Source organism: Papio anubis, chromosome 15 (genome assembly GCF_008728515.1).
Source record: "Papio anubis isolate 15944 chromosome 15, Panubis1.0, whole genome shotgun sequence".
Taxonomy (NCBI): Eukaryota; Metazoa; Chordata; class Mammalia; order Primates; family Cercopithecidae; genus Papio; species Papio anubis.
Window position 1 is genome coordinate 61,143,000 of NC_044990.1, and position 72,089 is coordinate 61,215,088.

Sequence of the window (72,089 nt, forward strand, 5' to 3'; positions counted from 1 at the left end):
CAATTTAAACTTAAAAGTGTAATCACTGTTTTTCAAACCTACTTTCCATTTTATTATCTAAACAAAAGACATCCAGAAACTGAAGATAATGTACTTTAAGAATTTCATAGAAGAAATTAAAATTTAATGTCACATGTAATAAGATCTGGTGTCATAAATACTAAATATAGATAATTATGTTTAAGGAATACAGCTATGAAATAAACAAATTAAATATGTAATCAGAAGAATGATTATTTGTATCAAATTTTATTTTATTTTTATTTATTTATTTATTTTTTTGAGACAGGCTGTCACTCTGCTGCCCAGGCTGGAGTGCAGAGGCACAATCTCAGCTCACCACAGCCTTGGCCTTCTGGGCTCAAGCAATTCTCCTGCCTCAGCCCCTACAACTCCAAGTAGCTGGGATTACAGGCACAAGTCACCATGCCCAGAAAATGTTTTTTGTATTTTTTGTAGAGACAGAGTGTCACTATGTTGCCCTGGCTGGGCTCAAAACACCTGAGATCTAGCAATACACCTGCCTCAGCCTCCCAAAATGCAAGAATTACAGGCGTGAGCCACCTCACTCGAACTTTATCAAATTTTAGAAACAATTATGACATTTGTCCAATCTCGACACTTATTACAAATATGCTAATATGGTATGGTGACGTTGCCTATGACTGTTTCTTCTTATTTAACATTAACTTAAGTATCTTAACAAGCTGAACAAATTCCAATTTTATGTTCAAGTTTATTAATGTGAGAACTACTCAAACAATGAAGTTTTGAAAATTCCTTGTCTAAATATTTTAAAGTTCAAAACTTCTCTCACAATAAATAAGATTTTCCTGTTCAGGATCTCTACTCAGGGCTGGCTTCTCGGCCATGCAGCCTGTGCAGTCTCACAGGGTCCTAGGTTTAGAAGGTCCTCATACTTGGCTTTTCCATGGCTGTTGTGAAATTATTTTTGAACAAGGAACCCCACATTTCCATCTTGTCCTAGAACACACAAATTGTGAAAACTGTCCTGCTATTATCTATTTTTTCATATAGAAATAATTATTTGGCAATATGCCTTCTATTTTCTGTTTAAAAAAATTAATTTGAAAAAATGAAGAAAAACATGTGGAAGTAATCCAAAACTCATAAGAGATATAGAGGATACCCATGACTCTTATTACTAAAATTTGTGTTAAAGATCCCGCCTTTTCCTATCACAAAGATAGTTTTGAGTCGCTTCATGGAAAAAGACATTAAATAAATGGCCAGGAGACAAGCAAAGATGAGGCCAGATAATAAAGGATGAGAACCTCAAGTATAAAGGTTTGTCTGGAAAAAATATTTCCCTATAGTTACTCAGCAGGAAAATTTATTTGAAGTAATTAATCCATAAGGCTGTTAAGATAAGAATTTGTTGGGTTATCTTGCCAAAGAAACTCCTTACAACATGTAATGATTTCAATCCCATTAACTCTAAACTGAAAAAAAACAGAGGAAGAACTATAAAAATTCAATCCTTTAGGAAGACTATCTTCCTGATATCTAACACAGAAGGGCCAAGAGGACTAATGGACAAGACTTCCCAGAGGACAGAGCCAAGGGACACGGTGGGTGATAGCAAGGGCAGTCCTGTCAGATTGTAGAAACAGTGCTGACTGTTTAACTTAATTTGTTACCCAAGGGCAAGAAAGTTATACATATTGCAGGGTTTTTTTTTTTCAGTTGAATTATATATATATATTTTCCTATATGAAAATAACACCAAAAAATAGCAAATCAAACACACAAATTAGTAAGTTAATGAAAGAATTGCAAAACAAACACACAGAAAATAGAAGAAAAAAATATAAGTTAAGAGCAGCAATTAATGAAATACAAATTAATGTATTTATCTGTATTAATAAAATAATGAGATAAAAAAGATGGAGAATAAAGAAGTCAATGTCAATTAATTGATAGGATGAAATTTTATAACCTAATTGTTACATAGTAATAACTGATAAGCCAATTATAAATTCTGGTATTTAAGAATTGTCAATTTAGAATTCAAACCATTTTTGTTTAGGGAACTCAACACCTGTCACTGTAGTTCTTATTACTCTCTCTCAACTATCTATCTCTGTATCCATCCATCCATTCATGTCTATATAATCTATATAGATAATTATCAATTTATAATCTATATATGCATATATTGTAGGTTAATTTTAAATATAACCTATTAATTTATAATACATAGACATCATTATACATGTGTTTAGGTACTATATAATTATATATTTTATATCAATTACATATACATTTTGTTGTATATTTTATATATTGTTTTTAAATCTACATGAAGAGAGATTGTGTCTGTGAGAGAAAGAGATTGATTAATTGAAAAAGATAAAGTGATCTTTATAAATACATCTTCATAAAATTATATTCAAGGATTTTGCTTCTATTCTACACATAATAGTGACATATGATTAATGAAGTTCAATGCAAAACTTTCTATTTTAAAACTAATTTTATCATAGGGAAACATTATTAATTGCCAAAAGGTTTTCTACAATATAGTTTTCTACAATATAGTTTTCTAATATCATCTAAGAGATCATCCACTGTATTCTTAAGTGTAGTGAAGGCAATACCAACTACAAACACCAAGGTTTTAATGGAAATCTACACCAGCAACATGAAGCAAAAAGTTGTTATACTGGAATTAAATTATGAAGTGTATTTCTATGGTTTGAAAAAAATCTCAACTGCACCATCTCACAAGTAAACAATATAAATCTATAAAAAAATGTAAATATCATAAACTCTGACTGGTATATCAGGCAAATAGGACATAATCTTCCTTTGTTTCCCAACCCACAGGACTGGTTTAAGCAAATAATGATGCTTATGGTGTTAATTCTGTGGTCGAGTAATGTTATTAAAAAAAATTAACACAGTAGTTTGTTTCCTGGAGATTGTTGGAATGAACTCTCTTGATATCTGTGTCCTTGAAAATCCCTGCCGCTTGAATTGAGGCATATCTGCTATTCTTGCATATTGATTTTAACTATTTTAAGTAAAATGTGTTTAAAACGTTTCTTCATACTCATCCTTAACAGATTTTTTTTTCCTTTAACTCCCATGGGCGATATGTGCAAATTTTTTGGTTATTTTAAGACTATTAAATTTCGTCTAGATTAAATATAGACCAAACGATGATATTATGTGATTTCCCCAGAACATAAGACAAACGGCACATAAGATTTTCATGCAACTTTCCCTGAATTTCTAAGCTCTTTTATTCTATAAGTGTCTGCATTTTAATTTAAACATATATTTGCAAACACTTGGTTCTGTTTAAGATGCATGATTTCAAATGCATAGGTGTATATTTATTTATACTTAAATATGTTAGTTTCAAAGATGACCATCAATGATCTGTGCCTCCTTGAACTCATATTAATAAGGAACAATTTCTAGGGCAGAAAGAATATTATTCAAGTAACACCAGGTCATAAAAGACACTGCTGCTTCACTCTTGCTTTTCTGGATCACGGAACCTAATGTTATGATTATATTTTGATGGACTTGCAATGAGGCTCACTTAGGAAAGAACTGAGATCTCTGTTAATAACAAGTACACAATGCTGTCCATGTGTGAGACTCCTTAAAAGAAGTTTCAGCTTACTAAAGCCACAGGTGACATCGAAGTACAGCCTCATGAAAAAACTGTCAGCTAATGTCTCTTTATAATAACTATGACCCATAGAGACTGTGCCAACCCAAAAGCTGGTCCCCAAGCTTTTTGGCATCAGGAACTGGTTTTGTGGAAGACAACTTTTCCACGGACAGCAGGGGATGGTTTTAGGATGAAATTGTTCCACCTCAGATCATCAGGCATTACATTCTCACAAGGAGTGCACAGCCTAGGGCACTTGCCTGTGCACTTCACAATAGGGTTCGTGCTCCTATGGGAATCTAATGCTGTGGCTAATCTGACAGGAGGCAGAGCTCAGGCGGTAATGCTTTCTCACTGACTGCTCACCTCCTGCTCTGCAGCCCAGTTCCTAACAGGCCACGGACTGGTACCCGTCCATGGCCCGGGAGTTGGAGACCCCTACTGTAAGCAATAATAAACATTTATTCTTGCTGTAAATCATGAATTTTCAGGGGCAATTTGTTATGCAGTAAGAGAAAACTAATTCTATCATATGTCTAGCTATCTAAGATGGAAACAAATTCATTTAAAGCAAATAGATTTGTTTTATTCAAAGAGATCTCATGCATATATAAGTGTGTCTAATTTGTGACAATTCAGCAAACTGTGTTCTTCTAATGACTGCCCTTTTCTGTACGTATTCAATACTTCAATAAATATTAAAGTAGAAAAGATAATTTACAATTTTGATTATTTTACCAGATCTTCAAATTGTTCATCGTTCATACTAACATTATCCTCTTTGTGATTTTTTTTATAATGGTTTCTAAATGTGTCATTTGTAATTAATTTTCTTTTCCTCTGTAGAAGTTGGGGAGACAAGTAATGATTCCCTAGGCAAAATATATAAGGATACTTCACCAGGGAAACCAATAACACTACAATTTAAGACATTTGTTTCTTCCTGAGAAAAGTTAAAAAAGAAAATTTGTAAATGTTCTCACCATCACTTTCAAACATTATTTCCTGATTTTGTATTATTTTTCCATTTCAGCAGAAGATGTCAGGAATCACTATGGTTAAACATTTGTGATTTTACCTTTTCTCACCAAATTTTGCTACATTGATTTAGGTTGCAATTATCTCACTATGATTTGTAGATATGAAATATTGCTGTGTCTAAAGTCTATTTGACTGATTTTTTTTTCTTTTTATTAAACTGTAGTCTAGTGCAAAAAAAAAAAAAAAAAAAAAAAAAAAAAAACAGGCAAGAATAAGGGTGGGATACAACCGTGCAATTTTTCTCTTCAGTTCAAATCATACTCAATCAATTGAATATAGCCTGACTCTTTGAAACAGAACAGATAAGCAGAACCGCTTGTGTTGTATAATGATGTTATCTGATATCAGCTTTTCTGTTTCCAGCACTTCATGTGCCATGAGACTTTCCTTCTCTCTTGAAATGAAACCAGTGAAGCCCACTCAGCCCTTTCAAAGCTTTGAAAAACATGCCGGAATTATTCTTCTGACAACCCCCATTACCTAAATCAAGGCATTCAAACAAATGTGGCATAAATACAGTTACACTTCTCACTACCATTATCTGCCATACTCAAAAATATAAATGTTATCTGGAATATTAGCATCCTGCAGGAGTCATTAATATTACATTTTGAGGACTTTGCCATCTGGGTCAAGAGTGTACTTTCTAAATAATTTTTAAGATGACATTGTAAAGAACTGATATAATTGAACTTCTATATTAATACTTTGATACTGACATGAAATCACTATTTGGATATGTATTTCACCCAAGAAAATGCCTCATGTAGTTATTCTGTAGCATTGTATAAGAGAAGACTTTAAAACATGAATTGTACTGCAAAATGTCATGTTCAGTATGTAGGCATCCTGCTAAGATGATCAGCTGAATTCAGAGGAGGTCTCCAGGATATCTTCAGATAGAAACCATTTACCACATTTGAGATCTTGGTGAAAATTCAGAGACATATAACACAATTTATCAAAAATACTACTGGTAGAAATCAAGCCATATAAATTTGATAAAATTAAACAGAATAATTGCCTTGGTAATTAACATCAATAGACATGAGACCATCTAGATTATTCATAATAAAGTGAATACTGAAATCTTGTGCACCACTCAGATTGATATGGAGAAGTGATTTAGAATACTAATATTCTCAATAGTAGTCAGAGAAAGTAAGTGTTATTTTTATTTCAGCTGTCTAAAGCCTTTTAATTTTTTGGAAACTTTTTTTCTACCAAGATGTTGCAGTGATGTATCCTTTATCTTACTTTTATTCTGACACATTGGCTACTGTGACTCACTAAAATGTAGTCTTTCCTTCTTCCCATTTAGTGTTATTTTAAAAACAAGGAGGATGAGTGTTATGGGCTGAATTGTGCACTGCCTTCCAAATTAATATGTTGAAGTGTTAAAACCTCAGTACCTCAAAACGTAATCATATTTGGAGATACGATCTTTAAAAGGGAAAATAAGTAAACAGTTCTGTAAGGTGGGACTAACCCAATGTGACTGATGTGCTTTTAAGAAGACTAAGTTTGTACACACAGTGACACCAGACATGTACATGCACAGAGAGATGACCATGGAAAGACACAGTGAGGCCTCAGAACAAACTGAGCCCGCCAACAACTTGACCTGGACTTCTAGCTTTCAGAAATGTGAGAAATCAATTTCTGTTGTTGTTGTTTGATTGTTTGTTTGTTTTTGTTTTTCAGGTGGAGTCTTGCTCTTTCACCCAGGTTGGAGTGCAGTGGTGCGATCTCAGCTCACTGCAACTTCTGTCTCCCAGGTTCAAGCAATTCTTCTGCCTCAGCCTGCCAAGTAGCTGAGACTACAGGTGCGTGCCACCACACCTGACTAATTTTTTGTATTTGTAGTAGAGACGGAGTTTCACTGTGATAGTTAAGATGGTCTCGATCTCCTGACCTCATGATCCACCCTCCTTGACCTCCCAAAGAGCTGGGATTACGGGTGTGAGCCACTGCACCTGACCAATTTCTGTTTTTTAAGCCACCCTATCAGTGGTATTTTGTTATGGCAGCCCTAGAAAACTAATACAGTAAGGATGTTTATTTGGAATACATAGTATGTGCCAGGCATTTTTTGGGGGAAGAGTAGAAGAATTTGGCAAATTCCAGGTAATATTGCTGTGCTTTCTATCTGATTTCCCTTTGACATCATAATTCAATTCATTTTTGTAACACAATTTTAAGCTATCGCTTCACAATACCATGCATTTTCTTATTTCTACTCCCCCATTGTGGAGGTGTCTGTTATGGAATATGCACCTGGAATAATCTGCCCATTTTTTGGAGATTTCAACTCTTAAAATAACTAAAACAAATTCCACTATTTTATAAATCCACATCATTTTTACTGTCATATAGCTATCATTTATGAGGTGCAAACATTGATATCATAGTAGTGACACATACGAAATAGACTTTTAACTAGTTCCTTTTTCTCATTAGTGTCAGGTTGACTGTTTACTTATTAGTTGTTCAATGGTGGCACATGTTTTAAGAATAACAGTCCTATATGTTTCATATAAACAAATTAATGTGTGCAACAGGTGCAATAATTTTAAAAAGCAAAAATATAACACTAGTGGGATATAACACATTTATATATTAATATAATATATGTATATATGTTACCTAGTAATAAGCAGCACTTACCATGTACTACAGCCTATGCTAATAACACTAATAGGTTATAACAATTTTAGAAATATTATTTATATATTATCTAATACTTAAAGCAGTTGCCATGTTTCATGGTCTATATGAATAATACACATGCAATATTTTAAAATTTTATTATTACAGCGAATGTTTTCAGAATAGTAGAGATGATCTTAAAGAGTTTAAGTAACTTGCCATGGTCACATATCTTAGTTTCATTGTTGGGATTTAAATACATCACTTTTGACTGAAGAGTGGAGATGTCCAAACATTAGTCTATACTGCTATTCTAAATTAAGTCAATAGATACTAGGTAAAAGACCACGCATAGAATTATTACCATTACACCAAAGAAAGTTAAAGCAACATTTGTTTCTGTGTCTTTGTGAAACAATACTAGAATCATGGATGCTTTATTTGGCCTGTGTTAAATACCGCCGATGACAAGAAATATCTTAGCTACTTGTTTCAGGGGGAAAAAGTGGTGATCAGAGTTGAAACTGTGAACTCCCTCAAATAGCTTTCTTCATGATGTGAACAGCTTATCAAGACTTGCATGAAGACTTTTGCTTCAATGTGCCATCTAAAAAAATCAAAATAAAACAAAAACAAAAACAGAAAGAAAGAAAACTGCATAAAAGTCTGCACAATATCGCTTAGTCCTTTGGTATGCAAGAGCCATCCTAAAATGTCTTACTTTAGGCCCTAAGGTTTTATCATTATCCTCCTTCTGCATCGCCCATTTGAGATACCACGAACACTGTCCCTGTGGTTTTCTGATGTAAAGAATATTTGACTAATACAAATAACTATTTAATCAACAGTTTTATTTCTGATGTCTTTTAGGAAGTTTTCAGTTAATAGACATATAACATATGTAAATTTTATGTGTCACTTGGGTAGAAAATGATTTCGATAGACTTATTCATTAGTACTATATTTATAATCGCTGTTGTAGTTCACAAACAAAAACGTAAAGCATCAGAGCAAAATATCAAGAGTATATGCAAGAAATGTAAATTATTTATTAAAAAGACTATGAATGTTTAGGAGACAGAAAGTGTATCTCATTTGTTAGGAGCACTGAATTTGAAATATGTGGATTAAAATGAGGCTGGGAGGAAACTAAAAGATGTCAATTTATGCAACAGTTTAAATACTTTACCCAATATTTATGAAAGCGAAATTGCCCTACGGGCATTTGGCCACATAAAGAACTAAATGTACTTTTATTCTGAGTAATAAATTCTTCCTTATTGATCTATGTTTAATAATTTCACTAGATATATTGGAAATATGAATTTATTCTTCCAGAAGAAATTTTTGTGTGTATGTGAACAGGAGGGAGAAAGACAAAGTAAGAGAAAGATTTTTAATGAATAAAACTTTGTATTAATAAAGCCTGAAAAATTTGAAGTTACAAGTATTCATGTGTTTGCCTAAAGCATCTTGCCTGATATCACACTTCATAAAATATGTTGGTTTCATTTTTAAATAAGATTATTATTTTATTTATCATATTTTCTTGTATATCTTGGCCAGTACTATCTTTATTTTAATAGTGTAAGTCTGAGAGCCCAGGAAACCTCACATTCCTTACAAAACAAAGCCTCATATTCACTCTATAATATTCAGCATACAAAGAACAAATCTAAAAGGAATATATGTGTTTTTTCTGTTATATCAATGGAAATGATGAAATTGTAGAGAGCTTATTTTTAGTGTTTATTTATTTAAATAAGTTGCATTTTTATACTGTCTTAAATCATTTATTAGCGTCCAAGACATGCGGCAAAAAGTCATGTACAAATTTATGAGTTCTCCTCGACATTGATATGAATCAAATGAAAATAGCAGAAATGTATATATGTTCACATTTAAGTTTTATTATTTTATAAATGCAAAATATTGTGCTTTCAAAAGGATATAAGAGGACCAATATAACAAACTATACATTTTCTTATGTTTTCAGAGCATTTATAGGAGTCGACAAACATCTTTAATGTATTATACTGACAACTTCTCTAAAATTATTTTTAATTGACAATAATAGTACTAGTTTACTACGAATAATAATCGTAATAGTTTATGAGGTACAAGATGATATTTCAAAACCTATATGCAATGTGTATCAATCAAATCAGAGTAATTAGCAATCCATCTCTTCAAACATTTATTATTTCTTTGTGTTGAGAATATTCAAATCTGCTCTTCTAACTGTTTGAAAATATGCCATTGGTTGTTGTTTATTACAGTCACTAAATAGTGCTATGGAACATGAGAACTTATTTCTGCTATCTAGCTGTACGTTTACGTTCACTAACCAATCTCCAGCTATGCCCAACATACCCTTCTCTTCCCAGCCTCTAGTAACCACTATTATATTCTCTACTACTGTGAGATCAGCTCTTGGAGCTTCCACATAGGAGAGAGGACATGTGATACTTATCTTTGTGTGCCTGTCTTATTTCACTTAACAGCCCACAAGCTAATCCATATTACAGCTGACAAAATTTTGTTCTTCTTTATCACTAAGTAGTATTTTAAACAAGGGCAACATTTCTCTGATGACACTTTTATGGCAAATAAATAATATAAGTATATTTGTTAAAAATTAAAATGATTATCTTCCTGGGCATAGTTTCTCAAATTTGCATAATAATAAAATCAATTGAGCATTTCTGAAAGTACTTCTTCCCGGAGCCCACCCCAGGCAAAGTGGCTCAAAATCAATTAAATATATTATTATTTGTAAGTTAACTTCTCTTAGCTTAAAAATAAACACTTTCAAAATGTGTTTTCTCAAATATGAATAATTAACACACAATGCAGGCCCCTTTTCCAATCATAAATCAAGCTTTTGAAAGAATGATGCTGAAAATTAGGCAAAGCACTAATAATCAGAATAGTCTCAGGTTTAAGTTAAAATAAATTATTTTGCTATCAAAATGAGGGGCCACATGCAAGAGCCTAATGAGAGATAAAATTCAGTCAGTACAGTACTATGTATATATGTGAAATTAAGGCTTTTTAAAGAGAAGAACACATAATATCTATTGGTACTTATTTAGTGTGCTGAGTTATAGAAATTTCTTTGGTTTCTGGGAGTTACAGTATTAAAACTGAGACAGCATCAGCCAATAAGGAGTAGCAATTGCTATATTAATTGAATTACTGATGTAAGCAATACTATGTAGAAAATAAAGATTGCTTTTTGCAACTTATACAGTACAGATAAATTAAGACCTATTAGATGACAGTTTTGTAACTAACACATTAAGTTAGTGAAATTTTTCTTCATTTCCTATGTGAAAAATACAGATTCAGAAAATAAATAATTCATTAGAAATCTCATTAAAAATTCATTCATAAAATAACTCATTAATAAGTGTCAGACTTCAGTTTGGGAGATTCAAAAGCAAGTGTTGGGATATTCCAAAACACTTGCTCTGAGTAGGTGTCAGAGATCATTAAATAAATATTGTAGCAGAATTTTACCACTCCAAGTCACTCTTGTCAGATGAAGCTTTTGACAGTAATTGTTTTGTAAATACATCATAGTGAAGAACTCAGGAAATGAGAAGGAACTTTATATTCAAATACTCTACAAGGATAAATAAATACTTTAACATTTGAGAAAATGTATTGACTGTGCCAGATTTGTATTAGTTTATACCTTTGTGGAAAAACAGGATGAAATATGTAACAAATATTGTATGCAGTAATATTCATGATATTTCAATTTATCTGTTTCATGACTGGCCATATTTATTCAAATAGATGGTTGGTGACAAATAAGAAGTATTTATTTTGACATATTCAGTAGGCTTTACTGTATTGCCTAATGTGGTTAGGTGTTTCTATATACAAGAAAATAATTAATTATCTTCCATCATCATAACAATAACATTGTGAAAAACATAATTTATTTACAGTTATGAAACTGAGTACAGTATAACAAAACTTCTAGAGTTTTCTCATTTTATGCAACTATTATGTCACAAAATGAGATCTCTATACACAACTTGCTTTTATATAATGACTGCACGTGTCCCCCAAGTGAATTATTTTAAACAACCATAATATCGTTCAGGCAAAAGTCATAAATCAGAAGAATCATATCTGCAGTATTGTTTTAGTTGGAAGTTATTAGGCAATACTTCTGTAATAACAACAAAATTCAGTCACTTGCCACAAAGGTTTATTTTCTGCTCTGGCTGTGTTTTCATTGTTGGTCAGCTGACTCTTTTCTCTGTCACCATTACTCTGTAACAAAAAAACGATAGAACAGCCTTCATCTGTATTATGCCCAATTGTCCTGGCAGATAAAAAGAAAACAAAAGAAAAAAGAAAAGAAAAGAAAAGATGACTATGGTGGGTCTCATATTGTTACAGGATTCCTTTGGTGCCACTTTGCCAGCTGGAAATCTCTGTGGCCGCCACTGCCTCTGCCCTGGCCTTTCTAGGGCCACCTGGACTTGCTCTGTCTGCTCAGCCCAGCAGCCTGCAGTCAGTTCACTCCCTGGGCCGGATCCCTTGACTGCCTTGGCTCTATGCTCAGCTTGAGGCTGAATCAGGCATGCTTTGAGTGGCTTCTGCACAGGGCACCAGAGTCTAAAATAGGGGAAGGTGTTGGTGCCCAAAACCTCAGAGATGCCAGCAATCAGCAATCGCCGAGCCCCAAGGGGTGTTACAGCTCTTGCTTGGGGAGTCCCAAGGTTTGAACCCCCAAGAAAAGTTGCAGCTCTTCACTCTCGTAGCTCAGCCAGAGCATGTTATAGCTCTCTCTTGTAGTCTGGCGAGCAGGAGTGTGTTACAGCTCTTTCAATCCAGCCGCCCACAGCTCAGTAAGTTCCAAGTTCTTGTCCTGTGACCAAGAAGAATAAGGTATGTGGACACTGGAGAGTAGGAAAGGCAGAGAAGAATTTTATTGAGCAACAGAAGGAAAGTTCTCAACTGTGAGAAGGCACCCTGAAAGCGGGTTGAGGCTGAGTCTGAGTTTGTTTGGGTTTACAATGGGAGAATGTGTGCTGATTGGTCCATAGTTGGTCTTTGAAAAAATCACCATCCAATTGGTTAAAAAGCATCATCCAGAAGGAACCAATCAAGAGAGAGAAGGTAAGCTGTGGATAGAAGTTCTAACTCTGATGTGAACTCTATCTGGAACTAGCAGCTCAGTGTTCAGGCTTTAAACTGCCTTTGGCTTGAAGGTCGGGTTTTACCAGGGACTCATCCCTGTCTGCCTAGGAATGTGTCTGTCTCGTGTCACTGTCAATATTGGCATTAATTATTTAAAGATGCTGGCCTCAAAAAGAGCTATTCCATCAGCACATTCAGTTCCTTGCTCAGCATTTGCCACAAAATCCCATAAACCTACAAGGTAGATTGGAAGTGCAATCTTACCAGGTGCTTCAAATAAATCAAAACAGAATATTTATCAAATAGCACATTAACTGGTATAAGTTTATTATTATGAGATTATGGCCCATATACCATATCTCACCTCTTGTCTGATTATTAAGAGATGCCTCTCTCCCAACCAGCCAAATGAAAAAAAAAAAAAAAAAAAAAAAAAAAAGATGTCCCTCTTCAGTTAAATGATTTGTATTTTTTTTTTTTTTTTTTTTTTTCTGCTGAGGGCTTCAAGAGATTATTTTGAATGAAAAAACAAAAATAGTCGAAGGTTATTTACTAGTTTTCTGCTATAACTGATCTTTTTGCATTGTGGACGCCTTGGTTATGAGAAGCATATATAAGGAAGTATGGAAAATAAATAGCTAAAATTAACATTTTAAGATATTTTCTGACTCCATAAATAAAGCCAAGGTTTCAAAGGAGTGTATAACAAACTTATAGTATTGGTCTCTTCTGGGAAGTAGCAATGAAGGTGTTAGAAGAGAATGTTACGCTTTGCTGCATTATATTATATATATAATTTACAATAACTTCAGTTATATTTAAATTCAAGAAAATAAGTGAATGCAGGAAGGAACAAAAATAATAAAGAATAAGTAAATGAAACACAGAAATATGACTAAATAAAATTATATGAGCCAAAGAATGAAAAACATGGCATTTCATACTTAAGCATTTGGTTTTTATTCCATAGTCTAACCAAAAGCTGAGATTCATCCTAATCAATTTGAAGGTTAACTTTGCCAAGGTTAAAGACCATGGCTCATGACACAGCCTCAGGAGCTCTGAGTCTAACAATATGTGCCCAAGCTAGTTGGGTTACAGCTTTGTTTTATACATTTTGGAGAGATAGAAGACACAGGCAAAGACACAAATCCATACATGTAAGATAAACATTTATTTGGCCCAGAAAGACCAGACATCTGGAAGCTGGGGCTTCCAGGTCATAGGAGGATCCATAGGTGGATTTCATGATTTGTTTTAATGTTAATGCTGGTCAGTTGTGTTTAAACTCTGTAAAGCAAAAAGTACCTCAGACAAGTCTCAATCAATTTAGAAGGTTTATCTTGCCAAGCTTAAGGATGTGCCTGTGACAGAGTCTCAGGAGGTCCTGACAATATGTGCCCGAGGTGGTCAGGTTACACATTGGTTTTATACATTTTAGGGAGACATTAGACACCAGTCAATATATGTAAAATATACATTGGTTTGGTCTGAAAGGCAGGACAATTCAAAGTGGGGAAGGGGCTTCCAGCTCATAGGTAGATAAGAGGCAAATTGCTGCATTATTTTGAGTTTCTGATTAACTTTTCACTGATACACAATTTACAGAGATAGTCATTTGTGCTTTTGTCTGGCTTAGTGAAACAGTAGAGCAAAGGAAGCAATTGCATATGCATTTGTCTCATGTGAGCATAGGGATAACTTTGTGTTCTGCTTATCCTTTGTCTACAAGGAATTTCCTCGTAGGCAAATTGTAAGGGAGATATGTAGCTTTTATGTAGCTATCTTATACAGGAATAGAATGAGAGGCAGGTTTGCCTGAAGCGGTACCCAGCCTGACATTTTCCTTTGGGTTAGTGATGTTAGGGTACTGAGATTGATTTTCCTTCCACAACTCCAAAGGGAGAAGGGCATAATGAGGCATGTCCAATCCTCCATTTCCATCATGGCCTGAACTAGTTTTTCAGGTATCTCTGCAGTCTCCTTGGCCAAGAAGGGGGTCCATTCAATTGGTTGAGGGGCCCAAAATTTTATTTTTGGTTTAAACTAGGCAGTAAAATATTTTTTTAGGTTTCAAAGAAGGTTGGTAACATGATTAGATTTATATGTTATAAGATATATGTAATATTATGCCATTATGCCATATATTCAAATAAATAACAATGAAATAGCAGTTAGTTGTCATTCAACCACTCTATGAAAAATGAATGACACATCTCCTTATGAATCTCTGTACTAATATGTCTAATTTTAAAAATATATTGAAATTGAGCAAAAAGTGAGTTATCACAACCTAATATCTACAATATCCCAAATGCTTACCATGTTCCAACTACTAACTTATGTACATAGTAGCGAAGAAATATTCATCATGTTAAGTAGCATTCATCCACATTAACTCTATCAGGCATACCAAGCAAGTTCAACACATTTAATCCTCACAGTACTTCACCATAGTTGTAAGATGTAGGTATTACTAGCCCAATCTAATAGATGAGAAAAATAAAATTCAAAGAGGTTTAATTACTAGCCCAAGGTCACTACCTCAAGATTGGTCCACATATGAGTCAAGCCCAAGTCTGTCTGTCCTCAAAAGACATAAGTTTCCCACTAAGTTTTACTATTTCTCTATTTTGATTTTTATAGTAAGAGCAAGTTGTTTTTTTCAGCACAAAAATTTTTACAATGGGAAAAAAAATCAGAAAAAATTGCTCATAGTGAATAAAATGTACATAGAAGACACTGAAGCTATTAGAATGTGTGTACTTTCTTTATATTCATTTTGATTGCAGTACCTGAATAAGCTGATAACTTCATTTCCATTTTGAATATGTAGTCACAGCAAAATGTTATTTTCTGATGCCAATTTTTTTCTTCCTTTTGGAGAAAGAGTTTTATTTTCCTTTTTTCTTAGACAAAAAAGTCTTGTACATTTGTCAAATATACATTACCCCTGTGTTTGAAAGGAGGAGATGCAAGCAGCGGCAAACAGTCTGAAAAAATCAGCAATAAGTACAGTTTAGCTATTAGGCAAGGGAAAAACATTGACATATGTATTATGTTTCATACAACCTAATGCTTTTTTCCCCAGAAACTAACTTTAGACTAAACAAGAAAACAATGTTCATTAGCTGTTACTTACAAGAAAATTTGCCTTTAGTGGGGGAAAAATAAAATACTTTAGAAAGAAACCCAATAGGAAAAAAATGCACATGCTACAAAGACCTTTTTTGAAATACCTTTTACTTTTTATTTTACATTTCCATCCAAATCTCTAATTCTGATTCCAACTAGCAATCTTTTTAACTTATTATTGATATGGATAGGAGACAGGGAAATACTGGGTAAAAGAGGGCGGGGTCTCTGGCAAAGATTCCACCCTCAAACCTAAACCCGTGGCCCTAAATGAGAACTTCACATCCTTCACATCCCCATTTTCTTGCCTGAGTGTTGCTGCCTTTTGGCTCACTATGCCCCTCACCCTGTACCCATAAAAACCCCAAGCTTTTCACTGCCAGAGGAGCAGAGTGGCATAGCAGAGAAGGACAGAAGAGAAGAAGCAACTGAACCTCTAGAGGAGAAGAAACAACCGAGCCTTGGAGACTACAGATAGAGGCAGCTTCACTCAGAGATCACCTTCTTCCCACAGCATCTCCTTTCCAGCTCCCTTTCTGCTGAGAGGCACTTCCACCGTTCAATAAAATCCTCCGCATTCATCACCTTTCAAACCATTCATGTGACCTGGTGCTTCCTGGATGCCTAACAAGAACCCAGGTACCAAGAGGGTAGGGTGTAAAAGGCTGTCAACTTGACTCTCCACTGAGCTGGTTAACATTTAGCCATCTGCAGACAGCAACTGCTAAAGGAGCATTAATTATAACAAACCCCTAGATGCTACTGTGGGGCTGGAGCCCAAAAGTGCTCGCCCTGGCCTAGATACCTGCTCACCTGAGTTCTCCCACTCCCATGATGGATTTGAGCACAGTGACTAGCCAAGTAAGCAAGCCACGCTGGTTACAAGTCCTACAAGGGGTCAAGGGAACTCTCCCATCTCATTATTTCACAGAACATGTGCCATTGTATTGGTGTATCACAGTCGATAATATTTTTCATCATAATAATCATCTATTAAACCATCTATTTGCCTATCTTCCAAATAAGCATTATTTCTTATTTAACTCAAAATTAAAAGAATTGGTAGTGCATATTCCTGCACATTTATTTTGCATGATTTTTGTATTTTAAACTTTAAATTACACCCTTGTTTCTAAGGTGTCCCTGTTTCTACAATATATTGTTTACCTTTGTTTTATGTTTTATTTTATTCCCATAGATTACCATCATTTCATTCTTGTTCATTAGCCACATTAGATTTTATAGGTATTACATACACTAGTTGGAAACTTATTATGTTTGTGAAGAATGATGCTTACTTGATGTACCATGAAATACTAATCATAAATGGCAAGCTCTCAAGTGCTCACATTTACTGAGATTCTAAAGGGAGGAATGTAAGTTTTTGTCTTATTTAATGATATTTTAAATGAAGCTTTATTGTGTAAACATAGCAATAAAATCAAACCTTGAAACTATGTTCCAAAGTCTTTTAAACCTAACAAATGCCAGACAAATTAATGCAAAATGATACACGTTAACAATATGGGAAAAAAACACAAATTATTTTTTTGTAATAGTGGCACTTGCATAAGAAATCTGAAGATACATGTAACTGTTCTTCCAAATATCAAGCCACATGCAGTTTCAATGAAGATCATTTGTTTTTCTGTTTTTGTTTTTTAATGCAGAAAGTCATATTGGATCTAATAATTGTATCAGTTGGAAATCACATATCTCTTTTCTTTAAATATACATGTCACTATCCAAAATTTTTTCATGTGTTCATTAGAATAAATAACCAACACACAATTTAAAATAAGGTTATTTAATCAATGTTAAAAAGAAACTGAAATAAAAATCAAGCCTATATGTTAAGTGTAAAGAAAAATGTCTAACAAATCCTAATTTTCACCGAATATAGTAAATGTTATGCATGTGTCTAATTGAAAAGAGCACCTGGACAGGCTAAGTGTGAGCAATAAGGCTGTCTATTCACTCAGGTCGAGCAGGCTGAGTCCGAAAAGGGAGTCAGAGGAGGGTGGTGGGATTGGAGCTAGGTTTATAGGTCAGTGGTAAGCAGTGGAAAGTTACAGTTAGGGGCCGTTTATTGCAGGCAGGGGAAGAATGTCGCAAGGTACATTATCACAAGGTGGGAGGGGTCACAGGGCACATGTCAGGAGGTTGATTGATCAGTTAGGGTAGAGTATGTCACAATGGTAGAAGGTCGCAAGGTTGGCTAATCAACTAAGACAGGAACTAGTTGTTTTTCTTCTTTTGGGGTCTTCCTGTTGTCCCAGACTTTCTGGCTGCAGGAGACCTTCTGGATGTGTACATGTGGGTCACAGGGGTCGCAATGGCTTGGCCATAGCACAGCCTGCTCCGAGGGGCTTACAGGAAAAACAACTAACATGTTTAGTGTTCACTATATTCGGATACCAGGATAAATATTTTCACATATATTATTTTACATCATTTCTGTGGCATAGATACTATCACTGGGTCAATTTTATAAATGAGGAAACTGAAGCTCAAGAGTGGTAACTTGCCAAAAGTCACACAACAAAGGAATGTCAGGATCAGCCTTTGGACATTTGTTTGACTCAAGTCTGAATAATTACAACTGTATTAAGTGGATTAGGGCTAGGTCATCAGGCAAGAGGATAAGGATGCAGGGAATGGGAACATTAGCCTGTTAGTAGAGCTGAAAACCATTATATCATATGTTCATTTGTTCACTTAAAATTTACTTTCTTCTTACATGTGCCACCTCTTCTACAATGATGATTGAGAGATATGAATTTGATGCAGTAAACTAGATGTTCCATAATCTTGCAATTTTTTTAAATTAAACCTGTTAATTTATGACTATTTCATTAGCTAAGTGAATAAGCCTTTTCTAAGTGAAAGTCCAGTTCACCTGCCAAATATAGATAGGGAAGTATAAATGAAATGAGCTATGAGGTGGCTAGCTGAGGAAAGATATACAATATGAAAAGCATTAAAAGGGAATGAGACAGAAACACAAAAGGTTTAATGTAGGCCAGGGTCAGAATTTGAGCTATTGAAGGAAGGCAACTTTGAAGAAAATTTAAGGGATAAAATTGATCACAATTTCTTGAACAATGGATACTTTTCATAGAACTGAAAACCAAAGAACTCCCATCTTCCACTAAGAGGACTACACAAATCTGGGGGCATAAGCTAGGAAAATAAATAAATGGGCTAGAGAACAATTAGGAAGGCACTAGAAATGGAATGTCTGGGACAGTAAAGAGGTTCATATTAAAAAGTAAGTTGAAGGCCAAGTGCGGTAGCTCATGCCTGTAATCTCAGCACTTTGGGAGGCCAAGGTGGGTGGATCACAAGGTCAAGAGATGGAGACCAACCTGGCTAACATGGTGAAACCCCGTCTCTACTGAAAAACACAAAAAAATCAGCCGGGCCTGATGGCAGGCGCCTGTAGTCCCTGCTACTCGGGAGGCTGAGGCAGAAGAATCACTTGAACCAGGGAGGCAGAGGTTGCAATGAGCTGAGAGTGCACCACTGCACTCCAGCCTGGGCAACAGAGCTAGATTCTGTCTCAAAAAAAAAAAAAAAAAAAAGTAAGTAGAAAATATTTGGAATGCAGGAAATCCAAGTTCATGGCCTTTCCTTAATATTTCCTGCATTAACTGTAGAGCATTCTCCTCACAAAACGGAAGAAAATGGAAGAGAGGAGTTGTCTCGTGCAAAATCCACACTTATTTCAAAAACGTTTATATACTGGAAATGGAAGGATCAATGGAAAAGTAAAAATTGAAGTAGCTAAATACATTAGTAAAGGCCAAGAAAAATCAAGAACTGAAATATTGTTGCATATTTCCACATGGTATGAAAAGACATATGTTTCAGTTATTCCTGTCAATGAGAAAGGGGAGTGTATGAATTTGGATTCTCAATACAAGTTGGATCATGTCATTTGTATTCTTCCCATTGTTAAAGGGAGCAATGCCACAGTTAAATTTGAGGAAAGGATAATTCTCCAAACAAAGTATATCTTTCAGTTGTAGACTCAGAATAACCTGTTTGAATGGATTGTATGTATTCATTGAAAATGAAATTTTGAATAATTTCTCTTAACTTTTTAATATCTTCATTTGTTGGTCTCTGAAATCAAGTCTGGCAGTGGCACTGTGGAAATAACAGTTTTGCTCAAACACAATTAAAAGGGATGTTGACAGGTCTTGTTTAATCTTATTGATTTCTTGGCCTTTTGAAAAAGGGATACATAAAAGACTCGGGTTATTCAGATCAGTGTATATGGAGAAGTGCTAAAAGAGCTATAACTGTTTAATTGGCAAACATTTAGGCTATAGTCCCTAAAGTAGGAAGTCTGATTATAACTAGGGAAAATAATTATGTCCATTGACAATAAATTAATATTATGGCTTTAATTTCCTGTACTGCATATTTCCATGCTCTACAGCAATAACACTAATGATATTGTATAGCTGGAACAATGCACAGCTGTTCCCCAGTCAAGCCACATAGGAAAGTCACCTAGGCATTTTTATATAATATTGTGTCTGTCCTTATCTACTAAATGAGATTGGGTAAAGGGAATAAAGATAAAATACATATTTGTAGAAGTACCTTAGGTGATTCTTATGTAGTCACGCCAACATTTTTTTCAGATGAGCTCTTGAAAAAACATATTTGTTCATAATTTTAATTTATTTGTGGCTAAAAAAAGAAATTTCACAACTGAGGATTAATTATACTAAATGAATTTGATAACAGAATTGAGTTTATAGTTCTGCAATCTACAACATTCTAGAACACAGACAGGGAATTATTTAAATAATACTACCACATCATTTTCAAGAAATTATCCTTATGGCTGACTTTGATTGGAAGAATTAGCCAAGCTCAATTCAATAGGGAGATAGATTAGGGGATAAAGATTTCACCTAGTTTATAATATATCTTTAGTTTTGTGCTTATCTCGACCTATTTCATAAACAACTTTTTGCACATGAGAAAACAATTATTAATTTGGCTGATCTACACACATTTCTGATATGAGGAATATATATTTAACTTTGGAGATAAATATATAATCGTAGCACTGGGATTCTTCAATAATATCTTCATTTTTTATTCTGAGTGTGTTTTCACCACATACACAGTGGACCACAACCTATGTTATCAGCTGGACATTTTCATTAACAGAAACAACAAAAAGCAAGTGAATATAGATCTTGTACTCCCACTGTTGTGAGGATGGAGATTCTCATTTGTATTTCATAATACTTATTTGGAGATGTTTATTAGAGAATGGTTTCACTGAGCACTATCAAACAAGGTACAATAAAGACAAGCCCAAATTTCTGTGAATATGTGTAGTGGAAGGTATGCAAGTGTTTTATACAAGAAACTATGAAATATTACTGAGGAGAAAATTAATTATATCTAACTAAATGGAAGGTAATTATTTCATGTTTATGTATTGAAAATCCAGTAACATAGAGATGTCAATTTTCCCCAAATTATTCCATACCTTGAATGAAATACTAGCCATATATCAGCTGAGTATTTGCAGAAATTGGTAAATTAATTCTAAATTAATTAATTAATTAATTCTAAAATTCACATAGCAATTAAATAGCCAGGATTGGTAGGACAACAGGAAAAAGAAGTAGAGAACTGATAACAGCAGATATCCAGATATATGCTTGTGTTGGATAACCAACATCTTCCAATTTTCTAACCTACAGCACAGTGACTATAGTTAATAACATTGTTTACTGGATATTTGCTAAAACAGATCTTAAGTGACCTCACCACGAACACACACACACACACGCATGCATACACACACACAAACACACAGTAACTGGGTATGGTGAAGACTGTGTTAATTAATTTGATTGTGGTAATAATTGCACAATATAAATGTGTACTGAATGATGTACACCTTGAATATATACAATTTTATTTGACAATTATTCCTCAATAAACCTAGAAAATAATCTATAATGAATCTGTAGTAATTAAGAGAGAGTGGTAATAATAACACAAAAATTGTAAATACTCACCAAGGGAGGAGATTACAGAGTCCAGCAATACACACAATGGAATTCCTTGAATGAACTTCTGCTTCAAACTCTCCACTAATTGGTTGGTCCAAAATATTCAGAGACCTGTATTGTAACCCAGGGCACTGATTCCCATTTCTTTCTTTTTTCTCTTATTTCAACAGCTATCAGGGTTGAATTGTGTTCTGAAGGTTCTTTGTGTCTTCTGCTGCCTGCTTCACCTTCACAGGTGTTTCCTCAAGATTCTTTTGATCATCTAATGTTAGCCTGGCTTTTGCATCTCAGGGGACCCAAACTGACACTATAACCTAAGAAAACGTGTGTGTGTTCACATGAAAAATAACCATTGCAGCACACTATCTGGAACATGTATTCTATACCTGTATATTAAAATGCATGGTATTACTCCAAATCAAGCCTTTTTTAAAAAAATCATAGTCATTGAGACTAAATTTCACTATAAATCATTAATATTCATAATATTCACCAACTGGTCTTGAATATCAGAATAACGATTATTATATTTGACATACTTGCAATTAATAAAATATTCAATTGATTTTGAAAAGTACTATAAAAGTCTTCTATAGAAATACATTAATTTTGAAGTATATTTGTCTTCTCTTTAAATTTTGAATATTGCCACCATAATTTTATTGTCAGTGTCTTTATCAGAATTACTTGTCATTATTTATTAAGAAAATTACCCTGCCCCATGCTATAGTATGTGGGATAGAAAATAAAGTAGATATGTTGTTAATGGTGTTCTACTATGTCCCATTAATTAGATTAGACTATTTGAGTTATTCCACAATAGTAATTGATTAGCACTTGCTTGTTATTACTCTCAAATAGTTCATGTTAATAAGGATAACATACAAATTGGAAAACTGCAGGAAGTACTGTATTTAGAAATACTACATTTGGTCATAGAATAGACCAGGCTAATCTATGTACAAAGAATTTAAATAAAACAGAGGATCCAATGGATTATATGTTCTAATTATAATGCCTAAAATTTAGAAAACATGTTAATGTTTGCAAGATATTTTCACATAGTATATTGGTTTCCATTGCTGCTGTAATAATTTACCACAAATTTCATGGCTTAAAACAATACCACTTTTTTCTCATAGTTCTGTAAGTGATAAATCCAGTATGCCTTATTAGGTTGTCTGCTCCAGGTCCCATAAGACCAATATAAAGCAAAATCAAGGTGTCACTCACTGGGTGTCACTGCTATCTGGAGGCTTTGGGGAAGAATCTATTTCCAAGGTTATTCAGGTTGTTGAGAAAATCCAGTTTCTTGCAGGAGTGTCATTGATGGCTGTCATCTTGATGTCTGCTACTACACCCCAAGGCTATATGTCATTCCTTCTTCAGTGACCTCCTCCATCTTCAGAGCAACAAGAGCACAATGAATCCTTTTCCTGTTTTGAATCTCTTTGACTTCTTCAGCCATCAGCTGGAAACAAATTCTCTGCTTTTAAAATCTCAAATGGTTAGGCCAGGCCTCTGGGATAATCTCCTAACTTAAAGTCAGCTGTGCCACATAATATATAATCATGGGAGAGATGTCTCTCATAGTCACATGTTCCAGGGATCAGAATTTGTCATCTTGCTGGTGGGGAGGGTTAGGATTCTGCCTGTGATACACAGGTTATCTATGAAGCTGGTACTGTAATTATGACATTATCATTATTACAATTAAACTTTCAGAGACTCAGAGATTGATAACAACTTATATAAATTGTGGTAGTTTGTAATAAAGTTAGCTAGCTCTTGAATAAAAAATCTTTGAATAAATTTATTTCCCAAACAGTATTCTTATAAGAACTGAGCTACATAGATACGAAAAAGGAAGACATAAATGCCTCCAATGGTCAATACAGTGATATGGGGCTTCATTTTTGATTTGGTTTTTTATTTTGGTAAAAGATAATCTGTGGAAATAAAGATAAATAAAGATACTATCACATAATCAGAGTGGCAAAGGCTCAATATATATTTAGTTATACAGATTATATGACATAGCAGTCACTAAATATACAGTAATTTTTTTTTTTTTTTTTGAAACAGAGTCTTGCTCTGTCACCCAGGCTGGAGTGCAGTGGCACAATCTCTGCTCACTGTAAACTCCGCCTCCCAGATTGAAGCGATTCTCCTGCCTCAGCCTCCTGAGTAGCTGGGATTACAGGCCCGTGCCACCACGCCCAGCGAATTTTTGTATTTTTTTTTTTGGTAGGATGGGGTTTCACTATGTTGATCAGGCTTGTCTCGAACTCCTGACCTCGTGATCTGCCAGCCTTGGCCTCCCAAAGTGCTGGGATTGCAGGCGAGAGTCACTGCTCCCGGCCAGTATATAGTAAATATTTGAGCTTATAAATGATTGCATTCAACAAAACATCCAAAAGATTATTCTCAATTATCATTGTAATGGTCTATTTCTCTTGACCTGGCACTACCTAATATATAAGCCATTCCTACATATGATTATTGAGCACTTAAAATACGCCATCAGATATAAAAAGCATAATCAATATTGAAGGCTTGATATGTAAAAACAAAAATACAAGATATTGCATTAATACTCACGTAATGATTACATTTGGAGTAATATTTTGAAAATACTAGATAAAATAAATTAGTAAAACTAACTTTATCTGCTTTTTAAAATTATTCTTAATGGGGTTTCTTGAAAAATTCTTAATTACATCTGTGTCACATTATGTATCTATTGAACAATGCTGCTTTAAAACAATATAGCAAGAAACATTCTTCAGGATACGTTTCTTATATATCATTGTATATATAAGAGGAAATGATTTATTTTTCTATTATCTGCAGATCACCAAATAAATTATTTATAAATAAATATGTTATTCTTTGCATATGCTCAATTAATTTAAGTTCCTAAGAAATAAAAAGGAATAATCAAAATTTAAAGCTGTAAAAGCTATTTGATTATTAGAATCAAAACAGAATATAAAGCAATGTATCTAGTATAATCTCATTTTGCTCTTGTTTTTGTATTCCAGATCATTCCTCGGCTTGTTGAGCTCATTTCTTCTCTCCTTCTAGGTCTGATAAATTGACCCCAGTGTTCATCTTCTATTAATTCAAAAGAAGCTTTGTGCTTGCATCAGCGCTGCCTGACACAGGGAAAAATGAGAAATGCGGCCATTGATATGCAAAGAAGGGCAATGTGGCTAAACTGAAGAGAGTAGGCTTTTGTCCAGCTACTTCCAAAATGGCTCATTTCAGATTCCCACTTGTTCAACTAAAACAAAATATTAATGAATCTGCTAAATAAAGCTTATAAATGCTGAAGAATTAATAAGGGTGAAATCTGAAGGGCATAAGTATATTTTCTCAATAAATTCTCTTTGACCACTCATGCTCAGGTGTGTGATATGTTACCTCTTGTTTTTATGAATCCTTCCATTGTTGTAAATGGGCTCTGTATAACCTTTTCAGTTAGGAAAGATCAAAGAGACTTTGATAAAATATATTGGAAAGTTACCTATGCCTTAAAATTTAATCAAATGACCAAATGACTAAGCAAGCACTGTTTGGTTAGAAAATAGATTAATGTCAAGAATTATACTGAATGTAGGTAGCTATATCTAAAAAGAGTGATAATATGTATAGTTATGTTGCAAAGAGGAGAAAATAGTTAGATTTCTTAGTTTAAAAGTAATTACCGGTGCTGGACGCCATGACTCACGCCTGTAATCCCAGGACTTTGGGAGGCCGAGGTGGATGGATCACAAAGTCAGGAGTTCAAGACCAGCATGGCCAACGTAGTGAAACCCCACTTCTACTAAAAATACAAAAATTAGCTGGGCATACTGGTGCGTGCCTGTAGTCCCAGCTATTTGGGAGGCTGAGGCAGGAGAATTGCTTAAATCTCCTGGGAAGTGGAGGTTTCAGTGAGCCGAGATGGCACCACTGCACTCCAGCTTGGGTGACAGTTTGAGACGTCGTCTCAAAAGTAATAATAATAATAATAATAATAATTACTGGAATGAAAATTTAGTTTCTTAACACATATAGGCACCAACTTAATTGAATAGAATTTTATTTGCTATATTTACCTTTCAAGTGAATATTTTTTTACATAAAAATTTTGTGGGAAATGTTTTCACGCATTAAAAAAGCAATAAAGGTGTAAATTAAAGTGTATATACTTGCCGGGCGCGGTGGCTCAAACCTGTAATCCCAGCACTTTGGGAGGCCGAGACGGGCGGATCACGAGGTCAGGAGATCGAGACCATCCTGGCTGACACGGTGAAACCCCGTCTCTACTAAAAAATACAAAAAACTAGCCGGGCGAGATGGGGGGCGCCTGTAGTCCCAGCTACTCGGGAGGCTGAGGCAGGAGAATGGCGTAAACCCGGGAGGCGGAGCTTGTAGAGAGCTGAGATCCGGCCACTGCACTCCAGCCTGGGCGACAGAGCGAGATTCTGTCTCCAAAAAAAAAAAAAAAAAAAAGTGTATATACTTTACGGTAGCTACAGAACAGCTCCATGTAAGTAGTACGAAGAAAGTAAACCTGCACTTATGTTAACTATGCATAGTTTCTTTGAAGACAAGATAATTTACCACATATTTGTCTCTTGGTATTTGCAGGAAATTGGTTGCAGGACCTCTACACATATCAAAATCTGCAAATCCTTCAGTCCCTTACATAAAATGGTATTATATTTGCATATAATATACACAAACTCTGTTACAAATTTAAATCATTTCTAGATTACTTATAATACCTAATGCAACATAAATGCTATGTAAATAGTTGTTATACTATACTGATTTTTTATTAGTATTGGTTTTTATTGTTATGTTGTTATTTTTATACTTTTTCTTTTATTTTTGATCAAAAGTTGGTTAAATCTGCAAACGCAGAACCTGTCAATTTGGAAAGTCGACTGTACAATATTCAAGCTTCAAAAATTTTAAACAGTGATACTTTTGAAAGATTAGCGATGCGCTGGATTTGTGAAGAATGGAAGAGCATGGTTTTAAACACTTGGATAAATATATTGATGATATTTAAAATGGAAAATAAAGCATTCAACTAAAATTTTTGGAAAATAACAGACTAATAATCACTAAAGATAAACATAAAAGTAGTGTTTTTTTAAATAAAAGGGAAAAGCGGTTAATTTAATGCAAATCCAGATTTGGTTCTTGAAAGACTCAGAAGCTTGTTATAGCCCTTCTTACTCAAATTGTGAAAATGAATACAAAACTACTACAATCAAATCTAGACAACAAAATAAGTAAATATACAATTAAATATACATAAATATACAATTAAAATTATAAGAGATTACTTGCTATATGTTAATTGTAGGATATTGCTTGCTCCATGGTAATAAATGTGAGCATTTGATTGCCATGTTGAATTTCCTAGGAAAATGAAAAAAATTCAAAGTGAGTTAAACAGAGGTTGAAAATATAAATAAACTGAGGAAAGAAATTTGGTAACTTTTCAAAAAACAAACCTTTGGAAAATAGCTCACTTCATGAAAAAATATTTTTACATCTGAAGGATATATGATTATTGTACAAGTTTTCATAACATAAAGGAACCAGTATTTGTCTTCAATTATTTTAAAAGTAAATGCACAATTGATGCAAAAACTTAAAGAAATAAAATTAAAGATTTATGGAATTCACATTTATGCCTATAGAATCCAAAATTACAGGCCGGGCGCGGTGGCTCAAGCCTGTAATCCCAGCACTTTGGGAGGCCGAGACGGGTGGATCACGAGGTCAGGAGATCGAGACCATCCTGGCTAACACGGTGAAACCCCGTCTCCACTAAAAAAAATACAAAAAACTAGCCGGGCGAAGTGGCGGCGCCTGTAGTCCCAGCTACTCGGGAGGCTGAGGCGGGAGAATGGCGTGAACCTGGGAGGCAGAGCTTGCAGTGAGCTGAGATCCGGCCAGGGCACTCCAGCCTGGGCGACAGAGCAAGACTCCGTCTCAAAAAAAAAAAAAAAAAAAAAAAAAAAAATCCAAAATTACATTATTACTAAATATAATTCAATGTGGCATTTGAAACATAATTTACCACATTATATTCCAACTTCTTTTATGTCTGTAGCCAAATAACTATGTATTCATTAAAGAAGTGTTGTTATGTTGTATGAAAATTATAGGATTCTTTTTTTATTTTTATTTTTTTAAATAACAAGTAAGCTTTATCCTTTTCTCTTTCTTCTTTCCTGCTGTCTGGTAACCACATGAGATGGCTAATGCTCCTGTAACCATTTTGTACTAAAAGGTAATTTTGATTATAAAATTACATGGTTTGAGGCTGATAGAACAAACCTGGTTCAATGTTCTCTTCACAGTGCTGATAAATTAGGCTGTTCTTTATATCTCAGTACCTATTTATTTGAGAAAATTAATTTATGTTTCTTTGTGCCATTATTGCTCTATCCTAAACGCAGTTCTACAGGTAAATTATCCTGACAGCTTAAATTTAGGTTATCCTTGGAGCATGTCTTGAAGATACTATAAGGATAATGTGCAGGGAACAGTTAAGAAATTAAACTAGTGCTCAAGGCAAAATGTGTAACATGTGAGAAGAATTTGAGTAAGTGATATAGGACCAAATTATAAAAATATTATAATTTATTTTCAACAAATATAAAAAATATTTGAAAGAATTAGCCAAAATATAATAAAAATGTAGTGGAGGAGATCATGAAGTCCTGAACTAAATCATTGGTGTGAGTACTTAAAAAACCTTAGAAAAAATTTGTCAGTAGATGTAAAATTACTAAGATTTTGTAATAAGTCAGCTGTATTATATTCTAAATGTATAAAACAGACAAAAATATTAAATATAATCTGTTATACTATAATTTATATTGTTTATGTAGTTTATGTTGTGCAATATCCAGTTCCACAGTGTTGCTAGTATTATGCAGATGTAGCATTACTTTATAGGTAATTTTCATAATACATGAAAGTTATGAATCATTAAAGGACATTTTCCTAAGAAAGCCTAAGCAATATATGAAAATCTTTAGAAATAAATGTTGAAATTTCTGCAGAAGCTGAATTCTTTATATAGTCTTTATATAAGTAATGGCTTCAAGAACTACTCTCTTTTTGCCAAAACTTTAAGTAAATTTTGGTGCTGACAGTGCAGAAAGTGAAGATGTAAAGCCATTTCTGAATGCTATGCCACATATCAAATTCTAAATTTTGATGGAACTGGTCTCTATTGGAAGAATATGCCACCAAACAACCTATAACTCTAAGGAAGAAGCTGAAGTTTTCAAGTTAAAGATGCAGAATATTTAATGATAGTGGTCCCAGACGTTATTGCCAATGGAGATCCAACAGCGCTATTTAAAATAAGATTATTTATGGTTTTGGTTGTGCGCTCATTAAAATTCACATAAGTTTATGTGGTTTGCGAATGATCGATTTTTAGTCGTGTTAAAAGAAAAACTTTAAACAAATTAAATTTTACAGAGTTTAATTGAGCAAAAAACAATTGACTCTCCATGAGTCCATTCTTAACATTGGTTTTGTATGCTCCTAAATACTAATTTCGTTACCTTAATTCAGGTTCCTAACACTGCTTAATAAATGGATTATCATTGGTAATTTGACTTGTGCCATGGAGTTCATCCAAACTGCATATTTTAAAAATTTTAATGCTGGCTGATTTCGCATGAAATCTTGCAGGGTATTTCCTTGTATGTAACTGAATTTTGTACCACTCGGGTTAGCAGATTTATGAACCAATCAGTCTCCCGGAGTTTTTGAAATTCTTACTCAAACCAAATGATATGATCTCATAGTTACGGAAAATCTGTACTGAAGAGTGCTTGTCAGCGCCTTTTCCATATTTTCCATGAATCTTTTTGAAGAAATAATACCATAAAATTCTACCTGCTTGTGAAGAACTTACAGAAACTACATCAGAGCTAAGCAACTAACTGTAGAAACAACTTAAAATGGTCATAGTTAAAAACACAGTTGACAAGAAAATGTGTTTATTTCCGTGGCCTACAACAATTTAACATAATTACAATAATTATGACTAACAAAATATACCAAGATACGTCAAAATTTTATGAATCTCATACAGCATTAGGACATACATTAATAACATATTCATTGAAACATAACTCAAAAAGGTTAAACATTTTTTCTTACAAAGGCTTAAAATAATCAAAATAGAATCACAGGTCACATGACAAAATAGAATCATGTGACTAAATAATAGCCTTTCATTTAGCCAAAGTGGTAAAAACATGTTTTAAAAAGCAAAAACTTTTATTCTTTGATAGGAGACTCAATTTTCCAATTGAAAGAGCTGAGGAAAATAGCCTGAGACAGACTCTGTTTTTCTATCCCTTGTCTCTCTTTTGCTCTCTTTCTCTCTTTTTTTTTTTTTGCAGTTTACTCAAAATGTGAATAAAAATCTTCTACTGTCACAACTGTGCCACATGAAAATTCTTGTTTAAAAGAGAAAACCAAACTTTCACCTTTGTATTAATGTATTATCAATTCCAAAACTAATAAACTCTAATTGTTAGAACCGAACTCTCGATTCCCTCCTGGGCAGGGGTCGCCGCGAAGGATCACCGACACGAGGTTCACAGCAGAGAGTTATTTATTACTAGCGCGCTAGGGTCCCAAGCTCTAAGTTGGCCCTGGGACCCTGACTGCTTGTTACAGGCTGTTTATATAGGCAAACACAAGTTCAAACACAGCTTATGGCGCGAAATTCAAACAAAGCTTAAGGCGCAAAATAATTGGGTCTAGCTATGGCCTGAGCAAGGTGTCTTGTTCTAATTGGTTAGAGCAGGACCTTATGAGGTTCTTTCCTGGAGTTGTTGATTCTGGGAACTTCGAGGCAGGGTGGGACCCCCGGAATTGGCAGGGTTGGACCCCATGAGGTTGTTTCCCAGAATTGGCAGGGTGGGACCCTATCAGGGTGGGACCCTATCGAGGCAGGGTGGGACCCTATCTAGGGCCACCTGGTGCTAATTTTTTAAGTTTTATGAGGCCTAGTTTCATTCCGTCCAGTCAGCAGTCGGTGGCCCGGGCCAGATAGGTCTCTGCCGGATGGGTCGGGGGTCCTCGGACGACCCCCATTCCCGGCCAACGCACCAAATGTTAGAACCGAACTCTCGATTCCCTCCTGGGCAGGGGTCGCCGCGAAGGATCACCGACACGAGGTTCACAGCAGAGAGTTATTTATTACTAGCGCGCTAGGGTCCCAAGCTCTAAGTTGGCCCTGGGACCCTGACTGCTTGTTACAGGCTGTTTATATAGGCAAACACAAGTTCAAACACAGCTTATGGCGCGAAATTCAAACAAAGCTTAAGGCGCAAAATAATTGGGTCTAGCTATAGCCTGAGCAAGGGGTCTTGGTTCTAATTGGTTATAAGCCAATCTCAGTCATTATTTTGACCACACAAGATTTCTAAAAACCTTTTGTTATCTCTTACAAAATTTTATTCTACTTTCTTTCTCTTTCCAACTCTTTATTTTTTATCTATATCTTTTCATTTCTTTAATTTGAAGCAATATTTAAGTAAATTTGAAACTTGAGAAAATTATTTTTTTCAAAATCACACATTGTCATGCTTTTACAACTTTTGTTACCAAAAGGGCAACTTGCTTTGTAATGCACGTTTTGTATATAGACTATTTTATATCTGGTGGTTTTAATTATACATATTAACTACAATTTTAACTCTTAGGAAGCCTAATTTTTAGTGAAAACATAGGAAGTAAGTAATTATGTACTGTTTTATATCAGTATTTATAGATGAAAGCCATTTCATAATATTTTAGAAAGACATGTTTCCTTAACGTTTTGCTTATTAACAGATGTAGATATATTTAGTTTTTCTAGATCATAGAAGAATTAGGTGACAAAGTATGTCAGTTGAAACTTATATTTAATAATTAATGTTTCACTAATTACAAATCACTTAGAAATTTTATAATTATCTATTATTTAATTTAATAGAACATGACTTTAAGATTTTAAATTACTGAAAAGTGAAAAATATTTGGAAACTATGACACAGGTACTCTCCCTTATGTCTTCCCCAGTCATTATAGGTCTCAAGTAGCCATATGACACCTAGGATATTTATGAAGGGCAAGGCACATGTGGGTGCTGAATTTACTCACCAGTTACAGCACTTAAGACAGAACATAAAGCTGTAAAGACTATGTGTGGAGGGTTCAAGCCCTCCCAGCTTGCCCAGGAGGCAAAGTTGGACCATAGAGGAAGGAGTCATAGTGGGTTTGACTTTTCCTTGCAGCTGGTAGTGAATTCACTGAGGACATGTTCCCAGGCCTCACGTTGGCCACCTGTCCTGACCCTAGAATCAAGAAGCTCAATACTGAAAGCATAGACTAACAATTATACCAAGCAAGTATCAAAAAGTTTACAGAAGCAGCAGTTTTACGACCTTAAAACACAACGTAGAGGCAACATAAACCTGCCTAATTGTAAAACACATAGCAGAGACAACATAACCTGTCTGACCAGTAGACACATGCAAAAATGTCTGAATTATGTTAAACTGATAATTCCGAAGCCATTTCTATTTTAGTTTACCAAGAATTTCAAAACTATTTCTATCAAATATTATTATACACAGGTAACACCTATAGAAATATAGACAAACAGAGGCAGATCTTAGCTGTTACAAAGAATTCTCATTTGCCAGTTTTCAAATAGTTTTTCTTTTCCCCATTCAGCCTATCAACTCTCAAATGACCTGTTTCCTTGGCCTCAGCAATTGTTAGCTAAACAATACTAAATTTACATTTCTAAAGGGATGATTCAGGTGTTACAAGGTAGAAAATTTGTATCTCAAAAGCACATAGCTGACACTTTAGCTTTAAATATTGCTCAAATATTTGAAAAATCATTTATTCAAATCATGGAAAAAGGTAGTGCATAAAGACCCAGTTAAAATGAGATGGCTGAGAGAAGCATCTTGAACAAAGGTAGGACTTTTATGTCAATTTCAAACAATGGTAAGAATTTCAACCCAGTCTTCCCTCTTTGGCACCCTTACAAATTAAAATTTTCTTTACAGTTGCAAATTTCTTTTAAAGAAGGATTTCAAGACAGGTAAATGTCAGAAAGGTATTTTGGAGAACTGTTTATTTCAATAGGTGGTTTTCTTTAACTTAGCTACTGTTTCCTTAACCAAAAAAAAAAAAAAAAAAAAAAAAAAAGGCTCCGGATAGAGTCTACTAAAACATAGGGCAAATAAAGCATTCTTTATGCCTGGACTCAGCATGGACAGTTCTGAAAAAGAAGCAACTCTGCTTTACCTGAAGACATATATTTTTTAAACAGTTTATCCGCCATAGCTTTCTCTGCAACTTCATGCAGGATAGTAACTAATTCAAAAGTTAAGCAGATCAGATTTTTATTATTAGTCACTTAAGCTTTTTATTTTCATTTTATAAAGAATCTTTTAAAAAGGAAATAAAAATTTCATATTCTTTTTAAAAGTCTATGCATATCAGTAGGCATGCCTGGAGAAGACTAATTTGGAAGTTTTCATTTTTAAGTGCATTTCTTAAAGGGCGGTGTGTTTCATTTGGAATACTCCACTGTGATTTCTAAATTACCTTTAGTAAGATTTCACCATTTCTAAAAGTGTTTGCTGCTTCTGGGCCTTAATACTTGCACATGTAAATGTGGGCATAACCAGAAGGTGAAGTAACTAGTTCTTCAGAAATTAAGAATTCCATTTTTATATTTAATTTTAATTTTGGCTGTCAGATATCCTTGATCAACTAAGACTATGATGTTTTTTTTCTACCGAAGAATTCAAGAAAAATAAACACAGCAGATAGATTATAAAAAAAAAAAATTCCTGTGAATTTCTGAAAGATAGAATCCACACCTCTGCAATATTGCCATTTACTGCCACTTTCTGTCTGACCCAGTCAGACACCTGAGGCCTGTAATGGGATCCAATCCAGCTATTCATCAAATCCATCTAATCCTGGATCTAGCCTAATTTTTGTTGAAACTTCCAAACCCATTTCAGATTTTTAAAAAATTATTCAAACAAGCCTAAGATACTCAAAACATAAATTGTTGAGCTTGGAGACAACTACTTACCCATAATCCTTAGTTGCTGGGAGAGAGTAATGGACACAATGGGTCCAGCGAACACCTTGCTTGGTCTTAAGGCTCCTGTGAGTCTCTAGAAACTCTAGTCCAGATCCAACTTCTGACACCATCTGTTAAAAGAGAAACTTTAGACAAATTAAATTCAACAGAGTTTAAAACTCTTTTATGTCTAGTGTTCCATTACTGGAATGCTAAGCGTATGGGAATTATTTATATCTTACTGCTCAAAGTCATCATCAAGGTCTGATTGCAAAACTTCAAAAAATTGCAACCTCATGCATAAATGGGTTAACTGAACAAAGAATGATTTGTGAATCAGGCAGCCTTCTGAAACAGAATAGATTCAGAGAGACTTTAGCTCTGCCAGTCGGTTGAAGAGTTACAGACAAAAAAAAAGGAAAGTGATGTGCAGAAAATGAAAGTGAGGTACAAAAAATGAAAGTGAGGTACCAAAATAATTGGATTGTGTATAGTTTGACTTTTTCTTATTTGAACATTGTTTGAACAGTTGATCACCTGTGACTGACTGAAATTCAGTGATCAGTGAAAGGGTAAGCTATTGTCTGTTTACACATTCAGTTAGGTTACAGTTCCCTATTTACAGAGAAACTTTTAGGCTGTACTAACAAGGAGGCAGCTTTAGGCCAAACTTAATGGTTGCATATATTTTGAGTCATGTGATCTTGACCCTGTTATTTCCATAAGTACTTGTTATACTTTGTCTGTGATATTTTAGAAAAGAAGGTGCTTTTTGTTTATTTGGTTTTTTTTAAGAAAGTAGTTAAAGCATTAACACTTATAATTTGTATAGTTCTCATGATTGAACATAAATGTTTAAGGGCACCACAATCTTTAAACAGATATAAAAGAAATAAAATTGTGAGAAAAATATGTTCAATTTTTGGGAAGGCGAATGTTGAAAAATTTTACCTAAAGATAATTAACTGAAAGTCAAGAAAGATATGTACTTATTTTCTTCAAATAAGCCTTGTCACATGAAAGGTGTGATCTTTGTTATTCACAAAATGTCAAACTAAGACCTATGTTTAACCCTAATGCAGGAATGTCTGAAGCTTAGCATGAGAAAGGAATTTTATGACACATAAGTCTGAAGGAATAATGACTTTTCTTCATGAAGTAAGGCTTTATTTATATTTTTCAATGATATTAAGAAAGTTTGTGAGAATATTTTAAAAGGCAGCCAAACAAGCAACAGCACTTGATTCTTGAAAATTACGTAAAACTCTTCCCTTCTCGTAATTGGATTCTATTTTAAAATAAACTATATATAAAACATATCATAATTTATTGACTCATTTTTTAGAAAAAAAACCATAAAGAATTGTGTTTACTTAAAAAATCATGGTACCCATCAACCTGTATCAAGCAAATGTCTTTATAAAAATTGTGTTGCATTTTGAGGAAAAATAGTTGTGTGCATGCATGTGTGTGTGTGTATACAAAGATACTGATTGATGATTCAAATAACTAGCAGGAATTTTATCTCTATGTCAAGGATATTACTAAAAACACTTCTGATGTCTAAAAAGTGAGACAATAGCTATTTAAATTAGCATTAGTCATTCCAACAGGTAATGCTTGAAAAGTAACCACTGATTAATATGCTGCTTTCTTACGTGTCTAATAATTTGATCAATGAACTTTTTCTTCTGAGTATGAAATGCATTTTTATTAAAAAATTAAAGGGTAACTAACTACTAATTTTGTTTAGAAACACAAAACTGATTTGTTACTCATCTGAAAGACTTTAGAGATTAAATTTGAATAAATACAAAATCATAAGGTTCTTCTTTAAAAAGTACAGGGAGTTGAAGTTATACATGAGACTCAAAAATATTTTGATATTTAATTTCTCAAGGGATGGTAGTGACTCATGTATAATTTCCTTTTTACAAATCATTATTATTCTTGGTAATCAAATCAACATATGGTACATTATTGAAATAGTTTTTTTTTTTTTTAAGCTATTTGTCTTACACTAACAAAACATTTAGATATGATTTATTTGTGTAATATCTTTCCTAGCTAATTCTTGCAGTATTTAGTATCATCAATATTTTGTATATTTCACTAATCAAAACGTGACAAATAGCATGCAGTATTTAGCAAAGCTTAATGTTGTAGCAAACATACTCTATAGGGAATATGTCCATTTTATAAGTTGTCATACATAACATTGCAACTAAAATGATAGATTTTATGTACTATTTGTTTTCCCATAAAAACCCAAGAAATTCTTGATGTCAGAAGCTTTTATTTTTGAAAGTAGTAAAAGGTTATAAGCCAGTTCTATTTGAAATTTGTTTCCCAAAAATTGTAATCCTCACATCAAGTAAAGAAATATTTGAAAAAATTGAAAATTAAAACAGTGGGCATCTGTATTAGTCTGTCCACATAGTGCTAATAAAGACATACCTGAGATTGGGTAATTTATAAAGAAAAGAGATTTAATTGACTCACAGTTTCACAGAGCTGGGGTGACCTCACAATCGTGGCAGAAGGTGAATAAGGAGCAAAGCCATGTCTCACATGGAAGCAGGCAAGGGAGCTTGTGTAGTGGAACTCCCCTTTATAAAACCATCAAATCTTGTGAGACTTATTCACTATCACAAGAACAGCACTGGAAATACCTGCCCCCATGATTCAGGTATTTCCCAGTGGGTCTCTTCCACCACATGTGGGGATTATTATAATTCAAGGGGAGATTTGGGTAGGGACGCACAGCCAAACCATACCATTCTACCCCTAGCCCCTCCCTAATCTCATGTCGTCACATTTCAAAACCAATCATGCCTTCCCAATAATCCCCCAAAGTCTTAACTCATTTCAGCATTAACTCAGAAGTCCAAGTCTAAACTCTCATCTGAGACAAGGCAAGTCCCTTCTGCCTATGAGACTGTAAAGTCAAAAGCAAGTTGGTCACTTCCTAGACACAATGAGGGTACAGATATTGAGTAAATATATCCCCTTCATATGGGAGATATTGGTCAAAATGAAGAGGCTACAGACCCCATGCAAGTTCAACATCCAGCAGGGAAGCCAAATCTTAAAACTCAGAAATGATCTCCTTTGACTCCATGTCTCACAACCAGATCATGCTGATGCAAAAGGTGGGCTCCCATGGCCTCAGGCAACTCCACTCCTATAGCTTTGCAGGGTACAGCTCCCCTTCTGGCTGCTTTCATGGATTGGTGTTGAGTGTCTATTACTTTTCCAGGTGCACAGTACAAGCTGTTGGTGGATCTACCATTCTGGGGTCTGGAGGACAGTGGCCCTCTTCTCAGAGCTCCACTAGGCAGTGCCACAGTGAGGACTCTGTGTGGTGGCTCCCACCCCACATTTCTTTTCCACACTGTCCTAGCAGAGCTTCTCAATGATGTCATTTCTATACATCCTCTGAAATCTAGACAAAGGTTTCCCAAACCTCAATTCTTGACTTCTGTGCACCCATAGGCTCAACACCTCATGGAAGTTACCAAGGCTTGGAATTTGCATCCTCTGAAGTCATGGCCTGAGCTATACCTGGGTACCTTTTAGCCATGGCTGGAGCAGCTGGGAGGCAGAGCACCAAGACCCTAGGCTGCACACAGCAGGGGGTCCCCTGACCTAGCCCAGGAAACCATTTTTCCTCCTAGGCCTCTAGGCCTGTGATGGGGGAGGCTGCTGCAGAGGTCTCTGCCATGCCCTGGAGACATTTTCTCCATAGTCCTGGTGATCAACATTTGACTTCTCATTACTTGTGCAAATTTCTGCAACTGGCTAGAATTTCTTCTCAGAAAATGGGTTTGTCTTTTCTACTCCATCATCAGGCTGCAATTTTTTGAAACTTTTATGCTCTGCTTCTCTTTTTAACATAAGTTCCAATTCCAAACCACATCTTTGTGAATACATAAAGCTAAATGCTTTTAACAGCACCCAAATCACCTCTGTAGGATACCCTAAATCATCTCTTTCAATGTCAAAGTTTCACAGACCTCTATGGCAGGGGCAAAATGCAGCCAGTCTCTTTGCTAAAACATAGCAAGGGTCACCTTTATTCCAGTTTCCAGCATGTTTCTCATCTCCATCTGAGATGAGCAGCATTTGGTCAAAAAGCCATTTAGCAAGTATCTAGGAAGTTCCAGTCTTTCTCACATAATCCCGTCTTCTTCTGAGCCCTCCAAACTGTTCCAATCTCTGCCTGTTACCCAGTTCCAAAGTCGTTTCCAAATTTTTGGGTATCTTTACAACAGCACCCCTCTCTACTGGAACCAATTTGCTGTTAGTCTGTTCTGACGCTGCTAATAAAGACACACTGAAGACTGGGGAATTTATAAATAAATGAGGATTAATTGACTCACAGTTCCACATGACTGAGGAGGTCTCACAATTGTGGTAGAAGGCAAAGGAGGAACAAAGTCACATTTTACATGGTAACAGGGAAGAGAGAGAATGCACAGGGGAACTCGCCTTTATGAAACCATCAGATCTTGTGAGACTTATTCACTATCATGAGGACATTACAGGAAAAACCCACCACCATGATTTAATTACCTTCCATCTTGTCCCTTACATGACATGTGGGGATTATTACAATTCGAGGTGAGATTTGGGTGGAGGCACAGAGCCAAACTACGTTAGTATCTGTGTCAGGACTACATAAATATCTCAAAATTCACTAGGGAATGGATTATAGTCATATACTATTGGAATAGAAAATAGTAATATGTTTATATTTCAATTTAATAAACATTACTCTTTAGAAAAGTTTTCATATATAGGAAAAAAAGATATTATAAAGTTTCCCATACCACATGTCATTTTCTCTATCAATGTCTATAGTAGTATCAAACATTGATTACAATTAATAAATCAATATTGATGTGTTATTATTAACTAAGTTCACAAGTTATTCAGTTACTCAGCTTTTCATTGTGTCTCTTTTCTGGAACTAGGGTTGCGTTTAGATTTCCACATTACCCTTACACATATGGTCTCTTAGACTCCTCTTGGCTATTATAGCTTCTTTGATTTTTCTCATTTTTGATAATTTTGACAGCTTTTAGGTGTACTAACCAGGTATTTGTAAAATGTCCCTCAATTAATGTTTCTTTAATGTTTCTAATACGATTAAATTAGAGTTCTAAGTTGTAGGAATCACAGAGGTTAAGTGTTATTTTTATCTAATTCTGTCAAAGCTGCATGACATCAGTGTGATGTGACGGTTGACTTTGACCACTTAGCTGATAAAGTGTTTGTCTTATTTTTTAGTGTAATGTCCCTCTTCCCCTTACTGTACTCTTTGGAAGGAAGTCATTATGTGCAATCTACATTTAAGGAGTGGAAACTTGTGCTCCTCCTTGAGGGCAAACTCTCTACATAAATTATTAGAAGTTTGTCTCTTTTTTCCATGTATTTATTTATTGAGTGCTTGGTTTTGATTATGTATTTATGTAAACATGGCTTCATGGGTATTTATGTTACAATTTGGGTTAAAATTCAACATTACTTAATTTTCTTGCTTAGTTTTTTCCTAGTTCTGTTCTTTGGGAGCTCATTTGGCAGACTCTGGTCTCCTTGATACTTTTCATTGTGTGGTTGTTTGGTTTGGTTTGTTTGGTTTTCAGCACTTCTATTTTTACTCTAAGCTCAACTTCTACATTTTCTGCTCCAGCCCGAGAATCAGACATTTCTCCAAGGAGTCTTTTGGCAGCCATTTTTGAATGAGGCTATCTCTCCTGGATTCTTGAATTAAAGAATTACATTAGAGACCAATATTTGAGTTTATTGCTACTAGGGTGTTGCTAGTTCTTTCAGAAAACCACTCAAAAAATATATTTGTGTATATGCTATGTGTCTGTGCATTTTGCAAATATTTCTGCATATAACCATCTGTCTCCACATTAAGCTACCTGAGTTTAAACAGAGATATCCAACTTTAATGTATCACCTCATGGATATTACCATATAGCCTCTATGTAACTTCTAACTCAAACAATGAGAAACTTGCTTCCCACAATTAGCCATCTATTTACACTGATGTTATGACAAAATAAAAACAATAGAAGTAAATGTATGTTGTGAAAATCCAGGAGAACAAGAAAAAGAATCTGTAGAGTTTCTTCTCCAACATCCTCAGAAAACTAAAATCATCCACTAAAAGATTATTTTTTGCACTGAAAGAGAAGATACTCTTTAAATATGAATCCATTTCAAATTGGTAAAATAAACAGACATGAAATTAGAAGAGCCATGAGTATAGAATGTTTTTCCATTTATGTTGTCTATTTCTTTCAGCAGTGCTCTGTAGAGATGTTTTATCTCCTTTTTACAGTTAGACGGATTTCTGAGTATTTTAATTTTTGTGGCTATTGTAAATGGGATTGCATTGTTGATTTGGTTCTTGGCTTGAAAATTGTTGGTGTATAAAAATGCTAATCATTTTTGTGCATTGATTTTGTTTATCAGTTCCAGGAACCTTTTGGAGAAGTCCTTCGGGTTTTTTAGCTATAGATCATGTCATCAGCAAAGAGAGATAATTTGGCTTCTTTTTCTGCTTGGATGCCTTTTATTTCTTACCCTTGCCTAATTGCTCTGGTTAGAATTTCTAGTACTATGTTGAATAGCAGTAGTGAGAATGGGCATCGTTGTCTTGTTCTGGGTCTTAAGTGGCATGCTTCCATCTTTTGCCCAGTGTGATATTATCTATGAGTGTGTTAAAGATTGTTTTTATTAGTTTGAGGTATTTCCTTGGATATCTAGGGTATTGATGGTTTTTATCATGAAGTTATTTTGAATTTTATCAATAGCTCTTTCTGCATCTATTGAGATGATAATATGGTTTTTGTTTGTAATTCTATTTATGTGGTGAATTTCATTTATTGATTTTCATATGTAGAACCAACCTAGGATCTCAGGAAAAAAACCTACTTGATCACAGTGAATTAACTTTTTGATGTGCTATTGAGTTCACTTTGCTAGTATTTTGTTGAGGACTTTTGCATCCATTTTCATCAGAGATATTGGCCTATGGTTTTCCTTTTTCACTGTGTCTTTCCCTGTTTTGGCATCAGGGTGATGTTGGCTTTTTAGCATAAGTTAAAGAGAAGTTCCTCCTCCTCACTTTTTTGGAATAGTTTCAGTAGAATTGGTACCAGGTCTTCTTCGTACATCTGGAATAATTCAGCTGTGAATCTATCTGATGCAGGGATTTTTTGTTGTTGTTGTTGTTGTTACATTTTTTTTTTTTGAATTAGTGATTCAATTTTGGAACTCAATGTTGGTATGTTAAATATTTCAAATTCATCCAGATTCAATCTTGGGAGTTTGCGTGTTTCCAGGAATAAATGTTTAATTTTAAATCTAAAATATGACCATAAGTCAGAATGAAGATAGAATAATAACCATTTACATATTTTATTTACTGCCAATTTAGAAATAATGAAACCAAAATATTGGAAAATAAGAGACAAAACAGGAAAAAAATACATTTATTGATTATGATATAAACAATAATATGAGGCAAAGTATATCAATAAAAATGTATAAGCTAAAAAAAGATTAATAGAAACAGTTGACTACACATATTAAAATGGTTTAAGAGTAAAGCTAACAAGTATACTTAAAATACAAACATTTATACTTTTAGATAAAATTTAAACATTGGAATAATTATATTCTCTAATGAGTAAATGTAAAAGTCAAATCACCAATTTAAAACATTTAAAATGTCTTAAAGGGAGGAACCCAAATAAATGTTATTTCTATGAGAGTCAACTAAAACAGCGTGTTTAAATGGAAATAATGACAAGACAAATAAAACCAAGAAGAAAATCAGCATTTGAGTACCAGGCAAAAGAGAATCAGGCAAAAGTTTCAACTGGGCACAAATTTTCTTGAGCAAAGTCCAGGGGACAAGCAGAAGATGCTACAGATATGAGCGAGTACAGGAACACAGGGGCTGCCACCGATGGAGTGGGCAGGTGTGAAGGGGCTGGGTGCAAAAGCCATGTTTGCTTTCTCAGTGAGGCTTCTCACAGCCTGAGGCAAGGTTTGAGCAAAGTGCCGCTGGAATGAGACGGACCTTGCCAGCTGCATGGGAGCCGGGTGAGACGTCTCACTACTGGCTATTTCTCACTTCCCTGGTGAACTATATAATAAAGAAGAGGTGGCCAAGGTCGCCTAAGAAACATAAACTCCATTGGCCTGAGAACAAACCCCCACTCCCCATAGTGGCCAAGGTAAGCCCTAACCAAGAAGAGTTTGAGCCTAGATCTGCCTAACCCTGCCCCTATCTGACGGAATTTCCATTCCAGACTTTGTAGCTGTGCACAAAACATAGATACTCTTGGGAGCTTAATGGCACTGCCCATTGACAGAGAATTCAAAATATTTACCCTGGCCATCTTAAGTCAAGCTTAGGGTCCCCTACTACTATCATAGTTGGTGCTCTGTTGAAAGTACCTCTTCTTGGCTGGAGGCCAGTCAACTGAAGACATTACTGCACTCATGATGGAATAACCAAGATCATAGAAAAGAAAAGACAACACCTAATTCCATTGCCTGCAACATCCTGGCTAACCAGAGTTCCTGAGTGTGTCCACATGACAACTTCACTGCTAGTATAACCAGCATTCAAGAAAGACAGCACACAAAGTACTCTCACAGAGTCTACTTCACTTCCCTGCCACCTCTACCAGAATAAGTGCTGGCATCCATGGATGGGAGGCCTAAAGACAGATCACATCACAAGACTCTTTGCAGATATCCCCCAGCACCATCCAAAGCCTGGTAGCCTCACTGGGTGGCTAGACTCCAAAGAGTAATAACAATTACTGCAGTACAGCTCTCAGGAAGCCCCATCACTAGGGGAAGGAGGAGAGCATCACATCAAGGAATCAACCCATGGGACGAGAATCTGAACATCAGGGCTTGAGTTTCTGAACTCTCCACTGAAATAGTCTATCCAAAGGTGAAGGAATCAGAAAAGTGATTCTGGTAATATGACAAAACAGGGTTCTTTAATACCCTGAAAAGATTACATCAGCTCCCACCAACGGATCCAGAGCAAGAAGAAATCTCTGAATTGTCATATAAAGAATTAAAATGGTTGCTAATTAAACTACTCAAGGAGCTACCAGAGAAATGTGAAAAACAACTTAAATTTATAAAAAAAAAAAAAATACAGGATATGGTTGAAAAATTCTCCAGAGAGACAGATATCATAAAGAATAAAAAAATCACAACTTCTGAAAATAAAAGACACACTTAGAGAAAAACAAAATGCAGTGGAAAGTTTTAACAGTAGGCTAGATGTGAAAAAAAGAACTTCAGAGCTCAAAGAGAAGGCTTTTAAATTAACCCAATCAGACAGAGACAAATAAAACAATTTAAAAATGAACAAAGCCTCCAAGAAACTTGGGATTATGTGAAATGGCCAAAGCTAAAAATAATTGTTGTTCCTGAGAAAGATGAGGAAAATGGTGTTCCTGAGAAAGGTTAGATATCTAAAAGTTTGAAAAATGTATTTGAGGAATTAATTGAGGAAAACTTGCCTGGTCTTGCTAGAGATCCAGACTTCCAAATGCAGGAAGTTCAAAGAACCGCTGGGAAATTTATTATAAAAAGATAGTCACTTAGGCATAAAGGCATCAGGTTATCTAGAGGCACGACAATGGAAAGAACATTAAAAGCTGTGAGACAAAAACATCAGAAAACATATAGAGTAAAACATATCAGATTAACAGTAGACTTCTCATCAGGGATCTTATAAGCCAGAGGTATCAGGGTACCGTCTTTAGCCTACTAAAACAAAATAATTGTCAGCGAAGAATTTTGTACCCAGCGAAACTAAGCTTCATAAATGAAGGAGAGATAAAGTGTGTTTCAGAGAAACAAATGCTGAGAGAATTTGTTGCTACTAAACCAGCACTGCAAGAAATTCTAAAAGAAGTTTTAAATCTTGAAACAAAACCTCAAAATATACGAAAATAGAACCTCCTTAAAGCATAAATCTCACAGGGCCTATAAAACAAAACAAAATGACAAAACAAGGTATTAAGGTAACAACTAACATGATGAATGGAACATTACACCACTTCTCAATACTAGCATTGAACATAAACGGCCTAAATTTGCCACTTGAAAAATATATAATAGATGAAAATCCATCAACCAAGTATCTACTGTCCTCAAGAGACTCACCCAACACATAAGAACTCACTAAACCTGTGGTAAATATAAAGATATTCCACACAAATTGAAACCAAAAGTGAACGGATATCATTTCCTATATCAGGCAAAGCAGACTTTAAAGCACCAACATAAAAAAAAAAGAAGGACACTACATGATGACAAATGGATTAGTCCAATAGGAGAAGATCACAGTCCTACATATATATGCACCTAAAACTGGAGCTCCTAAATTTATAAAACAATTAGTAACTAGATCTAAGAAATGAGATAGATGGCAACACAATAATGGGGGGGGGGTATTTTAATACACTACCAACAGCACCAGAGAGGTCATGAAGACAGAAAGTCAAGAAAGAAGCAATGGACTTAAACTATACCCTAGAACACATACATTTAACAAATATTTATGGAAAATTCTACCCCAAAACTGCAGAATATACATTCTTTTCTTCAGCACATAGAACATTCTCCAAGATAGACCATATGATATTTAACAAAACAATCTCAACAAATTTAGAAAATTAAAATTTTATCAAGTATTTTTAAGCTGGAAATTAACTCCAAACAGAACCCTCAAAACTATACAAATACATAGAAATTAAATAATCTGCTCTTGAATGATCTTTGGGTCAACAATAAAATCAAGATGGAAATTTAAAAACTTCTTTAAGCTGAATAATAGTGACAAAACGTATCAAAACCTTTGAGATACAGCAAAAGTAGTGCTAAGAGGAAAGTTTATAGCATTAAATACCTATATCAAAAAGTCTGAAAAAGCACAAGCAATCTCTACAAATTCAATGTAATTCCATCTAAGTACTATCACCATTCCTTACAGAACTAGAAAAAAACCCACAGAACTAGAAAAAAAACCACAGAGCTAGAAATCATATCTGGAGTCATCACATTACCAGATCTCAAACTTTACCACAAAGCTGTAGTTACAAAAACAGCATGGCACTTGTATAAAAAATAGGCATGTAGACCAATGGAACAGAATAGAGAATTCAGAAATAAAGTCAAATAGTTACAGCTAATTGATCATCGACAAAGCAAACAGAAACATAAAATGTAGAAAGGACACCCTATTCATTACATGATGCTGAGATAATTGGCAAGCCACATGTAGAAGAATAAAACTGGATCTTCATGTCTCATCTTATTCAAAAATCAACTCCAGATGGACAATAAACTTGTATCAAAGACTTGAAACCATAACAATTCTAGAAGATACCATTGGAGAAACTCATTAGCTTAAGCAAAGAGTTCATGACCAAGAACCCAAAAGCAAATGCAACAAAAACAAAAATAAATGGATAAGACTTAATTAAACTAAAAGTCTTCTGCACAGCAAAATAAATAATCAGCATAGTAAGCAGACAACCCACATAATGGGAGAAAATATTGAAACGTATACATCTGACAAATGACTAATATCCAGAATCTATAAGAGACTCAAACAAATCAGGAAGAAAAAAAATAATCCCATCAAAAAGTAGGCCAAGGACATGAATAGACAATTCTCAAAAGAAGATATACAAATGGCTAACAAACATATGAAAACATTCTCAACATCACTAATTATCAGGGAAATGCAAATCAAACCCACTGTGAGATATCACCTTACTCCTGCAAGAATGGCCATAATTAAAAAAAAAAAAAAAAGATGTTGGTATGGACATGGTGAAAAGGGAACACTTTTACACTTCTGGTGGGAATGTAAACTGGTACAACCACTATGAAAAATGGTATGGAGATTCCTTAAGGAACTAAAAGTAGACCTACTGTTCAAAACAGCTGTCTCACTACTGGATATCTACCCAGAGAAAAAGAAGTCATTCTATGAAAAAGACACTTGCACATGCACGTTTATAGCAGCACAATTTATAATCACAAAGATGCGGAACCAGCCTAAATGTCCATTGAGCAATTGATAAAGAAAATGCAGTATACATACAACATGGGATACTACTCAGCCATCAAATGAAACAAAATAATGCCATTTGCAGCAACCTGGATGGAATTGGAGACCATTATTCTAAGTGAAGTAACTCAGAAATGGAAAACCAACATCATATGTTTTCACTCATAAGAGGGAGCCAAGCTATGAGAATGCAAAGGCATAACAATGATATAATGGACTTTGGGGACACCGAAGGAAGGGTAGGAGGGAGGCTAGAAATAAAAGAGCACACATTGGGTACAGTGTATACTGCTTGGTGACAGGTGCATGAAAATCTCAGAAATGGTCACTGAAGAACTTATCCATATAACCAAAAACCACCTGTTTCATGAAAACTACTGAAATAAAAAATTATAAAAAAATTAAATGACCTAAATTCCATATTGCAGGGCAACAAATAGAAAAAACTTTATATTCAAATAAGTGAGTGCTATACAGTATTTAACTTTCATTTTTTAATTGACAAATAAACATTACGTATATTTATGGTGTAAAAAAGTTACAAAACTTATGAAAAAATAATAAATACTTTAAATTTTATATTTTAGTATATAGTGATAATTGTAGGATAATTCATGGCCTTAAATATAAATAAAATTGTATGAAAAAATTAAAATAAAACAATAAAAGTGATTTGAGAAATAAAAACCAAACAAAAAACACACTTAAACCCCAAAGTTTTACAATCTTACGAAGCAAACATTTAATAAATATGTAATCCTCCAAATACATTAATTTTTCCACAACATCAGAAATAAGGGTTTTTTTTTTCCTGTATAACCAGTATGACATTGATATGGTTTGGCTCTATCAACGGTGTTCCCACCCAAATCTCACCTTGAATTGTAATAATCCCCATGTGTCAATGGTGGGATCAAGTGGAAGTAATTGGATTATGGGGGCTATTTTCCCCATGCTTTTCTCATGATAATGAGTAAGTATCATGAGATCTGATGGTTTCATAAGCATCTGAGATTTCCCCTGCTTGCACTCACCCCTTAGGGCTGCCCTGTGTGAAAGGCGTCGGCTTCTCCTTTGCCTTCCATCATGATTGTGAGTTTCCTGAGGCCTCCCCAGCTATAGGTAACTGAGTCAATTAAACGTCTTTCCTTTATAAATTACCCAGTTTTTGGTATTTCTTCATAGCAGCATGAAAACAGACATTGATATCTAAACCACTAATGATAGCACATGAATATGAAAATTACAAACCAATATCACAAATGCAGATCAATTTAAAGTTCTTAAATAAAATATAAAGTAATAGAATGAAATGTATGAATTAAATGATACAATATGACAATATGGGAAAAAGGTTTATTACTAGGGACCAAGTTTATTTCAATGTTAGGAAAATCATTAATTTATCATATCAATAAACCAAAGGTGAAAATTTTATGGTTATCTGTATAATGATGATAACACATTAAACACCCAATATCAATTTCTGATTAAAATCCATTAAGGAAAAAGGGGTTGATGAATATTTAGTTTTCACAATTACATCTTATATTTTAGTAATAAAACACCATTTCCCAAATGTGCCATGAATCTAAATATTAAAAATTGAACACCCACAGACATGTGTGTGTACAAGAAGAAAATATAAGTGAATTCATCATGCTAATCTGAATACACAGAACTGTTTTTAATAAGGATACCAATATAAAAGGACATAAAATAAATGACTTATAACTTGAAATTAGTTTTTACAATTTTTAACATGGGCAAAATGCAATTAAAAAGTCAAAGGACAAATGCCAAACACACACCTGCAACATTAATCACAAATAACTAACCCATATCAACAATCCTCAGCATTCTACAAATGTTGAGGGGAAGAAATAGAAATGTTGCAGAAAAATTGGAACACATAATAATAATTCACAAAGTATGAAAATTGCTTGTTAATATAGGAAAAATTTTCAACTTTATAGATAATAAGAGGAATAAAAATTAAACATATCCTGAGCAACTCTTTTTCATAGTTGATCAAAAATAAAAGTGCAACAGTGTGTTTATTTGGGAACTAAGCACTCGTATATTGCTTTAGAAATGCAAAATGTTTTAACCTTATGCATTTAAATTTGATAGCATCTAATAAATCTGTAAATATTTTATCATTAAATCCAATCATCTTCAATAGGAAACACATCTGCATGATGATACTCATTGAAATTTTATTTGTAAAATAGTACAAAAAAAGAGCATATAAAATGTTTGACATTTTATGTTAAAGAAAGGAGAAATAAGAAAACATTCATTTATCTGCATATTTTTATAAAAAGAAATGCAGGAAGGATAAACCAGAAACTAATTAAATTGGTTACCAACATGGATAGGTAGGAGCAGAGTTGAAAGGATTGAGGGAGAAATACATAAATGAAAACACTTTTCTTATACATAATTTTATTTTGGGGATCATATAAATTTCTTACTACTCAATAAAGTAACAAAATATAAAATACAGTTATAAAAAGGACAGATGCTATATTTAAAATTATTTTTGCTCTGGTATGTAATCTCCAAGTGAAATTTATCATTCCAAAATGCTCAGCTTTAGTCCAAGATTTGGTATTTTTATTGTATAATTCTTCATTTTAAAAACTGTCTAAAAACTGAAGTACAGACTATATTTATAATACGCAAAGTCTATGGTGGCTCAATTTAAGGCATCTGGAAGTGTTTTACTTCCCAGTCTCATTATTAAAGACTACTCCTATCATGTTGACTAAAAGTAACATTGGTCATTTTTCATTGAAACTCTCCTTTCAAGCACACAAACACACCAGAGTATAACAAAATATGTTTCATAGCTCAATTAAAAGCATTCTGTAAAATCAGTTGCTTATCAATTTTGGGGCATTGACTTTTTACAAATTAATGTTTAACTTTTGATTCTAAAAATATGCACAAAAATTTACTATGATATTATTTTCCCCTTGCCTAGCTGCATAAATGTGCATGGTTCTTATTTTTTCCTTTGAATGGATAGAAGAAGCATAGATTCTATCATATTTACAAACCTCAAGACAGTATTAAACATGATAAACAATATTGCTGCATTTAAAAATGGCCTTGTTGAGGCCGAAAAGGAACTAGATATAATTAAGACCTTCTTTCTTGGTCACTGCTTAATATAAAGCTTTATTTTTCCATCTCTGTGTTTAATATGGGAATAGAAATAAAGTGAGATAAACTAATATTAATGAAGCCCTTAAGTAAATAGTGGAGGTGAAAAGTTCGACAAGCAATAAAAAACCTGATATTGAGGAAAAAGGAATATGTGAAAATGAATGTTTATCTACATGTCATCTTGGATAGATAGAGTCTATCATTCATAATACTGAGAGCTCTAGTTCAGGTTTCACATGAATTTTACTTTCTGTGATAGCAAAAAGCTCTGTTCCATAATCTTGGACATTTTCAAGTATGTACATACACATACACATACACACATTTTAAAGTTAGATAGGCAAACAATTCTGTAACAATCAATTAACATTTATTTTAGTAACTCTTAAGCTCACCATTCTGCTCTCATAGCTGAACGCAGTGGGGTATCAGTGATATGAAATATCATTTCTTTTCAATCCCAACAAAGTAGAAGATAGCACGAGTAAAACATCAAGCCACCAGAGCTAAGGAGAATGTTTTGGCAGTGTAACCTAGGAAATGCTCAGCAGAAGTCTATTTTCAGCTCAGCTGAAATGATCTGGAAATGATTCTTCCTGCCAAGAGGATTACACGAAATGTATATACCAAACTTATCCTTATTCCTTGCTTACCAGCTTTAGTTTGTGTAAATTGTCTCTGAAAAACCTTCCACTCAGTGAAAGAAATTGTTAGGTAAATGAATACCAATATAACAAGTTTAATTTTTGTTAGTATACTTTCATAATTACAAAGAAGTTGTAAAGCAGTATAGAGAACTCCTGTATACTCTTTACTTATATTAACATGTTGTTCATTTGTCTATATATCTCTTTCCAAGCACAGACCCATTTATTTTTGAATAATGTAATAGGAATCTGTAGATATTATCTCCCATAATCAATATCAACTTCGGTGTATTTTATGCTAATGTCTAATGCAATCACAGGCCTAGTCTTCTATAATCCTCAATTTGAGAAGGGATCCAAGTATATATATCTGGAAGCACATTTCATGTTAAAAATAATAGTCAATTACATTAATAAACAATACTTTTTACCTAAAGACTGTTCTGTTTGAAAAGTAACAGTTACACACAGTAGCTTTTCTTTCTCTTCAGGATTTGTTTCATGTGCCCCAAAACTTAATGGTTCTGTAAGTTAAAATAGCTTTGAGAGCTTTACAAGATTATGGATAAATCTCAATTCTGGCTTCATGATAACAATGAAAGTGAAACCTGTTGTTGCATTCATATCTGTGGTGCACTCAATTTGTTTTTGTTGTTTTTTGACTCAGTATTACATTTGCAGGTCTGATGAGGCAATGAACTACTCAGGCACTCAGAGAGTCATTTTTTCTCATCTAAATTAGGGATTTTTTCACACTATAATAAATTTCTATTTTAATTGGTTTATAAAATTATGACCATTAGTATTTTGATGCTCAAAATGTCCAGTATTTGGCCCATGGGAATTCTTTAAGCTGACTTTTTGTCACTTTGATCATGGCCTGATCATTTTTTGAGCTCTTCCTTATTTTCTGGCACAAAACATATTCAGTCTCATCTTGTATTTGCTCTCTCTCAGCACTGGAACCTGTATTTTTTTCAAAGTGTCCTATTTTATGGACAGTTATGGAGAATGATTTTTGGAAACAGAGATATTGGCCTCAGTATGTTTATTGCTCTTTTAATGTTGCTGCACTCATGCTCTTACAGGGAAAAGAGCAAACTTCACACACACACGTACATTACTATCTATCTGTCTCTTTATCTATCTATCTATCATCTATCTATCTATCTATCTATCTATCTATCTATCTATCATCTATCTATCATCTATCTCCATCTATCTGTCTATCTATCATCTACCTATATCTCCATCATCTATCAAAATCAATGATCACATTGATTTCTCGAATTCTGTATTTGTAATTCCCTCTTCAGGAAAAGAGAAGGCATTCTCCCATTATTCTCAACATGTTTACCCATTTAAACTTTTCCCCAGTATGTAACCTAGTGCTAGCACAGTTTGGAAATGTGTACATGTATTTCCTTGCTCAAATTAACAACCCTCTTCTAAACTTGTACCCCCATCCTATCATATGGACTCACCTAGCCCCCATGCCAGTTTGCATTCCTATATTAATTCACTGCTCACCTCCTTAACACTTTACAACTCATCACTGCCAGCCATACAGGCATGAAGGTACTCCTATCCCCATTTAACTCTGTCATTCCGACTGATTAAATAATTATTAAACCATGAGGCCTGGCATAGTGGCTCTCACCTATTGAGAAACCAAGGTGGGAGCATTGCTTGAGACCAGGAGTTTGAGACCAGCCTGAGCAACATAGCGAGATCCTATTTTCTGCAAAAAATACAAAACAGCTAGTATACTTGGCGCACACCTGTAGTCCTAGCTACTCAGGAGACTGAAGCAGGAGAATCGCTTGTTTCTAGAAGTTCCAGGCTGCAGTGAGCTGATCATACCTCTATACTCTAGTTTGGGCAATTTGGCGAGGCCCTGTCTCAAAAATTAAATTAAGTTAAATTAAATCGTGCTTTAATTTCAGAAATTACATTCTCTCCTAAAATCTAAAATGAATTAGAGACTTAGTTATTTACTCTTCATAATTAAGATACTCTTATTTTTTTTTGTTTTCTTAGTTTTTGTGGGTACACAGTAGGTGTATATATTTATGAAGTACATGAGATATTTTGATACAGGCATGAAATTGAAGTAAGCATATCATGGAAATGGAGTATCATCCTCTCAAGCATTTATCTTTTGAGGTACAAAAAAATCCAATTACACTCTTCAAGTTATTTTAAAATGAACAGTTAAGCTATTGACTCTAGTCACCCAATTGTGCTATCAAATATTTGGTCTTAAGCATTCTCTTTTTTTTATGTATGATTAACCATCTTCATTTACCTAATTTTTATTTTCTTAAACACTTTTAAAATTTAAAAGCTTAAAAACAATAAAGCATCTATTTAAAAAACTCCTTAACGTGGGTGTGGTGGCTCACATCTGTAATCCCAGCACTTTGGGGGGCTGAGGAAGGAGGATCACTTGAGCCCAGGGTTCAGGAGCAGCCTGGACAACATGGCAAAACTCCGTCTCTACTAAAAATACAAAAATTATCTGGGCATGATGACACACACCTCTAGATCCAGCTACTCAAGAGGCTGAGGTGGGAGAATTGCTTGAGTCCTGGCAGTTGAAGCTGCAGTGAGCCATGTTGTGCCACTGTACTCCAGCCTGAGTGACAGAGCTAGACCCTGTATCAAAAAACAAAATCAAAAATAAAAAACACTAAAACAAAAAACCCAGCACACACAAAAAGCCTCATTAATATTCTGAGACTGCAGTAGTCACAAATGGTTTAATACAAATGAGTATACTTTTATTATTATTAGTAGTAGTAGCAGTAGTAGTAGTAGTAGTATATGGACCTCAGTTGCTTAGAATTGAAATTATTACAATCTTTTGCTTATGCCATAATCTCATTCAAATCTGTGTATGGTCATTTTGTACTTACGTATTCACGTTGTTTATCTAGTTTTCAGTAATTAGTGAGTGCCAGTAAACTCGCTGAGGAATTGAACTGATATGTTCCTGTGCACCATTATCACTTGGCATCTCACTTGAGAAACTGCTGAACCCTGCAATCATGGTTATATAGTTGTCATGTTTTCTTTTTTTAATTGACAGATAAAATTGTATGTATTTACTACATAAAACATGATGTTTTGAAGTATGCATACATTGTGAAATGACTAAATCTAGATAGTTAACATATGTATTGCTTCACATAGTTTATTATTTTGTTGTGGCAAGACACTTCTACTCTTAGCATTTTTCAAGAATGCAATGTACTAACTGTAGTCATCATGTTGTTCAACAGATCTCTTAAATTCTGTATCCTTTGACCAATTCTCCTCATCCCCCACCACTCTATTCCTTGGTAATCACCGTTCTAGTCTCTATTTCTATGAGATATCTCCATGTACGAGTGAGATCTTTCTCTGCTTAGCTTACTTCACTTAAATAATGTCCTCCACGTTCATCCATGTTGTTGCAAATGACTTGATTTCCTTCCTTTTTACAGCTGAATAGTATTCCATTTTGTATGTGTACCATATTTTCTTTATTCATTAATTTTTGATGGACACACATTTCTTCATGTGTTAGTTATTGTGAATAGTGCTGTAATAAACATGGGAGTGCATATCTCTTTGAAGTGTAGTTTTTTTTTGAATGCATTGTCAGTAGTTGGATTGATGAATCATACGGTAGTTTTATTTTTAATTTTTTTGAGGAAAATTTCTATTATTTTCTATAATGGCCATTTGACTTCACATTTCTACCAACAGTGTTATATAGTTTTAATGCATCTGCATATTTACTAAAATGCACATGTGTATATGAACACATACAAACACACATTTTTTTTAAACTTGGAAATTGGATATTACTTTGCATGTACATTATTGGGAATCTTAATTTATTTACTTAGTACTATTAAATATCTGTGATTCATTCCTATTGTACTTTGCCTTAATCATTTAACAGCAATATAATATTCTGTTTTGTTCACTAATTCATTTTCCTGCCAATGAAAATTGTGTTTCTTTTCTGAAATTTGTTATTGTGAAAAGCACTGCCACGAAAATTCTTGGAAATGTATCACAAAGTATATATGACAAAATTTTTCTTAGTTGTATACTGGAGGATAGAATTGCTGAGTTGCAGAGTACACAATATTGACAACCTTCAGAAATAGAATCCCCTTAAAATCCCACCAATAATGTATCATCTGGAGTCACATACTAACAGATGGCTCTGTCAGATTTTGTTATTTGTACATTTAAATAAATGCATTTTCAAAATTATGTTATTGATAATTTGAATTTCACAATTATTAGTACTTTTTCCTGGATTTTGATTTATGACAAGATAATTAATATTTTTTTACTAAAAGAGCTGAGGTTTCAAATAAGTTTGATGGTCTATGATTGCATACCAGAAACAAGCATTTTGGTGAGTCTTTCTTTATAATTTTAGTCATATTCATCATGGCAGGTAGGCAAGTCCTCTTTTTAAACACTTCAATTTTAGAACCTGAATTATTTTCCAAAAATAGTTACTATATTAAGTGCTGTATCTTATATAGAGTCTATTGTTATTTTAACTTTCAACTCTACCTTAGGAGTCTTCTCAAATTATAGTAGATATAAACCTGCTATCAAATGGCTTATTCTGCATATGGCCTGATGTGGTTCAATTTCATCTAAATACTTTATGGTCAGTTATAGCTTCTCAAATAACTTTTAATTCTTATCGACCAGCATTATTGACATCTTACAATGATAGATAAGTCTATGTATTATCTTTATCCATTTTATAATTCTTAGAATATTACACTGGGTTTATAACATGGACAATGGTTTTATAAATCTATCCAAGTTAATACAAAATAAACTAGTTATAAAATAGACACATAAATCAATGGAAGATTATAAATCCTCAAAATAAGTTTATTAATATTATGACAAGGTCATGAAAATTATTTAGCTCCTTAGCCTGTATGGATAGTGTATGCTTCTTAATTTGATAATTTATGTCACAATATATTTATAAATGATTATGTCTTTATATTACTATTTTAATAATAAACTTATATAAATGTATTAAAACATAACTTCAACATATAACTTACTGTAAGTTTAAAGTGAGTCTAACTGTAGGCTCACTTTAAATTTCTATCTACCAAGAATTTTACTTTCTAAACTTATGATACAAAAATTTCCTTATAACAATAAACATTTAATTTAATAACATTAATAATGTAGGAGAAACTTGATTTAAAATAGCATCTTCTAGGAGACAATTCTTCAAAATATCTAATATTCATAGACAGTAGGTCACAGTGTTCGTGCCATGCTTAAGAGTTTGTTGAGTTTGTTTTTGTGAGATTTCATATTTGGCTCATTCTGTAAATTATGTTGTTATAATATGTGATACGACCTATCAAAACGAGCTGGAGTTCTTCTGCCTTTTCCTCTTCTCTTTTTTCTCTTATCTCCTATCCTCTGTCTTTTACTCCTTCTCTTCCTGAATATTTTAGTTCAAAGGCTACTAGGTGGGACTGAGCAGAGCAGATGCTTATGTATGTGAGTGTGTTGGTAAGAAGCAATGGTGCTCCAGCACCCAGAGTCTGACTCTGAGTAGGGTGACGACAGTGTTCATAGGAAAAAGACAGCCTCACAAGGGCTGTTGGTCACAAACCAGTATTACCCAGAAAATCCATACTGGGCAGAGGAGTTGGTAGAAATGGCAGTGGCTGCTCAGCCCACAGTACTGGAATTAGAATTGGGGGAGAATGCTATCCATATGAGGAAGCTGCAGTTTACCTTGTGATATCATTGAACAAGTGGAGTAAGCAGGCTGTTATTGGTGGGCTAGTAGCTTAGAGCAGGGAGTCATAGCACATGTCAAGGTGATGAGACATCAAATTAATGGGGAGGAGTTCATTATTGGGTTTTGGAGCCCAAGAAGTGTGAAAACATGTGGAGAAAAATGGGGAAAATTAAAGTAAACCCTGTAGTGTTGGATTCAAGTTGGAGATAACAGTGTGAGCTCAGAGATTTCAATATATCAATATAAAATTAATATAAATATGAACATGTGCATAGAGGTATGTGTGCAAATATATCTCTACTTCTGTGTACTACCATATTTTTATGTACAGTGTCATACCAATAGCAATGAGTACATGTATAACCAAGATTTGTGTTTCTTTTCTCTACTATCCACTGCAATGATCTAGGGGTCCTTGGAGAAATGATTGATTCTAGAAGTACACAATGAGATTGGAGAATTTTCTGTGAGAGAAAATTTTAAAAAGTGCTCAAAGAACAAGGGGTGCATATCCAAAGATACAGAAATCAACTGAAAGAGATACTCACTGTGGAATTTGAGCCTTTAATAACAATAGTAATTAATTTAAATCATATAGAAATTCATGAGTCTATACTAATATAAATAATGAGTGAATACATCGAAAGTATGATGAGATATTTCATAATATCACCATCCAAATACTTATTTAGAACAAACAGAAATGGGGGAGAAAGAATAACTTTAGAATGAATAATCCTAGCATGTGTCATCTTTTTTTTTTTTTTTTTTTTTTTTTTTGAGACGGAGTCTCGCTCTGTCGCCCAGGCTGGAGTGCAGTGGCCGGATCTCAGCTCACTGCAAGCGCTGCCTCCCGGGTTTACGCCATTCTCCTGCCTCAGCCTCCCGAGTAGCTGGGACTACAGGCGTCCGCCACCTCGCCCGGCTAGTTTTTTTGTATTTTTAGTGGAGACGGGGTTTCACCATGTTAGCCAGGATGGTCTCAATCTCCTGACCTTGTGATCCGCCCGTCTCGGCCTCCCAAAGTGCTGGGATTACAGGCTTGAGCCACCGCGCCCGGCCGCATGTGTCATCTTAATCAAGGGCCCAGAATCAATAAACAAGTAACGAAATCAATTCAAATGCTGTGGCCCTGATTGACTGGATAGGAGGAGTATGGTATCACTTCTTTGTGATTCCTGTCAAAGATGCTTAATCTAAATCTAATTATGATGAAATATCTGAAGATCACAAATTGAAGGGGAGTACACAAAATTACTGGCTTTTAATATTCTCAGATATCAAACTTACAGTTATAAGTTCTGAAGATCTACTGTGCATAATGGTAACTATAGTTAACAACAACATATTGCATACTTGAAATTTTCTAAGTAGATGTTAAATATTTTCACCACAAAAAATGTAACTATGTGAGATAATGCATATGATATTTATCTCAATTATGTTATTTACTCACAATATATGTGAATATTAAGACATTAGGCTGCATACTTTTAAAAAACTTTGTCAATTATATACAATTTTTATTTGTCAGATATACCTTAATAAAACTGACAAAATAAATTACAAAAATAATATTACCATGTGTCAAGATCATCAAAAGCTATGAAAGACTAAAGTCCTTTTGCAGGTCAAATAAAACTAAAATGACATCAATAAATGTATGTGTTTCATTTAAAAGTATATCCCTCTCTTTGAATGAATATTATTAATACTGGAATAATTGAAGAAATTTGGATGGATCTTTGGAGTAGATGGTGATAATACATAAATATAAAATCTAGATCTTTATGTTTTACTTTGGTTTTCTGGAACATAATTGTTAGTAAGAAATACATACAATGACTTTTACTTGTGTGATTGGGCATCATCTCAGTAAGTTACTCTTAAATGATTCAGAAAAAATAAAGTTGTATGTGATTTAGGAACTTAAAGAAAGAAAAAACATAAAATTATTTGTAATCTACTTGCAATTTTAATAACTTTTAGGTTGTTAAAAAATGAAAAAAGAGACATATTTATGCACAAATTAGCTAATATGTATAAGAACAATGACATAGAAGTTTGTTTATTTATTTTGCTAGAGCAAGACAGGAGAAATTGTCCCTCCAGATTCACTTTACAATATGGTCATGGAAAAGCCTTCTCCCAAAACACATGAAAGTGTTTAATGATTGCTTTTTATTGTAATTATTTAATAGTTGGTTATACAGAACATAATTCATAGATACAAGTTATGGTGGGTATGCTTTCTTATCTTCTAATGTTTACAAAAATTAAAGAAACTTGTAGTGTTAATTCAGACTAGACAAAAACCATTATTTCAGATTTTAGTCATAACCATGGTATGGCATCAGCGCTTTTAATGCCAATGCCTAGTTAAAATAAAATCAAGTAAAGGAAAGCATTTTGAAAATTAGACTTTTAATATTTTACTTTTTACTTACAGAGAAAGCTGTTGCTATCACTTTAAAGTGAAAACATGAAGGTTAGCAACATATTGTCCATGACCAATAGACCATAATTAATTAAAGCAATCTATCAATAGTTGGTGTAGATTATTAGCAGTATTAACACTAGCATCATCATTTCTCTTGCTTTTAGGTTAATTTCAGAAAAATCATATTTCTAATTTCCCACTCTTCATTAGTAGTAGAAGCAGAAGTAATGATAACTATAATAGTTATACTTAGTGATGCCATTTCATGATACAGAGTATGTTCTCATTCATTCACTCGAATAATCACAACCATCCTACATGAATCATTCTTATATTCATTTCATATATAAATATATTAATTCTCAAAATGTGTGGAAGATGTTATCCAAGGTCAGGCAGCAAAGTTGAGGACCTTGCACTTGACATCTAATTGGACTGGCTTCAAAAACCATGAATGACTTGAAATTACTACATTGTTTTATTGCTCCCATCTAGCATAGTATTTCTCCCCATGCAACTTTGAGAAAAAATGTTTTCATGTTGACGTACCCTCAGGGGCCATTTCTAGTAGTCAATTGATTACTTATGCTCTTCCCTTTTGAACTTCTATTGAATTATGGGAGTTGTTTATAAATCTTTAGAGAATTGGCCTTAATTATTCAGCCACCTCTATATGTTTTGATTTTTTAATTTTCTTTTTAAAAAATTGTGTAAGTTTAAGAGGTAGTAATACAGTTTTATTAGGTAACTATAATGCGTAGTGATGAAGTCTAGGCTTTTATTGTATCCATCAGCCAATTAATGCGCATTGTACCCATTAAGTAATTTCTCATCAGCCGCCTCCTGTTACCCACTCCACCCTTTCAAGTCTCCAACGTCTATGATTCCACACTCTATGTCTGTATGTACACATTATTTACCTGTTGAATGGAAAATGAATATAATTCTTCATTTTATTTTCTATATATTTATATACTAAAATAATCTTGCCACTTTTCACTAAAGGTAACATAGTAGAATATGACATAAAAATTGCAAATAGGTATCTGCTATTGTTTGAATGTTTGTGTCTCTCCAAAATTCATATGTTGAAACTGAATTCCCAGTGCAATAGTATTGAGGTAGGGCATGCAGGAGGTAATTAGGTTATGAGAGTGGAGCTCTTATGATGGAAATAAATGGAAGAGATCCAAAGCAGCTTGATTCCCCATTCTGCTAAGTGAGGACACAACAAGAAAACACCAGACACAGAATCTGTTGGTGCCTTGATTGTAGACTTAACCTCCGGGACCATGAAAAATAAATTTCTGTTGTTTATAAGACACTCAGTTTATGGTGTTTTGTCATAATAGCCTAAATGACCTAAGATAATATGATTCTAAAATATATGTCATGACAGGAAATATTTCAGAGGAACATTATAATGTGTTCTGAACTATAGGCATTCATTATCCTATAACAACAACCAGGAGGAATTTTAGTGTGTCCTCTAGTAGCTTGATCAATATACATCTTCATTTTGCGCTCCACATGTAGTCAGAAATAAAACTGTAGCTACAGAATATGTTTTCCATCTCTGGATTTAGCTCAAATGCTTAAGATTTATTTATTTATTATTTTATTTTTATTTTTATTTTTTGAGCAGCAGCAAGATTTATTGTGAAGAGCAGAAGAGCAAAGCTTCCACAGTGTGGAAGGGGACCCGAGCAGTTTGCCAAAGGTTGTTTGTATATTTTGATATTCTTTTGCCAAATTACTCTTTCAGCATTTTCAGAAAGTTAAAATATCTCACATCCAATGTTTTCAGGATGAGCTTGTTGAAGCTTTTTATAAAAGAGCAAATGTAGTTAAAGGAAAAGTGACACTGTGAGTTTTCCACATAAAATAAGCAAAAAGTAACATAAATCACTTCCCAGAAATGATCTATCAGATGTGTGTCATTAATGTTCTTTGTAATAGCATAGTAAATCCATATTATAACACAATGATGTTGTTCAAGATCGCATCATTTAAATTCTCTACATATGGAATATATCAGTAGTTCTTTTGTTTCACTTTAAGAACAAATTCAAAACCACAATGAGATTCCATCTCACACCAGTTAGAATGGCAATCATTAAAAAGTCAGGAAACAACAGGTGCTGGAGAGGATGGAGAAATAGGGAACACTTTACACTGTTGGTGGGATTGTAAACTAATTCAACCATTATGGAAAACAGTATGGTGATTCCTCAAGGATCTAGAACTAGATGTACCATATGACCCAGCCATCCCATTACCATATACCCAAAGGATCATAAAATCATGCTATGTAAAGACAATATGCACACGAGATGTTTATTAAGGCACTATTCACAATAGCAAAGACCTGAATCATCAACCCAAATGTCCATCAGTGACAGACTGGATTAAGAAAAATGTGGCACATATACAACTAAGGAATACTATGCATATGAAAAGGATGAGTTTGTGTCCTTTGTAGGGACATGGATGCAGCTGGAAAACCATCATTCTTTAAAGCAAACTATCACAGAACAGAAACCAACACCGTGACGCTCACCATAGGTGGGAACTGAACAATGAGATCACTTGGACCCGAAGGGGAACATCAGCACACCAGGGCCTATCATGGGAGGGGAGGGAGAGGGATTGTACTGGGAGATTATACCTGATGCAAATGATCATGATGGTGCTGACGAAGTTGATGGGTGCAGCACACCAACATGGCATGCAAGTATACATATGTAACAAAACCTGCACGTTATGCACATGTACCTTAGAACTTAAAGTATAATAACAAAAAAAAAAAAAAGAAAAAAAAAAAAGAACAAATTTCTTTTCAAGTAACTAATAAAGGGACATATAAATTATACATCAACAATGAATATATGAATTTTGGGTTGAAATTTAGTCTGTGTAAAATATTAACCATTATCCAGAGGAGAAAATTCAAACATATCAAATGTTTAACTTATAGAAAATATGCAGGCATTAACAAAATATTACAATTTACTTTGATAAAGTTTTGCATGTAGTTCTGATTTTTCACTTTTTTGATCATATGAAAATATCAACAGTATACACTCAAGCCATAATAAGTATGAAACATAAAAGTTATGCAACACTGACTCATTGCAAAAGCAGTTATCTTGTCCATAAATAATTCAATGAATGCTATACAAATAGAAAATTAAAATGTCATTTTTTATTAAGTAAAAATATACACATACGCCATATATCTATATGGAGAGACAGAGAGAGAAAAGAGAGAAAAGAGGAATTACAAGGTAAAATTAGACCACTTGTTAGTATTTATTACGTTTAGAAAATTTAACATAGAGAACTTAAAGGAAACAAATACATAGAAGTTTTCAAATATATGATATTCAAAGTGTTAATAACAATGAGTTTAATAAAACCAAAACAAAGCAAAATATTGATATTAATTTTCACAAATAGGAACCTTAAAATTTAAGAATTATTTTTGATGTTCAAATAAACAATCTGTGTGCTGAAAAGAAAATATACATATGGCATTGGACTCTTGTTATAAACAACAAAGAAGACTTTATTCAAGACTATTGCAGCAGGACTCACGATTATTGCAGAGGAGTAAAGGATGTTACTCTAAACACATCAAGGATGGTTGAAAATGTGTAGCTAAAGAGTAGAGCTAGAGGGTCAATGGATAGAAAAATTATTCAGAGGAACTTGATTAGATACCAAGACTCTTGCTAAACTGGCTTAACAAGATTCTTGATGAAGGCAGGATAAGGCTGAACTACCAAGAATGAGGGATGATGAATTTGATTACATAGTAAAGGTGGGAGATTCTTGATAATTGGCTTAGCAAGATTCTCTGCTAAAACCGGGCTCTGTAGGCCAGGGTTTCCAGGACAATGTTGAGGCCTAATTAAAAAGAAAGTTCTCAAGACCTTGACTAAAATTTGGTAAAGGAGAGAGTCCTTGCCAATATACATACTCCGTGTGTGTGTGTGTGTGTGTGTGTGTGTGTGTGTGTGTGTTAAAGTCTCCCTGTTGAAGCCAATATTAGTACAACAATAATGGCTCTGGGGCTTCAAAAGCATTATCAAGTAAAATAGAAAGAAAGAATGAGAGAATGTGAGAGGGAGGGAGGAAGGGAGGAAGAAGATGGGAGAAAGAAGAAAATTATGAGGAGAAAACAGGTGAATAGAAAGAAAAATGAAGTGAAAATACTAATAATTTTTGATACAAAAGACAGAAACTACTTTTGTGGTTTCAGTCCTTTTAGTTATCAATTTCTGTATAATAAAAGCACTCCTAAACTTTGAAGGTTTAAAGAGCAATAGCACTGTCATTTATTATGATTCTGCAAATTGACTACTTGCAGCTGGTGTATCTAAGGTTATTCATGTGGTTGTATGACCTGGAAGCTCAACTGGGGCTGAAAATCCAAGATGCTCTCTAACTTCTTGGACTCTCTCTTCATTAAGATCCTCCAATCACTCAGAGACAGAATATGAAAGCTGCCAATTTTCTAAAGATGTAGACCTGGAAGTTATGGAATATTGAACATCAAAACTTCTGTAATCTATTGATCAGTACAAGCCACAGGTCGAGTTCAAATTCAAAGGAAAGACTGACTCTGAAAGTAAACCAGAGATCATCTACTTCAAAGCTAAATAAACTTTATAACTGTTAACCAGATACTATCTTACTCAAATTCGTAAGCTCTTTTGGCACATTCTGTATCTTCTGTCTCTGTAATAGTTTCAGTAATTGTCCCACCAATTCGTAACAATTTTAACTTTCTCCAGCCACCAAAATAATTTTCTCACTGGTTGTCTAGTTTTGACAAAGGTAATAATACGTACTAGGTGCAAGCTGGAAAGTTTCAGACTATCAATTCTGCTGCACTCTATTGGTCAAAGGGAGTCATGAGACAAACCAAAGTTTAAGGGGAGAAATAGATTACCTTCTAATAGTGGAAGTAGTAGCATGCATGTACAGATGGAATATGTTATTGGAATCTGAGTTTGGACACTATCACACAGGAATGGATACAATATTTCTAAGAATGTTCTCAAAGAAAAAGATCAATATAAAATATAGTTTTAAGAAGACTACCATTTTGATAATCAAAGATATTTAACCCCGTAAAATAAAATATGAGGTGGATAAAAATTAAATTTTTTAAATATGAGGAAACAAAGGATTAATATTCTCCCTAAGACAAGATAACAAATAAGTGCTAAAACATAATAAGACACATTGAAAGGTTTGAAAGAAATTATTGTGAGTAGAAAAGCCACAAAAAATGAATAAAATTAATGAAGAAATAATGTTTAATGAACTAACAATTTACCTATTCTATTTTAAATGATAATCTGATAGGTTAAAAATATTTGACACAAATTCTCATAAATGATATTTTAGATATAGTTTTTGCTATGATAATTCAGTCACAAATTAAAATTGATACATTTATTCTTTTTTCTATAAATTTGTCATTTAATTGATATGCAATAAACTGCCTACATTTAGAGTATATATTATTATTATTGTTATTATTATTTTTAGACAGAGTTTAATTATGTTGCCAGGCTAGAGTTCAGTGGCACGATCTTGGCTCACTGCAACCTCTGCCTCCCGCATTCAAGTGATTCTCCTACCTCAGCCTCCTGAGTAACTGGGATAACAGGCATGTGCCACCATGCCTGGCTATTTTTTGCATTTTTAGTAGAGATGGGGTTTCACCATGTTGGCCAGGATGGTCTCGATCTCTTGACCTCATGATCCACCCGCCTCAGCTTCCCAAAGTGCTGAGATTATGGGTGTGAGACACCACACCTGGTGAGAGTATATATTTTAATAGATTCTTACAACTTAAAAACATCATCACCACACAGAATAGAAAAATATCATCAACCAATATTACCTAGTGCTTCTTTGTAATGTACTATTCACACACTATTCGGGGTCTACACAGGCCATAACTCATCAGTATTCTGTCACTATTGATTATTTATGTTTTCTATAATTTCATCTAAATGGATTTATATGAGTGGATCTATTTTTTCTAGTTTCTTTCACTCAATATAATTGAGATTCATTTATGTTTTTGCAGTTTCAAGGTTTGATTGTATTTATTGTTATATAGTTTTCATTTTATTAACACATTACAATTTTTTTATTCATTCATCATTGTTTTGGCTGTTACAAATAAAGCTGATATAAATGTTTACGTGCAAGACATTGTGTAGAGATATGTTTTTATTTATTATAAGTAAACACTATGAAGTGGAATAGGTAGATGGTATGAAAAGTACATATTTTGTTATAGGGTGGTTATATCCATTTTATATTCCCACCAGTCCTGTATTAAAAAATTCAGTTACTCCCCATTCTCCTAGCACTTGATTCTTTTTTCCCCTCCCTTCCTCCCTCCCTCCCTTTCTCCCTTCCTCCTTTCCTTCCTTTCTTCCTTCTTCCCTTCCTTCCTTATTTCCTGCCACTCCCCTTTGTTTTCTTTCTAGAGGTATCTCATTTTATTTTATATTTGCATTTCCCTAATGAGGTTGTGGATCATTTTATATGCCTAGTTGTCATCTGTAAATTTTCTTTACCAAAGTGTGTGTTCACACATTTTCTTTGTTTTCTGAGTTTTGTCTCCTTATTATCACATTATGAGTTCATTAGCTATTTTAGATATAAGTACTTTGTCAGATACTGTTTTGGGAACATTTTCTTTCTGTTTGTACCTTGTTTGTTCATTCTTAAAATAATGTCTTTTAAGAATAAAATTTCTCAATTTATATGAAATCTATTTGTTGATTTTGTAACACTTTATATTATTTGTGTCCTATCTACAAAATCTGACAAACTCAAAATTGTTAACATTTTCTCTTTTGCTTTAAGTTTTAAATTTTTGCTATTTCTAGGTCTCTAATCAATTCTAAGGGTTTCTTTTTCTTTTTTTTTTTTTTTTTGGTTTGTTCATTTGTTTGTTTTTGATATTTTACATAGAGTAGTGATCAAGATTAATGTTTTGGCAGACAATTGTCTAATTTTTCTAGAGGCATTTAAGAAATTATTCTGAAATTATTAAATAATCTTTGCTAATTTTCCAAAAGTTATTATACCATGTATGTGTGGGTTATTTCTGGACTCTCTATCCTGATCTATTATTTTATTTGTTTATCTTTATGGAAATACTACACTGTGCTGATTCTTGTGGTTTTATATTAAGTCTGGAACTCAGGTGTTATGTGTCCTCCAACTGTTCTTGTTTTTTTCATTTTCAAAGCTGGTTTTGGTACTTTATGTTCTTTGAATTTACATATAAATTGTGTAATCAATTTTCCATTTCTACAAGAAAGCCTCCTGAGATTTAGATTGAAAATACATTGACTATAAAGATCAACTTGGGGAAAACTTGACATCTTAACAATATTGAGCATTTTGACTCGTTAACACAATGTTTAACCTATTGAATAATGAAATACAATGTAATCATTGATATGTAATAAGAATATTATTTTGAAAAAAATAAATAAATAGATTCTATTTTACTTGTGAATTATGTGTTCCATTTTATCTTTAAACCTTCCTGGTAGATCCAGGAGACTTAACAGTAAAATGTGGAGATAATAAATAACTTCATGGAACTTAAAGCCTTTGATTGGCCTTGAGTCTTAATTCTTAATTTCTTGACTCTTTATTCTTGAGAACCAAACAGAGGCAAAACCTTTTTCTAATTTATTCTAGCTTTAATTAGAATCATTGGATTTTTTTCCTATATGGTGAAATTACAAGGAACTAAGGCTATGGCCTGAAGTTGAAAGCCCTGAAAAGCTGTAAAATTTTTAAAAAATGAAAACAAAGAAGACACAGATAGTGATTACAGATAGATCAAACAAGATATTATTTTTTCTCATATTTTTCATGTGGTTTTTTTGAAGTCAAGTGCCACTTTTGCCACTTTAGAAAGTCCTAACCTTAATGCAAGAGGCTTCAAGTTAGCAAATATGCTTCATTCTGTCTCAAAACTAAATTTCTCAAGTGTTTCAGGAGATTTGAGCTGTATCCCTCAAAGCATCATAGGCTTTAGTGAGTGCTTAAGGACCCTTTCCTGAGTCATCTCTCCTGGTTCTGAGAGTGCTGAAGTGTGGCCAAAACAGGTACTCCCTACGAGCCAAATACTGCTTGCTTTTTTTTCCCCCAGTGTTTTACTGTCTACAACGTAGTTGTTTTCTACTTTCAATTTAGGTACGTCAGACTATCTATTCACTAATATATCAGGAAGTAGGAGTTCATTATGAACTACTTTAGCAAAATTTGGTGGTTTGATATGTAGGATCATTTGAAAGATTTTATTCTGGGTTGACTCCATAAAAACTGTCAGGTTTAAGTCAAATTAACATTGCACTCTTGTGTATGTTTATTGTTTTTAAAAAAATAAAAACGACATAATTATAATGTAGCCTTTGAAAAAAAATTCCGATTCCATTTTATTGCATCTTGAAACAAGTTGTTTAACTTTTGTCAGTTTTTTGTTTGATATAAGGACATACTCTTGCCTCACAAGGTTTTTTCAACAAGTTAAAAATAAATGCACTGTTCAAACCTGAAAATTAGAAGATAAAATTAATTTTTTAATTAAGTTCTTTTCTCCTAATAACCTCTGTCTGGAGACAAAAAACCCTGAATTTTAGTAATTTTATTTGATGGAAAATATGCATTTCATATAGTAATCCTTTTTACATCTTTTTCCAATCACAGAAGTACTAACTGAAAATATAATACATACTATTTCAATCAGATAGAAATGGATAAAAATATTATGTGTAAAAATAAGAAAAATATATATAATTGGGCATTTATAGGTTAATGGATTACTCTTACATCCATAACTCTACTCATAGGAGATTTATAATAATTTTTATTTTCACCCCTAAATTTACATTCATGCATTTTTTAGACTTCGTTTCCATCTTTGAAAATCATATAACTTAAAGCTTAGGAATGCTCCTATCCTTCAACTTAATTTTAAAAACTGTATTTCTAAATAAATGAGCATATGTAGTAGGAATATATTGGGGTCAGTTCTGACACTATCAGTAGGTTAGTTAGATTAGAAACTTTACTGTATAAGACATACTTTTTTGTTATGTTACAGATAATGCAATGGCAGTTCAGTAAATAAGTTTTAATGATAAAAGAATGAATTTACAGGAAAGTAGCAGAGACAGGACGTATAATAAACCACTGATATTAGATACAGAGAGTGAAAGGTTTGAAGATAATATTTTAATATTTTTCTAAACGCATAAATATGCTATATGGTATAAAGTATTTATACTCTGATAACACATTCATTTGGCTATTTCTTTTCATTGCACTTTTGGGTCCTGTTACAGCTATTTGGGTCATGGAATAAAAGAAAGAACAAATGAGTGAAAACATTACCCGCCTATGACATAAATAAATACATACTAAAACTGATAATATGGAAAATTTGAAAAATAATCATCAAATCATGTTTGGAAGATTTTCCAGAAAATAAAATAAAAATATATTATCAAAATGGGATCTTGAGTAATTTTCAATCACTTTTATGCAACAATTTTTTTCTAGTAATTGTATGTAGGAATACAATGTTTGCAAAGGATAAAAGAGGGTATCTTCAGAAGTTAATCAGATTAATTAAATGTAGATACATAAGATGATTTGATAATTTATCTGTTTGCGTTTTCTTTTTTCTTTAATTTTTTACAGTTTTCCTACACACTAAAGAAAAATCAGAAGTGAATGGCTTGGAAAATATAATTATCTTACATGATCATCACAACCTAGTCTGAAAGTGGTAATCATCTCTATTAGATTGTCTATTCCATCAGACATTACCCATACAAAAAAATACAAATAACAAAGGTGTTAATAATTATCATTATATATAGAAATTGATCATACATCTTACTCTTGTATAACACTGTTTTACAGAAAGTAAAACATTTTGGTTATTTTCCATATCAGTCATATGTTTAATTTAAATCCATTTATATGAATATGTAGTTTTAAGAAAGACAAGTATAATTTTTAAAATAAGATAACAAAGTAGGTGCTAATTTGCAAATTTTGGATTTTTTTTGTTTGTACTCCACTGAGATGCTTTAAGTCAAATTAATTGTATAGTAGAAATTATAATTTTTTTAAATTAATATATTTGAGGCAGTATTTTATTTGAATAATACTATTTTAAAAAATTACTTTATGTAAGTAGAAAATGTCTTGATTAGTATTTATTAGATAAATATGCAGCATAATTTGAATTTACTTCATTAATTTTATTCTGCAATATGCTACAAAATGTTAATAAAATAATATTCTTGGTACATTAAGAAAACAATTTAATCCAATTTGAAATAACTTTATTTTCTGTATATTTTGGTTTTATAATACATTTTTATCCTGAAATTTCTCTTTAAACTTTGAATTCATAAAGAAACATTATCAATATCAGACCTCTGAAAATCTTGAAAAATAAATTCTTTGTATTGGTGTGTAGATAGAATTTTGGCCATAAGTATCAAATACTGTATGGCATTGGCACTAGTTTTGGAATGAAGAGGGAATTATATGTTTTAAAGCAGAACATAGTTTTCTAGTGTTTAAAAAAGTCTGTATGAAAAGGAATTCATTTTTCTCATATTTTTCTTAATTTATCTACAGTCATACTGAGTTTTATTTATTACTGCACAGTTTAGCAACAAGATAAAATATTAGACAGCCTTTTTGTACTTTCTATTGGCATTTCTATGAGAAAGAATATTTGTCCAGGCTTCTCCTTTGCCACATTTATAATAAAAGACTGTAAATGTGCCCCTGTCCCCCAAAAAGGTAGTAATGGACTATGAAGAATAGAGATTAAAGAGGCAAGAAATATTCATGGTAGAGATACCATGTTGTATGCGCAGTTACATTATTTTTCACCTTTCCCAAAACTTTAATGTGACTGTGGGTAAATCTCCCAGTTTTGTTAGACCAAATCAAAGTATCCCTAAAATATAGTAATAATAAAATAAAATAATGTAATAAACTAGTTTGGAAAGGACAGATTTTGTGGGTGGTATTAGTCAGAAGTATTTCATAGCTTCTGGGTTTTCGGTTGTCTTTCATTCACTTACAGCATCATTTCTCTGCATGATCTGATCATTTCAAACTCTGAGGGGCTTGAAAACAGCAAGCAATTTTTGTAAAAGTGATTTTAAAACCCTCAAAATTCCTAGATTTATTTCTTATAAATGTCAAAACTCCACAAGCTATATGTGGTCTTCACAAAGGAAATAATCCTACATCTTTATTTTATTCTGATGGCAAACATTTCTCATCTCTGTTAGATTTGAGTGAGTAACTGAATCAGCAAACTATGTCTGTTGGTCAAGGGCACATTTATCACTTGATAAATGAATCTCATTGGCCATAGCCAGTTGAAGATCAGCAGTGATAATCCACTTTTAGGTGCCTGAATGGAAGTAGCTACAGTGGCAGAATGAAAACCCAAGTAGGCGCAGAAGAAAGCATCATTTTGTTTAATTTGACTATTATGTTATTGTAATATGAATGGAAGTTAAACAGTCATTCAAATAATACTAGAGAGCAGTCGTTTCTACAAAAATACCTAAGTTAAGGCCACATCTCAACAGTATTTTTACAGCAAGTGTAATTTCTCTCTGCAGTTGCATTTTGCCCTTTTAGGGTAAATAGAAGATTAAGCAGAAAAGACAATGAGGGACAAAAAGAGGCACCAAATACTTTAATGATTTACACGTAACTAGAAGATTAAAAACAACAGAGATCAACTTTACAATTCATAAATTTCTTGAAATCTATCATTTAGAGATCCAGAAAACAAATATTTATTTATTTACTTTTTCCTCCTTAAAAATATTTTCTTTTGGAAAAATTCATGATAGAAAGAAAACATTCAACTTTTTTAAATCATAGCACAAGAAATATTTTAAACAAAGCTTCAGTTTCTTTATAATTTTACTTTCTAAAATATTACAATGGGTAACACATTATTCCTTTATACTGTTAAGCTTACAACTGAGCAATATTTAATTTCGTGAATTATTTCACCTGTACAGTAACATCTACTTTATGTAGCTAATTTCTAGAATATAGGTTAAAAATAAATGCATACAAAAATTATTATAACTTACCTTTAAATACCAAGATATTGAATTGTATAAATCGATATTAGAAATTACAAAGCATAATTGACATACTAATAATTCTATCATGGATAGAAATTTGTGATAATATCATTAACATAGGGAACTAAAAAAATTTCACCATTCAGTCAGCTTGTAAGTTTTAAAACTTGTTTAACTACAAAGCACATGTGTAATTTTTAAAATATATCGATATCTGTACAATTGCTTTTCTCGCCTAGAAACTTGGATGAATTAACAAGAAAGGTAATGTCCAGCAAGGATTTTCTTTTAATTTATGTGATTTATGAGGAAATATGTAATTTCACTTAGAATATGAAGACATTAGCCTATTGCTGACTATGCTAAAAAAGCTGGAAAAGGGTTAACGTATTTTTGATTTATAAACTGAGTGAGAAACAGAAAAGATCTTGAGAAATAAAGAAATATGCATGCAAATCACCTGAAAAGCCTATTAAAACACAGATTGCTGGACCTCTCAGAGTTTCTTATTTTATTTTTGAGACCAGGTCTCCCTCCGTTGCCCAGGCTGGAGTGCAGTGGTACAATCTTGGCTCACTGCAGCCTCTACCACCTGAGTTCATGTGATTCTCCTGCCTCAGCCTCCCGAGTAGCTGAGACTACAGGTGCATGCCACAACATCATGGCTAATTTTTGTATTTTTAGTAGAGATGGGGTTTCACCACATTGGCCAGGCTGGTCTTGAACTCCTGACCTCCAGTGATCCACCCACCTCAGTTTCCCAAAGTGCTGGGATTACAGGTGTGAAGTTCATATGAAAGATTCAGTTATCCAATTGTTGCTCTCACATTGTTGACTATACAAAAAATACAACAACAAAGAAAAGACAAATAACATGTTTGAAACATTCATGATTTTTCTTACTACCTCAGGCAAAACACAAGTCAAAGAGAGAAAGGAGAGGCATTACAATGTGTTAGAGGGTTGGTGGAGACAATAGAGATAGAGAAAGCAATCAACCATTCTGACTTTCTGGGGCCATGGTGAATTTTCAGAAGAAAAATGTCAGCTTTCATCAACTAATGAAGAGAGTTCATCAATAAACAAGAAAACTATTTTTGTTAAATTATCGGCCCTTTAAGGACAGGGATTGTATTTCATTTGTCCACATACCTGCAGCATTTAGAAAATTTCATAAAAATCATATATACTGACCATGAATAAAAGATGTTTAAGCCATTTTAATTCAATAGACACATGGTCTTCTCCTCAATACAAATATACACACACACAAATACTCATTACAAAGCCCTGCACTCCACTTACAGAAAAGAAGCAGAGCAAATGCTGTTTCTAAGTTAATTATTTAAACAGAAATAATACTAAATAACTTATATTTTAAGAGAATACTGGATTATTTTGTAATAGGTTTATTGAGGCCATCAAACTGTACTAATCTTGATAGGTTGGTAGATTTTTCTTTACTGGATATGTATGACCCCAATACTAATTATGCAAAAATGTGTTTATAATCCTATGGCAAGAAATTTACTCTCATTCCCATGAACTGGTTCTGATCGGCATTCTTCTATTATGAAATCGAAAATGCTTGAGGTCCGTATTAAAAGTTGTACATAGAACTGAAAAATCACAATGGAGGTGTAACTCATAATCCTTTTTCTTATTTAAATTCCATCACACACACACACACACACACACACACACACACACACACACACACACACAGTATTTTCCTTGGTTCCTGGTACAGAGTTCTGAAAACCTGTAGAATCTCTTAAATAATAAGTATCTTTTCTATTTTACTAACTTTTTTTCCTTACATTGTTAACTTTTTTATTCTTCTGGTAAGAACAC

General features: G+C 33.6%; 1 long non-coding RNA gene across 1 annotated transcript; it reads right to left on the bottom strand.

The window, feature by feature from the left end:
* Positions 1–26,516: 26,516 nt before the first annotated feature.
* On the bottom strand, positions 26,517–50,927 carry LOC103879358. The gene is made up of 3 exons (XR_001896984.3): positions 49,544–50,927; positions 33,845–33,966; positions 26,517–27,111 (listed from the first exon to the last, which is right to left on the bottom strand). It is a non-coding gene; the product is annotated as an uncharacterized LOC103879358 (long non-coding RNA).
* Between the last annotated feature and the right edge of the window lie 21,162 nt (positions 50,928–72,089).